At 36.3% G+C, this 72,089-nt stretch overlaps 4 protein-coding genes across 6 annotated transcripts in view; 3 read left to right on the top strand and 1 right to left on the bottom strand.

Moving 5' to 3' along the window:
- The window catches only part of slc13a5b (solute carrier family 13 member 5b), an 11,627-nt gene extending 9,425 nt beyond the window's left edge, over positions 1 to 2,202 (bottom strand). Inside the window, 2 exon segments of the mRNA XM_048161992.1 lie at positions 582 to 710; positions 1,766 to 2,202. Coding sequence (XP_048017949.1) covers positions 582 to 710; positions 1,766 to 1,867 — 231 coding nt within the window. The 5' untranslated portion in view covers positions 1,868 to 2,202.
- Positions 2,203 to 4,752: 2,550 nt separating this feature from the next.
- Positions 4,753 to 18,659, top strand: wdr81 (WD repeat domain 81). Of its 3 annotated transcripts, XM_048161392.1 has the most exons (13): positions 4,753 to 5,006; positions 5,201 to 5,252; positions 6,020 to 6,418; positions 7,216 to 10,754; positions 10,889 to 10,996; positions 11,114 to 11,307; positions 11,522 to 11,703; positions 11,836 to 12,001; positions 12,125 to 12,290; positions 12,382 to 13,209; positions 14,049 to 14,194; positions 14,342 to 14,524; positions 16,756 to 18,659. In XM_048161392.1, exons 3-13 carry the CDS (start codon positions 6,060 to 6,062, stop codon positions 17,080 to 17,082), a joined length of 6,198 nt encoding a protein of 2,065 aa, XP_048017349.1. In that variant the 5' UTR covers positions 4,753 to 5,006; positions 5,201 to 5,252; positions 6,020 to 6,059; the 3' UTR covers positions 17,083 to 18,659. The 3 variants fall into 3 exon arrangements, with proteins under 3 accessions (XP_048017349.1, XP_048017348.1, XP_048017347.1); XM_048161391.1 differs by lacking the exon at positions 5,201 to 5,252; XM_048161390.1 differs by lacking the exon at positions 5,201 to 5,252 and having other exon boundaries at positions 6,010 to 6,418.
- Positions 18,660 to 19,171: 512 nt separating this feature from the next.
- serpinf2b (serpin peptidase inhibitor, clade F (alpha-2 antiplasmin, pigment epithelium derived factor), member 2b) lies at positions 19,172 to 25,897 on the top strand. The gene is made up of 10 exons (XM_048161394.1): positions 19,172 to 19,191; positions 19,309 to 19,338; positions 20,181 to 20,252; positions 21,020 to 21,097; positions 21,184 to 21,484; positions 21,630 to 21,773; positions 24,347 to 24,535; positions 24,701 to 24,843; positions 24,931 to 25,135; positions 25,336 to 25,897. Exons 3-10 carry the CDS (start codon positions 20,196 to 20,198, stop codon positions 25,665 to 25,667), a joined length of 1,449 nt encoding a protein of 482 aa, XP_048017351.1. The 5' UTR covers positions 19,172 to 19,191; positions 19,309 to 19,338; positions 20,181 to 20,195; the 3' UTR covers positions 25,668 to 25,897.
- A 1,225-nt stretch (positions 25,898 to 27,122) lies between these two features.
- On the top strand, positions 27,123 to 66,505 carry rpa1 (replication protein A1). The gene is made up of 17 exons (XM_048161393.1): positions 27,123 to 27,292; positions 27,731 to 27,778; positions 28,635 to 28,713; positions 29,792 to 29,900; positions 30,585 to 30,673; positions 34,035 to 34,109; positions 35,161 to 35,278; positions 35,383 to 35,485; positions 35,567 to 35,635; positions 35,777 to 35,969; positions 36,536 to 36,672; positions 39,891 to 40,039; positions 47,422 to 47,551; positions 56,003 to 56,179; positions 58,065 to 58,172; positions 58,476 to 58,562; positions 65,847 to 66,505. The coding sequence occupies exons 1-17, from the start codon at positions 27,260 to 27,262 to the stop codon at positions 65,949 to 65,951; spliced, it is 1,809 nt and encodes a 602-aa protein (XP_048017350.1). The 5' UTR covers positions 27,123 to 27,259; the 3' UTR covers positions 65,952 to 66,505.
- The last annotated feature ends 5,584 nt before the right edge of the window (positions 66,506 to 72,089 follow it).

Genomic DNA, 72,089 nt, shown 5'->3' with positions numbered 1-72,089 from the left:
TAGAATCACTGGTTCCATACGCAAGTGGATTCTGGCGGAAGAGTGAACTTCGACCTGACGCATGACGTATTGACGAACGCGGAAGCACAGAGGATAGAGCAAAACAAAACACTGGTCATGAATTAGAAGTCTAAAATGAGAAATTTTAAAGAGAAATATCAGAGGAGTTTGAGTTTGTTGCCCAGCCCTATTTGTGTGAACCGCGAGAGGTATCTACTCTCACCTAATTTTACGCTACTACGTACATCAACTCGACTCTCTCGTGAACGCGCGGACGGATGTTACCGGAAGCTAGTGATTATACTCTATAAAGTTATTAAATATGGATATTTTTCTTACACAAACCCATCGCTTTGCTTCAGAAGGTTTTTATTAATCCCCTTACTTTAATGATGGATGTATGTGGTCTGTTACTATTCACTCCCATTATAAAGCTTGGAAAGATCCAGAATATTTTATAATATAACTCAGATTGTGTTTGACTAAAAGAAGAAAGTCATATACACCTAGGATGGCTTGAGGGTGAGTAAATCATGGGATCATTTTCATTTCTGGGTGAACTAACCCTTTAAACAACTTACCATTTTGGACTGCATGATGCCAAGCATGGGGAAGAGGACAGCAGGTAGCAGTGATGTGACAGCTAAAGGAAGAGCCTCAGTACACCAGTATACTGCCATCAGTATGATTACGTAGGCACAGCTGGCCTCCTGGAAGATGGAAACATGCTCTTTTAAAACTACAAGCTACTGTGGTTCTACACACACTGTAGATAGGCACCTATTATAATGGGGTCCAAACGTCTGAAAGTCATATTTTACTAAATGAATGCATTTAATGTTATTTTTATGTAATGCCATGCTATGCTATATGTTATGTTATTACAAACCAGCAACACAATCTGATTAAAAAAGTAAAAAAAAAAAAAAAATCAAATTCAGATTTATTCAGAATGTCTTTGAATTTGGTATGTCTATCTTGCGCTTTAATGACAGCAGCACTCTTGTTGACCGGCATGATTTGAGAATCATCTAAAGCCCTTGTGATGTAGAAGTTCTCACCATCAACCTCACACATTTACTTATTTGATTAGTAACCTACAAATAGTGATGTGATCTTTGTTTTGTTTATTATTTTATATCATAACGTTTTTTTGTTAAAACATTTTCAAAATCTAAAAATTTTGGGGGTTTTCTTCCAAGTGATGAATCCCAGATTTTTTATGTGGTCTCAGGCTTTTGGACCCCACTGTAATTTTATTGCCTTTTTAAATATGTTAAATATGATTTTTGAAATTGCTTAAGTGGGCCTGGCAATGCAGAGGATGAATAAATTCATCAATGAAATTCATTTTTGAGAGGTTGACATTTGTTAATCTAACTATCAACGAGAGCAGTTAATATGGGTACGGTCTCATATATGCACGTGAGGGTCATGATCACAACACATTGACTTAGTCAGGAATTTAGACTTACTATGTGTTCCCACGCTTGAACATACACAATGACAAAGGGTTAAAAAAACAATTTTGAGGCACAATGAATTATTGTACATGGAGGCCTCAGGGTACAAATGTAGTCCTCATGTACTATACACAGAATATATTTTCATTTACGTTACTACGGCGTTTGACAGGTGCATGACCTCAGACAAAAGCTTGCAGAAACTACACAATTGAAGTAATTAGATAAGTTTAAGCACTCAGCACTGAATTAAAAAAATGGCCAAATTTTGTTCAATTCAGCTAAAAGTTTAATTTACATACCCTTGTGTTGATGACCACTGGGAGTGGAAGAAGAATCAAAGGAGTGAAGAAAAGAACTATCCCATTCTTCAAGTTCCATATGGATTTTAGAGTTGGGAACATCTCAAAATAAAGACAGTTTGTACATATAAAGTAAGTTTAACACTGTTGGACACGTCCTTTTAACCTGCTCTATGGGGTGGAGTGAGAGAGAGAGAGAGAGAGAGTGAATGAGGGACAGGGAGAGTGAGAGAGAAAAAGCAATTATTATTACAGACTTCTGCACGCAGCCAGATTTGAAATCATATTCTTATCTTTAGAACTTGATGATACTCTAGGGAACCAGCTGCTGTTTCTGGGCTGATGAGATTTAGAAGAAAAGTGGATGTTATTTAACACGGTTACAGACTTGTGCTTGTTTAGAAGCTAAATTAACAGCTTTGTCAAATGTACCATTAACAAAAATGGTACAAAAAAGTCTTATTCAATTGTGCTGCATTGTTTTAGAAGGAATGTCAAATGTTTAGTTGGATGTTCATTAATGTTTTTTTTTTTTCAATTCAACCTGCCATTAAACAGCTTATTATAGGCTTTATAGCTGAATTAAAACATCACATAACTGAAATTAAAAATGTGAAAGGTAACTGAAAATATCCAACAGCTATGCAACATTAAATTGGATTTAGCATGTTTAAATAACATGTGACATCTTGCTAATGGCTAACATATAAAAATAGTTATTTGAATGGTGCAGTGGGTTTTATTGTGTGGTGGGTTTATCACGTATTACCCAACAGCTAAAAATGTACCAGCTATAAAATATGATACTGAAATTGTTGATTGGAAGACAGAATTTTTATAAAATTCTAGTTTAGGAGTGTTTCGAAAACCACTACTGAAGAAAACACATTTGTGTGATTCGACTTTTGACTAAAAACCTTATGATTAGCTACTGGATGTTACTGTGACAAATTTCCCATGTGATGTGACAGCTAGGCCCAACATGCCAAAATGTCTAAGAGTTTTAAGTAGTTTAGCCTAAGAAAATCTGTAGTTACAAGAAATACGTTGGTGGACATTCATGCATTCATGCAAAACTGAAAATGAATACTGTAGAGGCTGCAACTCTTTTCATCATTATAACAACTCACTGTCAGTTATAAGGCTTGATACACAACAGAAACAATCGCAGGACGCCCTCTAGTGGATTTCTATAGGCAACAGGTTTATCCGAGAAGGTTCAGCGTAGGTATAGCATGTATTTAGCACTAGCTGCTCAGTAAATTGAAAAATACTATCTAAATACTATCTTCTAATACTTTATCATGCTGTTTGTGGATACAACTGATGATTATATCTCCCAGTTCTCGATTCCAGTGTTCCCAGCTCTTGTGCGTTGCACATTGCACATTTTGAACGCTTCACCTCAGACTCTGTGACCTGAAATGTCATATTTGTCAGATTATTAAGACACCAAAAATGAGTAATGCTAGGGGGCGCCCATGAGCATGAATGACAAACACTGGCTCTTTTGTATATGTCAGATAAAATCACAAACAAGTTTCGAGGAAGTGATGTTTATGTTGAGAAGGGGGTGGTATGAATTGCACATTTAATTCACTGTATGAAAATATTTCTCAAAATAGACAAAATGTGACATCAGTACCAAAGTGATAATAACAGTCTGTGTCTCATTAACACGGCCTATGTTTGTCTCACTGATTACATTAGTGTCAAAAATAGCTTGTTTTTTAAACTTTAATTTACTGTTTTCTAATTCACTGATAAAACAGTTGGCCTTATTCATGAAACACAAGCAGAATTATTTGGAGAGCCAACTGCAGTGAGAAAGATAATGTGCCATCTCTTGAAACTGTTAACAGCGCTGCACAAATATGAAAATTATCTAAAGATTTTGGAGATCTTAAAGGGATAGTTCACCCAAAAAATAAAAATTCTGTCATCATTTACTAACCCTCAGGTTGTTCCAGACCTGTATACATTTATTTGTTCTGTTGAACACAAAGGAAGATATTTTGAAAAATGTGAGAAACTGAAAAGTTCTGGGGCACCATTGACTTCCTTTTTTTTTCTCCACTACTATACAAGTCAATGGTGCCCCAAAGCAGCCTGGTCACAAACTTTCTTCAAAATATCTTACTTTGAGTTCAGCAGAACAAAGAAGTTCATACAGATTTGGAACAACTTGGTGGTGAGTAAATGATGAAAGAATTTTCATTTTTGGGTGAACTATTCCTTTAAAGGGCCACAGTTCACAAGGGCCACAGCATACTAAGAGAATGACAGCAGCAACAATGGACTTAGGGACGTAAGGAACATGCAGACTCTAAAAAGATTTATAAACATATAAAAACAGGAATAATAAGTAAATAATAAAAATAAGGAATGATAAATCATATATATTATTTGAAGAGAGATTTTACTTGCGTTATTGTATTATAATTGCTTTTTATGTTCATTATTGCAGACTATATTCTTTTTCATTGACAAGTTAAACCTCTGACCTGGTTGGTTGGTTATTTATTTATTTATTTATTCATAAGCGGGTCATGGATCAGAGGTCCTTAGCCAAGATTATTTAAAATTATTTAAAAATATGATTAAAATTAAATATTTTTTTTTATTAATCTAATTAACAATTGTTATTTTTTATAGATGAATTATGTTCCACTAAGACTAAGTATTAGCTATAAGCTTTCAGCAGATGAGTTGAGTTGAGAATTTCTTTCTAAAAAAAAATTGAAATTATATTGCTATAAATTATATGCAAATCTGTGTATATGGTAATTTAATATATATATATATATATATATATATATATATATATATATATATATATATATATATATATATATTAAATTACCATATACACAGATTTGTATATAATTTATAGCAATATAATTTCGATTTTTTTATAATATACATATATTTTTATATAGTTTTTATTTTATTTTTCCTGTAATAGTGCGGTGACTTCTATTATGACACAATTCTACGGGTTGAGAATCACACGGTCTGGGAACGCACGCACAGAGATGAGAGTCACGTGAGGCTCTGAACTCAACACTATGGCTTCTGAGGACAACAAAATATTCTCGACTTCTTAGGAAATTATTGTGCGGTTATGGTGGTTCTTAAAGTACTGGAAATATAATCTATACATCCCGCAAACATGGGACTTGGCATCGTAATGGCAGTTGTTCCAGAGCTCAGTTGCTGACAAGCAGCAAACAGTGCAGAGGTGAGCAACAACAACAGCTAGATGAACTGATCTCTTCTTTTCCAAATGTTTGCTTAACGGTAGAGCTTGTGTAGTTACTTCAGCCAAACAGGTTGCCTTGTGATTTAATCAAGTGTAGAGAAGTGCTCCTCTGAATCTGTAACTTTACAGGCGAGAACTGACAGAAGTGCACTATTTCCTTTTCCTTTGGGCAGTGTTAAAGAGGAACTGAAAATGTTACAGTAATTAAAGAGGAATTTATGTAACGTAAGTTACTGCATCTTATTGCTCGATATTTCCAGTAGATTGTGTTATAGATGATTATGTTATGATTATAATTGTAGTTATCGTGCTGAAGTATGGTAGAACAGTCACGGGGTAATGCATGACATTTTGTGTGATGACATCAGTGCCCTCGACAAATCATTAGTTGTTGCTGGAGTGAAGATGATTTGATCTGCCAGCCTCTGCTGTGCAAACATATGGACAACCAAATTTATTAAATATTACATATTTTAAATTGTATTTGCATAACATTATTAGTATAATCAAATAATTATACAATTATTAAAGATTATAATTAATTTAAAAGAAGTTTTACAGTATTTTATCTGTACATCATAAGCATTACATTTAATAATTTTTGTAAGTAATATGCATTATTGCCATATGGTGTTGAGTGGATTACTTCTGAAATGTAATATGGTAATGCATAAATTAGGCTATGCTACTATAAATAGTGTAATTGGTAACAATATTCTTCAGATTACACTTTTAAGATCATCTTTGATGATCTACAGTAACTTTTATTTTTTTTATTTTCCTTGGACTTGCACATAGTGCTTTATGTAAGTTTACATTAGTATTATTACTCAAGTTTGCAGTGGATAATACACATTTTCCATGTGACTCCAATAAAGTTATTTGTTATTATTTTATGTAATGAGCATATGTGTCTATAAAAAATAATAGTATCTTATAGTGCTTTTTATTTTACTTCCTGTCATTCCTGACATCTTCTTAGCTTCTTACAGGGGTGTACAAAGGCCACAGTCTGAATAACTGAAAGAGATCATGGAGTGGTTGGCGCCAGCCTTGGAGAGGGACCTGGGTATTGATCAGCGGCAGACTGGACCCAGTCAGCGACCCAATGAACTGGTGGTCCTGGTCCCAACTCGCTGGGTAATGGCCCTGAGAAACAGGAGAGTTACTCGCTGTGCAAGATATGAGTGCTTTAGTGAGGGGGAAATATGCACTCTTCTCCAGCGCTCTCAGATGAAATTGCCATCTGGTTGGACGCGTGTTTGTATCCAAGGCCTTAGAAAGCGCAAACTGGGATACCGATTAGCCAGGGAGCCAGGCTGCCATGGGGAGGGAGTCTCTCAGGACTCTTTCATGACTCTGATGCAGGGAGTATCCCAGTCTAATTTAAGGTACATTACACTGTCTTTCCTTTATATATATTTTTTTGTGAGAATATGCTTGCATAATTGTTGTTTTTAATTCTGTTGATTAAAACAATCTGTTCAATATAAACTTCTATTGAGATGTGCAAACGCAATATATATCAAACAATATGTATCAGTTTTTTTTTTTTTTGCTGATATTAGAATTGGATATTTATTTTGTCTTGCTCATTTGCATTTAGGTTACCTTTGCCATAATCTAATGCTCAATTAAAGTTATTTGGTAACACTTTACAATAAGGTTCAGTAGTTAACATTAGTTGACTACATTAGTTAACATAAAGTAATAATGAACTGCACTTATACAGCGTTTATTAATCTTTGTTAATGTTAATTTCAAAATTTACTAATACATTATTAAAATCAAGAATTGTATTTGTTAACATTAGTTAATGCACTGTGAAGTAACATGAACAAACAATGAACAGCTGTTTTTTTATTAACTAAGATTAACAAATACCATAACAAATTTATTTCTCATGGTTAATTCATGTTACTTAATACATTAACTAATGTTAACAAATGAACATTACTGTAAAGTGTTACCAGTTATTCTTTAAAAACAGTAATAATTTAATAACACTTAAATCTTTAGCAAATTTCAAATTGCATAATATCCATTTTTCATACTGTGCATTATGATGTCATGAGACCTATTGTTCTGTTAATTTTTTATAGTATTTTCCAAGCAATATGCATTTGGTGAATCAGTGTTTACTTGTAATATCCTACATATAGTGTTTTTTTCCCTGCATTTTTTTCAGAAATCTGTGGCGTGAAGCTTACATGAACCATGTCCAACCATATGCAGATTTGGTTGAGCAGACACCTGTTTTAGCCATAGATGCTGTTCGGCAAGCCTTGCAGAAACTGTTTTGCTCCGGCTTTATCTCTACCGATCGAGTGTCACCGTCCCTCTCTCCAGCCAAAGAGAAGGAGAAAGACTGCCCATTCCCATCCAGCAGCTCAGCCCCCAAACAAAGTACTGACAGTTTGTGTCCAAATGTGCTTCCTGTAGAATGCTTGTTGGAGTCAGAGGAGGTCCTTTACATGGTTTTCCCATACACACAGTACACTGTTCATGACATTGTCACATACAGTCCAGCTAAGCTGGCTAACAGCCACGCTAAGATATTGTTCATTTTGTACCAACTACTCATAGCAATGCGCGAATGTCATGCCTCAGGGCTATTGTGTGGCGAACTCTCCTTACTTGACATTGCAATAGATGAGCAGCTCTGCAGTCGCCTAAAGGTCTCACTGGCGCATTATGAAAAGTTTGGAGAATACAGGGATGATGTGTCGTATGCATTAGAAAGTAGAGTGCCAACAAGTGTTACAGCAAAAGACAATCAGAGTCATAACAGTGGTGTGAGTGAACAGCTTTGTCAAAATTGTCTGGATGAGCTCAAATCTCTGGTCCTAGACTGGGTCAACGGTCGAGTCAGCAACTTCCAATATCTGATGGAATTAAATCGACTGGCTGGGAGGCGTGAGGGAGACCCAAACTATCACCCGGTTTTACCTTGGGTGGTTGATTTCACTGTGCCATATGGAAGATTTCGTGATCTCAAGAGATCGAAATTTCGTCTGAATAAGGGTGATAAACAACTGGACTTCACGTACGAAATGACCAAAGAAGCACTAGCAGCAGCTAATGGAAGTGGTGGAAGCAATTTTGCCTCAGATATTGGTGGACCAGTAGTACCTGGTGGCTCAGGACAGTCGGATCACCTCCACGTTCCCCATCATATCTCAGATGTTCTGTCAGACATCACTTATTATGTCTACAAAGCTAGACAGACGCCCAAATCTGTACTGTGTAGCCATGTTCGTTCCCAGTGGGAGCCCAATGAATATCCAGCTAGTATGGAACGTATTCAGAGCTGGACCCCAGATGAATGCATTCCAGAATTTTACACTGATCCTTCTATATTCCACTCCATTCACCCAGACATGCCAGACCTTGATGTACCTCCATGGTGTAACTCCTATGAAGAGTTTATTTCTGTGCATAGACAACTGCTAGAGAGTCGAGAAGTGTCTCAACAGTTGCATCACTGGATTGACCTAACGTTTGGCTATAAGCTATCAGGTAAAGAAGCAGTCAAAGCTAAGAACGTGTGCTTGCACTTGGTGGATAACCACACCCATCTCACCAGCTACGGAGTTGTGCAACTGTTTGAACACCCTCACCCACCTCGTCTTGCACCCTACCAGTATTCACCTCCAGAACCTCCTCATTTTGGTCCTGTGAATGTAACGACATGGCAGATTCCACCACTTGAAACCACGCTGGATGGTGTGGATGGATTGGTCCCAGAGGCAACAGGATGTGAATCCAGTGGCTGGTCAGTGGTAGGCAGAGACGAGGAGCTTGAGCAAGCAATGGAGGCTCTTGACTTAAGTGGCTCATTATCATCTACTTCTGTTCCAATCCCTATGGTTGGTTCTAGTGGAAAGAGCAGTGGGGAGAGTGTTTCTTTGGCTGTGTCTCCTTCTCATGGTTCTCTCCCTGGTGAAACACCTGGAAATGTCACAAATACCCTAGGATCTGGTATTAGAACATCCATGCTTCACAGAGCAGCGTCACTAAGTAAAAAACAAGAAGCTTCTAATTTTGAGAAATTCAAGATAAGCCTGCCAGAGGGATTCAAACCTCTGCAACCTTTGGAAGAGTTAGAAAAGCTCAACAACTTCTTGGTGAAAGGTCTACACTCCCAAGTCCATCAAGACCATACAACAGGTCTTGACATGAACAAGAAAGACTTGAGACCTGTAATGAAAGTTCCTCTGTCATTCACAGATCTTTTCCAGAGAGATATGCAAGCCTTGGGTGTTCTCATCGCTGAGATCTTTTATTCCTCCAAACTGCGAGGACTGAGTCCAGGAACACATCTGAGTGATCGGTTTCAAGCAGTATTAAAGCTGTGCTGTACAAACCTTCGAGATGTTCCACTACCACTCCATCATGCACTGGAGACTCTTCTGCAGGTCCACAAACATTGTTCCAAGACAGGAATATTCACAACATACCCACAAGGACTACCGTTTCTGTTCAAATATGACCCTATTTATGAGGGTCTTCCACCACCAAACCCTTGGCAACTGCTTAGCCCTGTCCTATCCCCTCTACCCTTTCCAGCATATTTTCCAACACTGCATAGATTTATATTCTCCTACCACTCCAAGATGGAGTCCATTAACAGTATCCAGGGCCGTGACATCGTGTTCAACTTATGGCAACAGCTGGAGACACTTCTAAAGGGTGACATAACTGCAGAGGGGCTTGAGATTCTTCTACCCTTTGTGCTTTCTTTGATGTCAGAAGAGTCCACTGCTGTTTACGCGGCCTGGTACTTATTTGAGCCTGTGTCCAGGGTTCTTGGGCCTCGCAATGCCTCCAAGTACCTACTAAAGCCTCTAATAGGGGTGTACGAGAATCCCAGATGCCTTCGAGGCCGCTTCTACCTCTACACGGATTGCTTTGTGCTGCAGCTTATCGTAAGGCTTGGTTTGCAGGCCTTTCTTTCCAGCCTTCTTCCACATTTTCTGCAGGTCATCACTGGCTTTGAAAGCTGCAATACAGCTGCAGGGACTGAATGGGAGGGCTTAAAGGTTTTAAGGGGAGCTGCTGGTGCCTTAGATGAGGAGGAGGAGGACTATGAGTGTGAGGACGGGAGGTCGTCTACTGCCACATCTTCTGGCAAAGTAGGAGGAGGCAGTGGAGGTGCTAGTGGAGGCGTTGGTGTTGTTGGAGACCAAGGACTTGTGGATTACTCCTCAGGCATCAGTCTCAATGACCAGGTTTTTCTGACTGAAGGTGAGGACTTTCAGAATGGCTTTTATGTGAATAATAATGCATCTGGAGCAACAACAACGCTTGCTGCCAAACAGCAGAACCAAAGCCCAGCAAATAAAGACCAAGACCAGGAATCTCTCAGTGTGGGGAAACTGAGCGACAAGAGCAGCGCTAGTGAGGTGTCCATTGGAGACCGGGCAAGTTTAAAATCTGCTGACAGCTGTCAAGACCTGAAGCAGACTAGTGATGGTGAGGATGGTGGAGAGCTTGAGGATGAGGAGGAAACAGTAGAAGACAGAGAGATTACAGTGCAAAGGGTGCCCAGTCTAGAGATGACTCTTTCAGTCTGCACAGAGGAGTCTGAGGCAACCGTGGCCACACTTGAGGGAGACATCATGAATGGAATTGCGCAAGAAGATGCAGAGAAAAACATGGAGGAAGAAGAGACTGAACATGACACTTTAGAGGACTCTGAGGAAAAAGAACACAAGATATTATTAGGTTAGTTAGAACAGAGATGGATCTTTTTGGCCATGCATTTGATTTATTTGTACATTTTTAATATTCATACTATATTTTAAAATATTCAACAGTACACCTGAATTATGCAATAAAAAATACATTATCTTTTCCAGACACTGTTTGCAAAACTGTCAGATGGCTGTCTGCAAAACTGGGGCCGACATTGACATCTCGATTCATCGCTAGGAACCTGCTGCGATTACTTACTTCATGTTACATAGGTACAACTGCAGTCTCTTAACTGACATTTATCTCTGTATTCTAAAATTCTTGGTGGTTTTGGCTTTGAACATTTGTCGTAATGGTCTCTGTTAAAAATGATCTTTTTGTTTTTTAAGGTCTTGACAAACACCAGTTCATGCTCTCTGCGAATGAGGAAAATAGCCTTGAGAGCATAGGAAGTGTATATGAAAAGAAACCAGTTGTTGGTGACCAGACTGCACGACCAGTTCTCGAGTGTCTTATTTACATAGCGCATCTCTACGGAGAACCGGTGTTGACTTACCAATATCTACCTTACATTGGTTACCTGGTAACTGAAGCTTTTGAATCTCAATTTCAATGAAAAAAAAATAGTTTTGGAAAAAATAGCCTGGCAAACTCTATGGATTTCTTAAAGAATTTATTGTAATTGAGAAATTATTTTTCAATAATTCATTTGAACTGATTAATAGTAAAGCATTTGTCTTGTAATTTTTTTTCTTCATATTTTTTTATTTAAATTTCTGCTCTCTTGAAACTTGCAGGTCTCTCCACCTTCTTCTTGCCGTTTGAACACTCGAAAGGAGGCTGGGCTTTTGGGTGCTGCAGTACTCACTCAGAAGATTATAGTGTTCCTGTCAGACACCACTCTAATGGACATGCTGATGAAGATTAACCAGGAGGTTCTGCTGCCTCTGCTGGATTTGTTAACATCAACTAAGATGGGGTAAAAGCTTATATATAGTGCATCAGTCATGGTTAGGAAGTTAAAACTTCCCATGAGAATCAGAGCTGACCTCTGGTTTGTGGCCCACATGGGCTAAAATGGACTCTTATTAACTTGTCTCTCTGTGTTCAGCTTTCCTAGTGGAGTGCAGACTCGTTCCGCGTTGTGTCTGAAGACCCTGAGCCTCATAGCTCTGATCTGCCTGCGTATTGGCCGAGAGATGGTACAGCAGCACATGGCAGAAACTCTCCGTAGGTTCTTCCAAGTTTTCTCCTTCCTGAACTGTCTGCAAAATCAGGTAACCAAAGACAATTTGCAATATTTTATTTTATTTAACCAAGCAAGTCACAACAAATTTTTATTTTCAACAACAGCATTGCAAATATTATATTGTATAATAAATAATTTTCTATATATGCAGATGGGAAGTGCCCCACGTAGGGAGGTTGGAGACTGCACATACCTAGACGTGTGCATTCCAGATGGAACAGAGGTTACTTGTGAGCTTGGGGTTTTGGAGGAACTTCAGGCTGTGTTTAATCCTGAAATGGCTTATGCATCTTACATTCCTTTCTACTGTCTCATTGGTAAAACACATTTCTTTTGGTTAGCTTGCCAAACACACCTTTTATGCATTGAAAAAAGGTGTTCTATTCACTTATTTATTTATTTTTTTAGGTGATGCAGCAATTCGCAAACTGGATCTCAATCACGAGCTAGTTTGGAGTCTTGCCCAATCATATCATGAACGAGCAAGTCCAGGTAGCCCAGAAACCAACCCAGTTGGAGGACAGAGAGCATCTGCTACAGGCCTCTCTCCTAGTATGGGCCGCCATATGGGTCGTAGTCCCTTCCCTGCTCCCTCATCCACTTCCACACCACTAGGTGGAGACATCCTGCCTGAGTCAGGAACCTTTGGCAGTCATCTGGTGGGAAACCGTATCCAGGTACCCCGGGACACTGAAGCCTGTGGGAGTCCAAACTTGTCCTCTTTGGAAACATGGACAAGGCCTTATGGTAGCAATGCTCCTCAGACGAGTATAGCCACCACTACACTTTCCTCAGCTGGACCTTCTTTCTCTCACTCCTCATACTCTTGGGTCCTGGGATCCACTCCGGAGGACAGCGCACTGAAACAGGACCTCCCACGCAGCAGCCGCTCCCTGCAGGGTAACTGGCTTGCATACTGGCAGTATGAGATCGGCCTTAACCAGCAGGATTTGCACTTCCACTTCCACCAGATCCGTCTTCAGAGTTTCTTGGGCCACTCGGGCACTGCGAAATGTCTGGCGCCATTAGCAGGGGAGGACTACTTCCTTTCAGGGAGTAAAGACAAAACTGTAAGGCTGTGGCCGCTTTATAACCACGGTGATGGCACACGAGAGGTTGAGCCCCGACTCACGTACGCAGAGCACCGCAAATCTGTGTTTTATGTTGGCCAGCTAGAGGCCTTACAGGAAGTGGTGAGCTGTGATGGTACTGTGCATCTGTGGGATCAATTCACAGGTGAGGATGTAATAATACTGTTAATTTGAGCATCTGTAGTATTACTGACCTTTTGTGGCATACTGTATGTTAATAGTTCATTTTTTGTGTGATTAACCTTTTGTTTTTTTTTTTTTTTCATTCGTAATGAGTAACATTTTGTTTCTTCAACCTTCAACTTTTTATCATGCTTTCAATAATTCGTTTTTGCAACCTTTCAGATAGATTTATGCATAGACTTCATTGTTTACCCTCATCCCTGACCTAGATTTTCAATTTTAAACTTTGAAAATAAATCATAGAAATATGAATTATTCATTTAACATTCTAAACAAAAACATAATTAAATATTAATAATATTAACATTTAATTTACAATATATTAATGTTTAAATGTTTTTTTTTAATCAAATAATGTCATATTTCAAATATTTACTGTGTGAAATAGTTTTATAGCAATTTTTTTAAATTACCATTGTTCCACAGTTATCTCCAGTGACAGCAGTGAAATATGAGATGTGATATATTTTTGTTCATAATTTCCAATTAAGCTGTCATTTTGGCAAATGATGCAAAAAGTATGAAAACATTTATTTAAATTTGCGTATTTCGGATACATAAAATGGTAGCTGTTAATTTAGCCATAGGCAGACAAAGGAGCCTGCCATTTTATCTCAAAACTGTCATTTCCATTACAGAATGCTATTATTAATAGAATCATTAATATACAAAACATATACAACTTGCATTACAAAGAAGAATACATTTTTTTGTACATATTGTGTGTTTTGGCTGTGACTGTCAGACCAACAAATTTAACATGATTCCTTGTTTGGCTCTCTCTCTCTTTCATATGACTAGGTAAGAATTTACGCTGTAATGAACCTCTGGATGGGAAGAACCCCATCACAGCTGTCACCACTATGCCAGCTCCTCACTGCAGCATAGTGTTTGCTAGCGCTGACTCTGTGCTGCGTTTCATAGACCCGCGCAAACCTGGCTTGCAGGTACTGCTCAGTCCTCTGTCATCCAGTCATTTTTACATCAATTGTTTTTTTATCAAGCATTGTAGTGGCCAGGCAGTTGTATTTCTTTGTGCATTTGTGCAGTGCTTATGATTACCAGTAAGGACTCTGTTATTTCTCTGTTGACAGCATGAGTTCCGTCTAGCCTCTAATAACATGAACGCTGGGCTGATCCGCTGCTTGGCTGTCAGTCCGGGGGGCCGCACTGTGGCGGCAGGTTTCTCCACTGGATTCATAGTGCTGCTGGATGCAAGAACGGGTCTGGTGCTAAGAGGCTGGCCTGGTCACGAGGGAGATATACTGCAAATGAAAGTGAGTATGCAAGTCGTTGGTTAATGTGTAATGCAAGACGTGCATACGAATGCATGCTCTGATGTCCTTTGATGTTTTCACAGTTCACGTGCTTGTAAACAATAATTGCATCTGTATTGTTATTAGGGAATATTATGTAAGAAGGATACACATTGTTCATAAAAACTGTGAATCAGATTGTTTACTTCTCTACCACTCATCATGAGTTGTTATTCCAAATGTACAGGATTACATTCACTGCATGACCTTGTTTTAGAATGGCAAGGAACCAGAAATCATGAGTGTCCAGTGGATTACATCGGTTTCAGTGTCATGATTCACATCAGTGCTTGAAATTTCAGTATGATGAGTAAAACTTGTACTGTGTTGGTTTGTTCAGATGCAGTCAACAAGCGACTAGAACTAGGCAAACTTTATTTAACCCTGATTTGTGGGGTCAAAGGTCTGTCTCTGCCACCAGAGGCCCATGTTTGGGCAAATATAGACATGAGTTACTCATTAGGACAAAATCTATGAGCCGTGCAGATTGCTGCACAATTACTTTATTATTCTTGACTTATTAGGAAATGGATGAACCTTAGCAGGGTTCAACAATATTTAGCAGGGTTCCTTCTGCCCCGGGGCCATTGTTGAGGGAGTTTTGGGCTGCTGCCATGTTGCTACTGATAATCTCACATTTATGGATCTTGTACATCCATTTTTATGCCTTTTATGAATTTAACTGTTTGATATTCAACTTAATTGTAACAAATTGTGCTGATTAGTCAACAAGATAATGTGGTCTAGTAGCTGGTTAACACAGATTTTTGCAAAAATTACTTGGGATAGTCTTTGGAAAGTTTGGGGTCCTTAAGATTGTAAATAATACTTTTAATCCGCAAGGATACATTAAATTGATCAAAATTGTCAGTAAAGACATTTATAATGTTCCAAAATTTTTGATTTCAAATAAATGCTGTTCTTTTAAACTTTCTATTTATCAAAGAGTATTGAAAAATTATTTTCAGTATATTTTCAGTGTATATATATATATATATATATATATATATATATATATATATATATATATATATACAGTACAGTCCAAAAGTTTGGAACCACTAAGATTTTTAATGTTTTTAAAAGAAGTTTCGTCTGCTCACCAAGGCTACATTTATTTAATTAAAAATACAGTAAAAAACAGTAATATTGTGAAATATTATTACAATTTAAAATAACTGTGTACTATTTAAATATATTTGACAAAGAAATTTATTCCTGTGATGCAAAGCTGAATTTTCAACATCGTTACTCCAGTCTTCAGTGTCACATGATCCTTCAGAAATCATTCTAATATGCTGATCTGCTGCTCAAGAAACATTTATGATTATTTTCAATGTTGAAAACAGTTGTGCACTTTTTTTTTCCAGGATTCCTTGATGAATAGAAAGTTCAAAAGAACAGCATTTATCTGAAATACAAAGCTTCTGTAGCATTATACACTACCGTTCAAAAGTTTGGGGTCAGTAAGAATTTTTATTTTTATTTTTTTGAAAAGAAATTAAAGACATTTATAATGTTACAAAAGCTTAGATTTCAGATAAACACTGTTCTTTTGAACTTTCTATTCATCGAATAATCCTGAAAAAAAATATTGTACACAAATATTTTGTACAATTGTACACATTAAATGTTTCTTGAGCAGCAGATCAGCATATTAGAATGATTTCTGAAGGATCATGTGACACTGAAGACTGGAGTAATGATGCTGAAAATTCAGCTTTGCCATCACAGGAATAATACAGGACTGTACTGTGTGTGTATATATATATATATATATATATATATATATATATATATATATATATATATATATACATATATACATTTTTTTTTTTTTTTTTGATCAAATAAATACAGCCTTGGTGAGCTTAAGAGACTTCTTTCAAAATCATTTAAAAATCAGTATGCCATCATTTTCCAGCAAAAGTGTATTTATAAATTTATTGGGTTACTTTCATTTCTAGCCTGTTGCACATTTTCGTTTTGTAAAGAAAAAACAATAGTAAAGAAGACTAAACATTACATTAAAAATATGAATATTCCTAGCAAATATAAAAAAAAATGGATCATTCTTTTATAGTTGAGCCAGTGAAAATGTTGGCACTGCAAGTAAATATCAAGTAGGTCATTTAAAAAATGTTGACACTTCCCCACCTGTTAACTGATTTTTTTAATGTATTATTGTGTAGGCAACAGAGGGAAATTTGCTCATTAGTTCTTCATCTGACCACACATTGACTGTTTGGAAAGATGTGGAGCACAAGCCACTCCACCAGTACAGGACTCCATCCGACCCCATCCATGCATTTGATCTTTACGGTGCTGAGATTGTGGCGGGAACTGTTGCCAACAAGATCGGGGTGTACTCCATTCTGGACAGCGCAGCCAACCTGGGGGGATCCACCAAGCTCAGCTCAGAGAACTTTCGTGGGACTCTCACAAGTCTGTCTGTGCTGCCCACCAAGAGGCTTCTGCTGCTCGGCTCTGACAACGGTGCCATCAGGCTGCTGGCTTAAACGAACTAGTGTTGTGTTGCTTTTTCAGAAAATAATATATTCCTTGTGCCACTTTTGGCTCCTTCCCCAGAATGAAACAATCTTGCCAACCATGCACAAAGAAACCTGTTTCAGTTGTAGAAGGAGCAAGCCTGATATTTCCATATTAACCTCGCTGAAAAAGAACTTGCGACCTCGCCCTTTAGTAAGTGACCAAAACTGAATTTTGCCTCCGATTCATACAATCAAAAGAATGGTCTTTTTTTTTTAATGATTTTTAGGGTTCATGTGATATAACTGCACTAGCTGCTTTGTATGTAAGAATCGACTCAAAAAAAGTCAAATGAATGGACTCTTAGATGAATGCATGAGATGAGCTGCTCAGGAAAGTTCAAGTGTGGTTCTAGTGTAGCATTTACACTTTCCATTAGACGAGTGAAATCACCAAAAACAACACTGTGAGAATCACAGGTTAGACTATGTTGATCATATCATATGATTCGATTCACCAGACTTGCTCAGCAACTATGCAGTATTCATGGTAGACGTTTATAGTGCGCCATGTTTGGCACTTCTTTTCTATACTACGCAGTACGTTTCTACATCCACGTCAATGGAGCATAATGAACAAGACAATGTGACCTTGGTCAAGTCCAAGATGACTCTTCGTTCTGTTACTGTACACTGACTAAGAGTGTAAACACCTAATATGCAATGGGGTGGTCCTGAATCCTGAATTTGGACCCTCTTGACATTTAAAATGTATCTAATGACTATACAGATCAATCTGATGCTTTATTAACCTTGATAATGTATTAATTCATTTGTTTGTCACAAACCCAGGTCAAGTGACATGTTACATTTTACTCAACATACTGTATGTATGTTTGTATATACATACACATTTATATATGAATGATATACAAGATATATATCTTTGTTGAGCCTAATGCTTATGATCTTAAAGAATACTTTTTTGCAACGTCCTTGAATAGATATGAACTAAAATCTAACCTATTTAATTTATTACTGGAATGCTTTATGTAAAACATTATCTTCTCTAGACATTCCGTATATGCAATGTTAGAATATTTAGTGAGAATTTATGCGTTACTGGCTCTCTAATACCACAATATATTTTCTGAAACCCACTAGCTGTCAGGTTTGAAGAATTGGCTTGTGAATTATGAGTTCTGATATAAGTTCAGATCCTTATTATACACTGATTAGTGTTCTAGTTTTCATTCTGAAAAGCACATTATTTTATGTTACTAAGTAGAGGTTTTCATTGAATCCTGTATGCTCAGACAATTTGGAAAAGTGGATATTGCTTTATATCTGACTCCTTATAAGTATTTAAAAATGCAATTGGTTATTATTTTACTATAATTCATGCTAAATATAATATCCATTTGAGATTTAGCAAACATCTGTCTGATATTATAACACAAGCAGCACACTGTCTAAAACCACATTGGCTATTGCTCTTTTGTATTTCATTGTATTTTTCTTCTTTATTTTTAAAACGTGACCTTTTTCTATATACTCACTAAAATGAACCTTTTCAATGATTTAAAATAAAAGAAATAGATAATAAATGTGTCTCTGTATTTTTTATTTTTTTATTTCAACTGAAAAACATTCGAATGGGGCGATTGAATGACCTACTCGTTGATGAATGAGTGGGATGGTCAGTTGTTCGGGTCGCTCTAGATTTTCGTGCTTGGAACCAGAGCACCCACCAGAGAGGTTATTCTGGTAGGACAAAGTCCATTTGATTGTTTGCAACGCACTGCTTTTCAACTGCTCTCAATTTGGAGATCTTGGCAGATGCCACTGGTTTGTTTGTGTGGCAATATAAAAGCCCTCTATCCAATAACAGTCTATATTAATATCAGCATTGGCAGTGCTGACTTGTCATCTCCTCCTCATTTATGTGCAGTTTTTCTTGTGCAGCATGTTTACTCAAACTCAGTGTCTCACATGCACTATCAGCAGTGAGTTGATTTAGCTCAGCAAACTATATAGTACCAGTTTATAACCTGCTCCATACTTCACAGATCCACAAATCTACACACTCGAGTTTGATGTTTGACCCCAAGGTCTCTCAATATTTACATCTATGAAGAGGTAGGTACTAAGACTAAGTGAGGTAAAGATCAATGAAAGTTGAAATGTAACAGCCTGCTCTGAGACTGCCAACCCCTTTTCCCATTGCCTATTTTGTGCTTTTCTTTCCTAAATCAGGGCTGGATCCTACAACTGGAGATTTGCACGGTAAGCACGCAGTTTTGTTTGTTGTCTTGTATACGTTTTCACCATAAATAGTTGTTTGCAATGCATTAGGAAGATATTGTGTTGAAATATACAAGTTGATTCTGTTGCCGCCAGCTCTTTGGGTTAGTAAATATGTACGTTTCATCTTTGTTTGTGTTTTTTTTGATGCATAATCAATTAATAATCAGTTGATTCCCATGAGATTCCCATGTTTCATAAAACTGTTTTTGAAAATACGTATTTTGTGTCAGTAGTAAAATTCTGTAAAAACATTTCCATATCTATTTTTATCTATTTTTATTTTATATATATATAATTTTTAAATAATATATAATATATATATTATTTTCCTGTGATCTAAATTTATTTGAATCTGTAGCTTTAACAAAAAGCTTAACCCTGGAATTATGCAACAGCTGACAGACCTTTAGCCATGTTAAGTGTTTATTGATTATTTGACAATCTGCGAATTTAAAAATAATCCACCTTAAACTGGACCTGTAAATCAGTTCACGTCTATATTTGTAGTTTATTGCCAGATTTTAATGGCAGTAGCTGGATCATGGATTTCTGTGGAAGTGAGGGAGACCTACAGGAATTATTTAAAAAAAATATGTTCTATTATCAACAAATATATTATGTGCGAGGGTGCTTCTTGTGTTAACATCTTAACAATACACCCGAAATTTCTATTAATACGTATTTTATCCATAATGATTATGAGTATTTAAGGATAATATGTAAAATGGAAGAGTACCTTTGAACAAATGACTAGTGATCAATGAACAATAAACCAAACAATTACAAATACTGTATAAATTGTTCTGTTCTTTGGTTTTTAGACAATCTTCTAGAACATGAACTTGTGTTTTCTGGCATTCCTCCTCCTTTGTTATGCCAAGCAAGGCTGGACGGTAAAGCACTCAACTGATCTTATATTGTTTTTTGCTAACACTTTACAATAAGGTTCATTAGTTAAACATTAGTTAATGTATTAACTAACATGAACTAACCATAAGCAATACATTTGTTACTGTATTTACTAATCTTCGTTAAAGGATTAGTCCACTTTTAAATACACTTTTCCTGATAAATTTACTCACCCCCATGTCATACAAGATGTTCATGTCTTTCTTTCGTCAGTCGAAAAGAAATGAAGGTTTTTGAGGAAAACATTCCAGGATTTTTCTACTTACAGTGGATTTCAATGGCTACCAACAGATTGAAGGTCAAAATTACAGTTTCAGTGCAGCTTCAATGGCTTTAAACGATACCAGATGAGTAATAAGAGTCTTATCTAGCGAAACGATCGGTCATTTTCGAAAAAAATACAACCGTTTATGCTTTATAAACAAAATATCGCACTGAACGTACTTTCCGCTTCCGCATTCTTCATAATATTTTCCTCAAAAACCTTCATTTCTTTTCGACTGACGAAAGAACATCTTGGATGACATGGGGGTGAGTAAATTTATCAGGAAAAGTGTATTTAAAAGTGGACTAATCCTTTAACGCTGAAATTAACATTAATAAAGATTAATAAATGCTGTAGAAGTGCAGTTCATTATTAGTTCATGTTAACTAATATTGTTAACTAATGAACCTTAAGTTTTACCTGTTTTTTTGTTTTCATATGATTTTATTCCATTGAAATGCCTTGAATTTCTCTTTTTCACTGCAGGAAGATGCAATTGAACCAGAGGATGGAGCGGATCCTTTAATTCCTCTCATCCCACTGATACCAAGTAAACCCATATCAGTAAGAACCCACAATGCTCAGTGCTCATCCTTAAGAGTATACACATGTTTAGACTTTTGACACTCCAATCGCACTGTCCCTCTCAGGATTTGAAGGGCACTCTTGACCCCACCATAACAGAAGCACACACGGGTACTCCAGATGGCCTGGAAGCAGATCCTTCAACCACGGTTCCCTCTCCTGGGCAGAAAGAGGGCTCCTCTGAGGAGGACCTTGATACGCTCTGTGATGGGGAAATGTCTAGCCAACAGATTAAGCGGACTATAGGCAACGGCATTATGAAGCTTGGCCTTTTGTTCCTGGAAAACTTGAAGCCTAGTCCAGAGCAGCCCAATGTTATCATTTCCCCTCTTAGCTTGTCCGTTGCACTCTCGCAGCTAGCGCTGGGTAAGTCTGCAATCTACAATACAAACAAAAGACTCAGAGAATAAAAAATGTTTTGGTTTCTGTTCACTTCATATTCATTTTTTGCATCCATTTTTTGCATGCGTACATTTTAAAAACAATCTTTTGTTGTTTATCTGAATCTCAGGAGCAATAAATGAGACGGAAGAGCTGCTTCTACACCACCTGCATGCAGACGCATTGCCCTGCTACCACACTGCCCTCAGCAGCCTCCTGCGCAATTTCCGCAAAAGGAACCTGTCTATCGCCAGCCGCATCTATTTGAAAACTGGTGAGGGACACGCACATGTAACACAAAACATGTACATTGTCAGCAATTGCATGCAGGTCTATACAACGGCCCCAAAAATGTTTTGTGTGTGTGTGTGTGTATTTAGGTCACTTAAAATAATATGAATTATGCATTAGATGCATTAGTGCATATATGAAGTAATTTTCCCTGATGTTCACAAAAGAACATATTTAATATGTATCTATTAAAGGGTTAGTTCACCCAAAAATGACAAATCTTTCATTTATTATTCACCCTCATGTCGTTCCACACCCGTAAGACCTTCTTTAATCTTCGGAACACAAATGAAGATATTTTTGATGAAATCCAAGAGGTATATGACTCATCCATAGACACCAATATAATAAACACTTTCAAGGTCCAGAAAGGTACTAAAGACATTAAAACTGTCGACATAGCTGCAGTGGTTCAACCTTAATTTTATGAAGCGATGAGAATACTTTTTGTGTGCAAAAACAAAACAAAAAGTAATGACTTTATTAAACAATATCTTCTCTTCTGTGTCATGCATATATTGTTTATGTCCAGCGCTTCCAGGTTCTACGTCAGAACGCTGACTCATTATTGGTCAGCTCCTGCATCAGCATCACACGCATGCATCGTGCTTCTCACGTGATCAGCTTTGGCCAGTACTGAGCTGGCATTCAGACGTAAACACAGAAGCCTTCACTGTGTTTACTGCGGAAACTGCATTAAGGATGACAGGGAAGAGAAGAGATTGTTGAATAAAGTCGTTATTTTTGTTTTGTTTTTGCTCACAAAAAGTTTTCTCGTCGCTTCATAACATGAAGGTTGAACCACTGCAGTCACGTCGACTGTTTTAATGGTGTCTTTAGAACCTTTCTGGACCTTGAAAGTGTTGATTATATTGCTGTCTGTCTCTGGACGAGTCAGATACCTTCCGGATTTCATTAAAAAAAAAATCTTAATTTGTGTTCCGAAGATGAACAAAGGTCTTACCGGTGTGGAAAGACATGAGGGTGAGTAATTAATGAGAGATTTTTCATTTTTGGGTGAACTAACCCTTTAAAGTCATCATGAAATCAAAATTGACCATACTTATTTTTTATGCTATATTGTAGTGTTTATTATAAATGATTCGTTGTCTTTTTTAAAATTCATGTTCCCTTATAATCTTTAATCAAAAACATAACCTTCCCTCCCCCCTCAAAAAGACATCTCTTCCTGTCATGTGATATGGTGTGAGGGCGGGGCTATTGCGGTCTGTCATGTTTCTGCCTCCATTTTGTTAGCAACACCCAACTTCCAAAAATCCAACCAATACCCGAAGGACCGCCATACAATTTTTTTTCTCATTTTAGAAGCTGTTTCACCGGGATATACGTCACAATAGGGAAAAAAAGAACTATCGCAACTTCCGTTTCATACCGACTTTAAATTCAAAATAAATTCATTTATTTTAAAGGTGCCCTAGAATTAAAAATTGAATTTTCCTCAGCATAGTTAAATAACAAGAGTTCAGTACATGGAAATGACAAACAGTGAGTCTCAAACTCCATTGTTTGAGACATATTTGCATATGCCAGCCCATGTTCAAGGCATTACACAAGGGCAGCCAGTATTAATGTCTGGATCTGTGCACAGCTGAATCGTCAGACTAGGTAAGCAAGCAAGGAAAACAGCGAAAAATGGCAGATGGAGCAATAATAACTGACATGATCCATGATATCATGATATTTTTAGTGATATTTGTAAATTGTCTTTCTAAATGTTTCGTTAGCATGTTGCTAATGTACTGTTAAATGTGGTTAAAGTTACCATCGTTTCTTACTGTGTTCATGAAGACAAGAGTCATCGCTATTTTCATTTTTAAACACTTGCAGTCTGTATAATTCATAAACACAACTTCATTCTTTATAAATCTCTCCAACAGTGTAGCATTAGCTGTTAGCCACAGAGCATAGCCTCAAACTCATTCAGAATCAAATGTAAACATCCAAATAAACACTGTACTTACGCGATTAGACATGCTGCATGACGAACACTTTGTAAAGATCCATTTTGAGGGTTATATTAGCTGTGTGAACTTTGTTTATGCTGTTCAAGGAAAGCGTGAGCTCCGTGGGCGGGGAGCGTGAGCATTTAAAGGGCCAGCAGCCCTGAATCGGTGCATAGTTAATGATGCCCCAAAATAGGCAGTTAAAAAAATGAATAAAAAAAAATCTATGGGGTATTTTGAGCTGAAACTTCACAGACATTCAGGGGACACCTTAGACTTATATTACATATTAAAAAAAAAACGTTCAATGGCACCTTTAAATTATGAAATATATTTGATGTATTATTATATTTTAGGCTTTAGATTTTCTTAATGCAAAGACAAATTTATCCAAATAAATGTTTTACATTTTATGGATAGTATTTAAAACAACAAAATCATATTATTAACCATTCACTATAGGCTATTTGATTTTTTTTTCTTCCATTTGTTTTAAATAGGATTGGAAATTTGCTTTTGTTTTTGTACTAAATCTTTCAACAACAATTAATTACTGTACTATGCAAAGCTAATGGTTTACTTTTTTCCTCAGGATTTAAAGCAAAACAGGAGTTCATGGAGAATTCTCAGAAACTGTATGACTCAGAGCCGGCCACTTTGACTGATGTTAATGACATCAATGAATGGGTTAAGAAAGCCACAAATGGGCACATCTCAGAGTTTCTGTCCAGTCTTCCTCTCAGCACCGTTATGATGCTGATCAATGCTATGCACTACAAAGGTCAGAACAAACACCTGTTACCAGCAAGTATTTTGCAATTTCCTCTTGCCCTTCAGTGAGTCACATCAGAGGTTTGGCATCCATTGCATTATCGTTCCCATGTTATTTCACAAGTGTAAATCAAAAAAGGACCATAGAATCCAAGTCTAATTTTCTCTTTGACAGGAGAGTGGCTCACCCGCTTTGACCCTCATTTCACCTCCTCTGAGCTCTTCTACATAGATGAAAACCAGATTGTTAATGTGGACATGATGCTTGGGCCTAAGTATCCTCTCAGTGTTTTCACCCACCATGAGCTGGATGCCCAGGTTATTGCCTTTAAGATGCTACTTCATAAATAGCACTGATTAAATCTCTCTTCCTAACCTTTTTTTTAACCTCTTTGACCTCTACAGGTTGCTCGATTCCCCTTTAAAGGCGACAGGAGTCTACTAGTGGTATTGCCAACATCTGGACATGTGAATGTGTCAGCCATTGCAGCTAAGCTCAATATCTCAGATCTTTATATTCGATTACCACGAGAGAGAAACATGCAGGTCAAACTCCCAAAATTCAAACTTGATTTCAACCAGGACCTCCAAGAGGCCATGACAAGCATGGGTAAGATGTCTTGCATCCAGTACATGCACATTATGACTAGTTAGTGGTAAATATGTTTAACCAGCTTTAAGTCCTATAATATCTACTGCATTTTCAGATGCCCCATGATAATCTAAGGAGATCATTCTGGATTACCATGTCATTTTAATATTCCTTCTAATTATGTATACTAACAAATATATAATTCTACTGTAATCCAGGTCTAGGAATGCTATTTAGTCATCCGAAGCTGGACCGCATCTCCGAGGGCCCCTTGTTTGTGTCCAGTGTGCAGCATATGTCCAGTATTGAGATAAATGAAGAAGGGGCAGAGGCAGCAGCAGCAACAAGTGTGGTCATCTCACGTTCCAACCCTTCATTTACTGTCAATCAGCCATTTTTCTTTGCCCTAATGGATGACTTGAGTCAAACGCCATTTTTTCTGGGAGTAATTTCCAACCCAAACCCTGGAGCATCCACTATGGTCACAAACTCTGGCAATTCAGACAAAACTAATGACAAGCCACAACCTTTTGAAGTTTATCCAAAGTAGTTTTCATACTTTTAGCAGAATGAGTCCATAAATGATTGTTGACTGCGTAGTTGGTCCCCACCGGGAGGCAAATTAAGGACATGTTTTCTAAAAGGTTTATAAGATAATTTGAAATTACTCCCCTTATGTGAATTAATGTTGTTCTAAATGTCCTTGCTAGAACAAATCTTGTTAAAAAGTCATGATTTATTTCTTCGTTTTTTTTTTAATTAAAGAAATTTGAAGAGATATTCCTCAGTGCCTCATAAGTGTATTTTTTTAAAGGGTTCCCAAAATTAAATTAAATTAAATTAAATTAAATATTTATTTCAGGTACTATAACAATCTGCAGTGCTACTAAGAGAGAAATCACTTGTGCAGCGTTTTATGTGATTTTACAAACATGTGCTCCAGATTATTACTATTTTTGATAAATACTGGTAAAAATGTACTGCATATAATTCAATAATCAACTTTTTTGATCAATTAAATTGTATTTGGTCACATGGCTGAACACAAAGCAGGTTTGTTGAGTGTCAGTTTTTCTTATAGTATGCTGCAGTGGACACAACTTTGTATTCAAATGAAAATATATTTTATTATAATACATATGATTCATAACAGTTATCTGTTTTAAACAGAACAAATTGTGGACTGGAAAAAGAAACAATTGTGCATTTGTTACATTATTTTGGAAGGATTAGTTAGGGTTAGTTCACCCAAAAATGAAAATTCTGCCATCATTTACTCGCCCTTAAGTTGTTACAAACCTGAGTACATTTCTTTGCTCTGCTGTACACGAAGGAAGATATTTTGAAGGAAGGCCGCTTTGGGCCACCATTGACTTCCATAGTAGCTAATAAAATACTATGGAAGTCATTGGTGCCTCAGAATTGTTCAGTTTTCCACATTCTTCAAAATATCTTCCTTTGTGTTCAACAGAACAAAGAAATTTAGGTTTGGAACAACCTGAGGGTGAGTAAATGATGACAGAATTTTCATTTTTGGGTGAACTATCCCTTTAACATAATACTGGGGTGTATAAAAATTTGTGTATTTGAGATGCTTTTTTATTTTCAGAACTACATTTTGGAATGTAAAAATAAACATTCATTTTGTTTATTAAGAAAATACCATACTGTACATGGCATCCTTAATTTAAATTATACATTAATATTTTGATACAAACAACAAAAAGAGGGAGGTAATGTCTGGCAGCTAATGTTGTCAATAATGTATGACTTGTTCTTGTGGCATTGAAGAAAAACACTGTTTAAAGTAAAATGGTTTAAATAGAAGAAACATTAGCCACATTAAATAGTTTACAACATTACAACAAATGAATTAAAATATTTTTAAAACTCGCAAAACTTAGTGAATCAAAGAAGGAATAACACTATTCCACTTCAAGAAACATTTGGCTAGCCTGTCATATTTATTTTGACGTTCAGCGGAAGTAGGTTGAAACGGGAAACGCGTCATCGTGTGTCGCACTTTCGCGCGTTTGGAGTGAGTTGGCGCGAGGATACAGGAGAGTGCTGAGGACCAGAGGCGGTTGTGATCTTTTGTCATTACAACATTTAATCTTTCGTTCGCAATACTTTTGTGAAAACATGACTGTTAGACTGTCAGAAGGGGCAATTGAGGTAAGAATAAGACCGCTGCATTATTTCAACCGTTGCAGATATTAGCTTGCTAAGTGAGCTAGCCATCAAATGTTTCCTGCGGATTCGGACTGTTATGACAGGGACATAAAATCAAATTATTACCATTGCCTTGTGTTTAATGTAGTTATGTTTTCCTGCATGTTTGAACTGTAACAAGGTTAAAATCGAGGATGAAATGCAAGATATTTGTTTTTATATTGTCTGCTCAATGCAATAGCAGCAGTTGATACTGTGCAGACAATATAATGACTCTGAGAGTGTTTTTGTAGGTGGAAAATGGCTCATGTGGTCAATTTTTCTTTCCCGAGTTTTGAATGTGTGTGTGAAACAAGGCAGATATCTGAATTCGCTATTATTGTTGTTCTGATTTATTTGACTTTTTTATCTTGTGTTGGATTGTATGCTTTTTCTTTTCAGTCCCTGACTAAAGGAATTGAAGTCAGCAACCCTGTTCTTCAATGTGTGGTAACTGTCAGATTCCTTGCACACTGTTTACAAGTTAATCAAATTATTTTGTTACATCACCCTATTCTAGGGATGGTGATGATGTTAAGACCAGTAATATTGTAGACACTAATGCCAATAACAGATTTTGTGATTTCTGAAGGGAATAAATTTTAATGTGTGGATTAAAATAATGTATAATGTAAAAACTGTATTAATAAGGTCTCATTTGTTCATATTAATGCAATGAGCAATATATTCTAACAGCATTTATTAACCTTTGTTAATGTTCGTTAATAGAAATGTTCATGTTCGTTCACAGTGCATTAACTAACAGATGTTAACGGATACAACTTTTGATCTTAAAGTTTCAGTAAATGTTGAGATTAACATGAACTAAGATAAAAAATGCTTCAAGTATTGTTCATTGTTATTTCATGTTAATTAATGAGGTTAAATAAATGTAATAGGGATAGTTCACCCAAAAATGAACAGTTGATGGTCCACATTTACTTCCATAGCATTTTTTTCCCCATAACTATGGGGCCCATCAACTGTTTGGTTATCCATATTCTTCAAAATATCTTGTTTTGTGTTCAGCAGAAGAAAGAAATTCATATAGGTTTGGAACAACTTTAGGGTGAGTAAATGATGACAGAATTTTCATTTTTGGGTGAACTATCCCTTTAACAAATGGAAACCTTATTGTAAAGTGTTACTTTTTTCATTGCTCATATCAGTGTTGTTAGTAATTTAATGTTTTTATTAACTTCTGAATGTTTAGTTTACGCTTGTGTTTCTTTAAGACACCAGACCATTTATTTCCATTCTAGTCAACTGTAATGTAAGACTGTAAAATGTTGAATATTCTCTCCAGAACATCCGCAAGATTGATGGTGGAAATGGTCTGTCCCGTTTCCGTCTCATGATGAGTGATGGGTTGCACACTATGTCCTGTAAGTTTGATGAGTTTTCAGATTTCTTTGTGTGTTTAATTTGATGTCTGCCTTTAAAATCTGTTGTATTTTTCATGTCCTGGAGGATGTTGTTTTGGGCTTGTTTTTACAAAACAGCTGTTGCTGGAGCTTAGGGCTGTGAATCTTTAGGTAGACCGCAAATCGATTTGATTTGCGATTCAAGAACAATTTTTGCAAATTCAGAACGATTCGATTCAAAATGATTCACATTAAAATTCTATGCGATTCGATTCTGCATTTTTATATGCATTCATAGGGTTATTGAAATGCTTCCTCCAATGTGTCTTAGTCAGGATGAGAATTACACAGCGACCTTCAGGAGATCTGAGAGTAAGGGCAAAAAACAACCTTTTGTCCATTGTTAATGTAAGTTCATGTTAGTTCTTAATGATGCTACATAACTTTATTTTAATTGCCTAAAAATTGGCATTTGTAGAAATTTACATGAGCCAAAATTTTAAAAGGCTTTAAAGTATTGTTAGTTCATGTTAACTATAGTGCAGGATAGTGTTATAATGGCTAAAAAACTTTATTGAAATGTTCCAGGTACATTAAACATAATGCTTACATGGAGAGACTACCCTAGAATATCATGCACTTTCCCAACTAATCCTAAACTAACTTTTCTTCACGGAATAGTTATAAAAGCCCTCATTGTTCTCTTTATACGGAACATTTTCCTTATGGTGATTGAGATTGATGCATATGCATCGTCAGGATTTGTAATCAATGCATCGAGAAAAGAGTGAATCGTTACACCCCTACTGGAGCTTGATTTCTCCTGTGGGACTTTGTTGATGTTCATAAGCACCAAAGCCATATATTTCTCTAATATTTTTGTTACATAAACATCATGTTCATGTTAGGTGCTTATGTGTTTGAAAGTTAAATGGTCTATTTGAGAGAATTTGAGTGATATTTTTTGAATGTAGTCTTTTACTCATATCATTGGGTTGTAAACCACAGCTATTCTAAAACATGCAAATATGAGAAAATGAGTTGTAAATCCATGTTTTTTTTTTTTTTTTTTTAAATAATGATTTTTCCTTGCATGCAGCATTCATGCTCTCCACACAGCTCAATCCCATGGCTGAGCAAAACCAGTTGGCCTCTAACTGTGTGTGTATGCTGAAAAGGAGCGTCACTAATGTTCTCAAGGATGGACGGTAAGCTTTCATCTCCAGGTCTTGATCCGATTTTTCTTTTTCTTACAGTTGTTATTATTAGCATGTATTATTGGCAGGTTTCTGTGTGGTTCTGCTTTATTAGTACTACGGTTTAAAAGTTTGGGGGCAGATTTTTTGTTTTTTTTGTAAAATGTCTCTTATGCTCACCAGGGCTGCATTTATTTGATTAAAAATACAGTAAAATAATAATATTATGAAATATTATTACCATTTAAAATAACTGTTTTCTATTTGAATATATTTTAAACATGTCATTTATCCCTGTGATGTAAAGTTGAATCAGCATCATTACTCCAGACTTCAGTGTCACATGATCCTCCAGAAATCATTTCAATATGCTGATTTGCTGCTCAAGAAACATTCTTATTATTATCAATATTGAAAACAGTTGTGCTGAATAATATTTTGTGGAAAACATTTTTCAGGATCGTTTTTCATATTTTTCAAGATCATTTTTCAAGATCGTTTGAAGAATAAAAAGTAATAAAAAACAGCATTTATGTTAAATAGAAATCTTTTGCAACATAAATGCCTTTAGGAAATTTAATGTGTTCTTGCTGAATAAAAGTATTAATTTCTTATTAATCTTATTAATCAAACGTTTGAACAGTAGTATATTTTCATTAATGCATATTATTAAGCTTTTGTGTTTGTTGTACACAGACGTGTGGTGGTTATACTGGACATGGAAGTACTCAAGTCTGCCGACCAGATGCCAGGAAAAATTGGAGACCCAACTCCTTATGTGGAGGGTGAGAGAGAACATTTGATGCATGTCAAATTTAATTGAAACTTAAATTTGTTTTGCTCATATAAAGCAAACATCCCACCCCTCCTGGAAGTTCCCAGAGTTTCCCTGCAAATTGAAAGCCACTCCCTAACGCCCACAAATTATGCACAATATCCTGGAAATCAAGTAAGCGTGAGATTTGTTTCCACCTGGCATTAAATGTGCAATGTGTAAAATTTGGGAAGATCTATTGACAGAAGTGCAATATATTATACATAATTATGTTTTCAGTGGTGTATAAAGACCCGTTATGTTTTTATTACCTTTAGAAAGAGCCATTTCTATCTACATACACCGCGGGTCCCCTTACATGTTAAGTCGCCATTATGCGCCGGCGTGTTTCTACAGTAGCCCTAAATGGACAAACTGCTCTACAGAGCGCGTTTAGTCACTGTTGTTGTTCTAAATCGTTCGTGTTTTAGAGGCAGCTTGCATCATCACTACGTTGAATACACAGGAAGAATTAGTAGTAGTAGTTTTCTGGTTTATTAGAAGCAGAGATCATTTTTTGTTAGAAGAAAGAAGAAACTTAATTGCTTGACTGGCTTACGTACTCGCTGCTGTCTCAGACTACGACATCTTTGTCTTGTGTCGGCCAGACGGCCACTGTAGCTTCTCTATTTTGCTTTGAAAGGGAGGGGTGAGTGTTGTTTGCAGTTTGCAACCGCACCGCTAGATGCCGCGGAAATTTACACACTGCACCTTTTAGTATCAAGTTCAAGTTTATAAAGCACATTTAAAAATAACAAACATTGAACCAAAGTGCTGTACAATTAGGAAAATACAATAAAAGAAATGGGGAAAAAATTAGCTAAAATTAACAGAGTAAAGCCGGGTGCACACTGTGCGATGGTGGTCACGATTTGGTCGTCTGAGACAAATTTTGAGAATCCTAAAAGATTCCTGTAATCCTAGGCTAAAATATGTAGTCTTTGATCGCTATTTTGACATGTTCACCGACAGCCGATTAATGACTGTTGCGATCATATTTTTCCTCCTCTGAAATTCTGGCAGTGTCAGAAGATTTGGCGCACAGTCCTGCAGTGTGACTTCTCCTACGACAAACATCAAATTGTATTCGTTTTTCAAGACAAGCCGTGATCAAAATTAACGCTAGAGATGTCTTTGTTAGCCACCATTTCAGTCCCGTGTGTAATGCAGCTCACAGTCAGCGAAGAGATCTCACTCCAGAATATGGTTGAAGGAGATCAACAATATACTGTGGTGCTAGACCATGCTTTATATAAACATACAACAAACCATAAATTTGACTCAACAGCCAACTGGTAACCAGTGCAAGGAAGCAAGAACAGGGGTGATATGCTCTCTCTTCCTTGCACCCGTTAGAAGTCTAGCTGCTGCATTTTGAACCAGTTGCAAGCGTTGAAGAGTGGCAAACCTACATATAAGGAATTGCAGTAGTCCAGTCTTGATGTGATAAGTGCACGAGTCACTAATTCTAAATCCTTTTTTGAAAGAAACCATTTTAATTTGGCAATAGGCCGAAGATGAAAAAAAGCTTCCTTTAATAATGGAACTTATGTTATTAAAGTATGTTTTTAAATTACTTGATGTGTTTTCGGTGGTCTGATCACAAGTGGTCAACCAAGAAGCATTACCGTTTACACCTGTTATTATCATGCATTTCATATGCGTCTCCTGTCAATAGGGCTGGTCAACCTGACAACCACCCCACCACAGTGGTAGAGCACCAAAACACAGTTTTTGTTTGTGAATGCTGTTTTATGTGAAAATTATGACACAAGTGAAGCATGAAGCTTTTTTTTTTACAAAATAAATAATAGGTTAGAAATTAAATGTTACATCACAGCCACAGAAACATTTTGATTTGTGCCGAATTGACAGAGGTACATGAGCCCATAAATTTCAGCCATTTGTCAGTTTTGTATTCTGTTTTGCGATCTGGTCACCCGATTTTTCACACATTTAACAATATTCCATTATTATTATTATTATTCCACTGGACATGAAATCTCTTCTTTTTACCCCCCAGATATTTACTCACATCTCACCCATTTCCGCAGGGGATTACAGACGTTTCTTCCTTTCGTTCACTTATAATTACTATATTCACATCCTTAACTATGGTAAAGTAGAAGAAAGCTGTAGGACAGATACCTGTCTTAGGGGCCGTTCACACAGAACGCGTTTTTCTATTCCAATGCGCTACTTTCCCATTGTTTTTCTATGTAAACACGCGCTTGACGGACGTGCATGACCGTTACGCTCGCGTCTCGCGTCTTTTGCAGCGCCTCTCACATGAGCGCCGCGTTTTTAAGACGCTGTGTCAAGTTTTTATTTGACGGCAACATGGCGGAGGAGGCGCTCATTATTATCTTATTTTCTTTTTTTCCATGTCAAAACTTATATCTGTCAATTTTGCCGTTTTCCTATTTCTATTATTTCCATTATTGTCGTTATTGCCTCACGTCTCAAAAGCGCATCTCGAGACCCTCGCGTTCTACGCGGCGCTTTTTTTAAAACCACTCCTGAGCGCCGTGTCTCGCGTTTTTAGACGCAAAGATGCGTTCTGTGTGAACGGCCCCTTATGCGTCAAATTCTAATTAACACAGACTTGGTAAGGCACGTGAAGTTTATTTGTATAGCACATTTCACACACGCCGGTAATTTAGTTTCTCTTTCTCTGGCAGTGCAACATCAAATATAGCCTAAATGTCTTTCACCTGCAGAAGATAAAATTTGCTTTTTAGACCTTTTACACCAAGTGTCAGTTGCTTTGGAACATCGGGAGAAAACGTGAAGATATTAGACGAGATGGTCTTTGTCCTGGTTAATCATATTAATTACCGTCATGTGTCCGACATTGTAAAAAGCGTTTACATTACCATTGCGCAGCGTTTACTTCAGTAAGTTGACCGAGTGGATCTCTGATCTCATGCGAGTGAGTGGAGGCGGGGTTAATTAGCTTATTCGTAGATCCGCGTGTACTAAATGAAGCGAGGGTGTAGGGTTACATTCAAGCTATTTTAATGCATGAAGATTTTTTTTCACGAAAAAATGCTTCTCAGTTTGGTGATCAAAAATTAGTTTTAATGGATAAAATTGACTATGGGGGACCTGAACTTTCGTAGATTATTTTGGTTACCATTTATTGATATTTATTTAAAAATTAATTTATTTAGGACTATATATATCTCCCTGAAATTTGTTTTTGCAGGATGGGATGTCCTGAAGTTTTGAGTAATTTCATTTCAGCATTGAGGCATGTCAGTCACCTTGTCCAGAGAGATTAATTTGATCTCATGTTTCATGTTCCTGGCATGTCTATTTGTGTTTTTTAGGTCAGTCAAAGGCACAACAGAGTACAGCTCCAACTCCAACTGCACGTCCATTACAGCCTCAGAATGGAAGTGATGGTAAAGAAATGAACATAAATATGTATTTAATTTATTTAGTGTAGGTGCTTGTTTAAATGTTTACATTGACAGTGTTACTGAGCTGTAATGCATTAGCTGACTGTTACGAAATTCTGGATTGTTAAATTATTATAGATTATAACCATATGAATACTAAAATATTTTAGTTGAAAGCTGACAAATTTTCAAGACACCCATAGGTCCTAGAGTGCTGATGTCTTACAATTTGCAAAATTTAAGGCCATAAGTCTAAAATGACAAAATGATTGTTACTATGGTAACTGATTTGAAAATGAACACTGACCAACGGTTTTCTTAGGTGAACTGACAAACAACCTTTTAATTAAAAAAAAACAAAAAACTTTAAAGCATCTGTTGGATACGTGGAATACTGAGAATAAAGTAGAAACCGTATTAATTAGAACACCAGTAGAAAAGGTAGGAACCATTTTGTCGGCGGTGCTTTTATATATTTTCTATAATATTATTTCTAAGGAAAGCATAACTTTCATTTAAGCAGTTGCTTGTACTAGTCAGAGATTTGATCCAACAAATAGTGTTATGAGTATTAAACTTAAATGTAAACTTGTCTCCTGTGCTGTTGGTGAATTTCAAACCATGTGGTTTGTTGAGGTGGGATATAATTCTTCACAAAGTAATCTACATGTAAGGAACAATTGACGACGGGCCGTTGAATTATTAGTAAAATAATGTACACCCGAGGTGGTTCATTCCCTTTAACATGTATTTACCTATTTTTTTTTGTTGAAAAGCATTTGAAGGCTTCTTAATTTCATGTATTTTGGGCACAGAGTTTAATATTCTTGGTGACATTTTTAACTTTAATGTGGATTCACAAGCTGATTTAGACAGCCGTTTTAATGCACACTTAAAAGATTGTCACAAAAGATTGTTTTTGAGGTGTAACTTTAGTGTCACAACATAGCATCATGTCATAAATGCAAAATTGGTGTCTATTTCATCTTGTGACTTTGTTTTAGTTGACTTTGTCTTTGTAGTGATCTGTTGTTTTCTGCTCTACTCTCATTAGGTTCAATGAACAGACCTCCCGCTCAGAGCTTCGGGAAAAAACCCATGGCTGCCCCCAACACTCCTGGAGGCAGCTCTAAAGTTGTGCCTATTGCCGGCCTCAATCCTTACCAGTCAAAGTCAGTCTAAATTTCACATCTGCTTCCCTCTTTCCAGGGTTTTTGACCTTTTGAATATCACACTGTGTTGTGCATAATTCATAAGAGTGTGTTGTTTTCTTTAGGTGGACTGTTAGAGCCCGAGTCACCAACAAGAGTGCCATCCGCACATGGAGTAACTCCAGGGGCGATGGGAAGCTTTTCTCCATGGAGCTTGTGGATGAAAGCGTAAGCATTTATCACCAGTGATCAGATCAGAAACTTGTAAGAGTATTAATGTGCAATGACATCTCGCTTTGTCTATCATAGGGTGAGATCAGAGCAACTGGGTTTAATCATGAGGTGGACAAATTCTACTCCCTCATCGAGCAGGGAAAAGTAAGGCCTACTTCCTTCTCAATTGTGTTAGCTCTTATCAAATAATGTGGTGTGGAAGTAGGGCTAAAGAATTAATCAGAACAAAAAAGTTACGCCAGCTTTTGTTCAAGTGACCTGATTTTTCCCTCTTGTTGTCCTCAGGTCTACTACATCTCCAAAGGAACCCTGAAGATCGCTAACAAACAGTTCTCTTCACTCAAGAATGACTACGAGATGACTCTCAACGGCGAGACAAGCATCATCCCTTGCGAGGACAGCCACGATGTCCCCATGGTGCAGTGTGACTTCATTTCCATTGCTGACCTGGAGTCCAGGGAGAAAGACACCATCGTAGGTGAGCATCTCCTACTGGCCTGTGAGATTGGCATCATAAATAACCAGCATTTTAATAATTAACTGCGGTGGAGACAGTAGTGTGGCTCTGCGTAACAAATGTGTTGAGGCCCTGGAGGTTGTGGTAATTATAACGTTGATGATGAACGCAATATTAATAATGCTTATGACAGTAATGGCCTGTGGCGCTGATTGACTTTGTGTCCCTGTCGGGTTCTAGCAGAACCGGAGGAGAAAGATGCTGTCACTGGTAGAATGAAGAGTCAATAAGCATGCCTCTAATTATGGTAATGGCAGTCAGAGCATGCCGAGGTGCAGCAGGCATATTTCTTATCCGAGATTTGAGTCAGGTGCTGGCAGTGATTTGTGAAACGCTCCTAATGGCAGCTAAATGATTCATAACGGCGTCTGATATTAGAGGATTAAGATGGCGCGCTGTAATGGAGCGTTGACGAATGTTGTGGAATTACATTCTGGATGAGGGTTATAGTCATCCCAAACCTATTTGCTGTTGGTAAATTTGGGAAGTAGCAGTGTTGTGAACCCGTGTGGCGTATGTGTTTACAGATGTGATTGGAGTATGTAAAAACACAGAGGATGTGACGCGCATCACGACCAAGAACAGTCGTGAGGTTTCCAAGAGGAACATCCAATTGATGGACATGTCTGGCAGAGTCATCCAGCTCACCATGTGGGGTAATGATGTACGTAACAGACCAGATCAATCTTTATTTATTTTTCATTATACATTTTTCAGTGCCTTTATAGTACAGCTGAGTAAAATGTCAAATATTCTAAACCAAAATTAGGATTTTGTAATATTGTGATCATTTTTTTTCATTACCTTTTTATGTTTTGTTTTTTGGGTCATAAACTTTCATAAGACTGTGAGAATACTTTTGTTCTCCGTAAAACCGTATTTTACAATAGATTTTCATTTTTAAAAGATAGATTAATTGCCAATTTGGTGCCCAAAGAACATTTTTATAATATAATATATAATATAATATATACACTACCGCTCAAAAGTTTGGGATCGGTAAGATTTTTAATGTTTTTAAAAGAAGTTTCGTCTGCTCACCAAGGCTACATTTACTTAATTAAAAATACAGTAAAAACAGTAATATTGTGAAATATTATTACAATTTAAAATAACTGTTTTCTATTTGAATATATTTCACAAAGTAATTTATTCCTGTGATGGCAAAGCTGAATTTTCAGCATCGTTAATCCAGTCTTCAGTGTCACATGATCCTTCAGAAATCATTCTAATATGTCAATTTGCTGCTCAAGAAACATTTAATGTGTACAATTGTACAAAATATTTGTGTACAATATTTTTTTTCAGGATTATTTGATGAATAGAAAGTTCAAAAGAACAGTGTTTATCTGAAATCTAATCTTTTGTAACATTATAAATGTCTTTACTGTCACTTTTGATTGATTTAATGCATCCTTGCTGATTAAATTTCTTTAATTTCTTTAAAAAAAAAAAAAAAAAATCTTACTGACCCCAAACTTTTGAACAGTAGTGTAAAATGTTACAAAAGCTTTGTATTTCAGATAAATGCTGTTCTTTTGAACTTTCTATTCATCAAGGAATCCTGAATAAAAAGTACACAACTGTTTTCAACATTGAAAATAATCATAAATGTTTATTGAGCAGCAAATCAGCATATTAGAATGATTTCTGAAGGATCATGTGACACTGAAGACTGGAGTAATGATGCTGAAAATTCAGCTTTGCCAACACGAGAATAAATTACTTTGTAAAACAAAACAGTTATTTTAAATTGTAATATTTTTTTCACAATATTACTGTTTTTACTGTGTTTTTAATTAAATAGATTAAGCCTTGGTGAACAGACTTCTTTTAAAAACATTAAAAATCTTACCGATCCCAAACTTTTGAGCGGTAGTATCCATCCCATTAGGGATGCACCGATTGGCCGATTTTTGCTCAATTTACAATCTTCAGCATATCGATAGTTTATTAACCGTTGTGTAATCCTAGTGCTGCTGTCTGCTCTTTAATGATAATCAATTAACAAAAGACAAAAAATAGCACACTATTCTTGACTAAGCAACTTTTGTAACTTTCATAAGTGTAGCGGACCCCATCCGAATGATGACCAAAACTTTACTGATGTTTTATTAAGTTCATTGTCTGTTTTCACTCCAGAAAAATCACCATAAGAGCTAAACAAGAAGTGCACATTAAAATCTCTCTCTCTATTGCATTATCATCAACATACAGCAAATTACTCAAAACACTTATTACAACTAACAGTAAACAAATACATGCATATCTCATGTCTTTTCAGGGGGTGCTTAATAAACTGGCAAACTTTAAATCTGGCAAACTAAAAAATATCTCTGAAGAACTGCGTGCTCTCCATTACCCATATAGCTCAGTAGACTAGAACACCTGTCAAAATAAGAGTGCCACCTTTGTAAAGGAGATGGTGCAGATTTCTGCAAAAAAAAAAAAAAGTAAATAAAAAATGTAAAATGTATACAAAAACAAATTAGATTTATCATTATAAAGTCTGCTACAATAAAAGATTAATATGCATTTAATTCATACAGTAAAGAATATGCAGTGCTATTTTACATTTGTTTACATTATTTCTGTACCTGAAAACTATTAACCCTACCTAAAAAGCACTGTTTATTTCATATATGCCGTCCATAAGTATTGGAACAGTAAAGACAAAATTGCTCTGTTAGCTGTGGTGTCAAGACATCTATAAATATGATTAAAAGATTAATATGAGGCAGAAGTACAGATTGTCACATTTTATTATTGACTGTTTCAACACAAAATGCTTTACCAACTAAGAAGTACAGCACTTTTAGAGTTTCATCCCTTTGCCTAATGTGAGCATAATTATTGGGACGGTTTAACTTAAAGCAAATGTAAGCTATTATTTAATTGTAAATCCCTTGCAAACAATCACAGGAGCAAATCTGTGGCCCATAGACATCATCAGACTCTTGGTTTCACACTTTGAAATGTTTTTCCAGAGCTTTAATACAGCAGTTTTTAACAGTTGCTTGTTTTGGGGAGTTTCTGCCTTTAGTCTCCTCTTCAGAAGGTGAAATGCTTGTTGAATAGGATTTAAATCTGGAGACTGACTTGGAATGTCCAGTTTAGAATGTCCTAAAAAAAAGATCAATACCACTGGCAAGCTTTAGAAACCGACAACGACCACGTCAGTTGAGAAAATCAACAGCAGCTGATGATAGACAAATGATGACAAAATTTCAAAACACAGGAAGTGACAAATATCCGTATCGGTATCAGCCAATAATTGTTTGTTAAAATCGGTATCGCCCCCCAAAAAAGTCCGGTCGGTGCATCCCTAATATATAAATAAGTATCTTTTTTTTTTTTTTCTTTTTTTTTTGGGAAACTGTGATACATTTTCATGATTTTTGGGGTAGCAAGTTCAAAACATCAGCATTTTAAGTAATTTTTTTTGTAACATTATAAATGTCTTTACTCTAACTATTGATCAGTTCAATTCATCCTTGCTGAATAATAGTATTAATTTCTTAAAAAAAAAAATGACCGCAGACAATGATAGTGTAATTACAACTGACTGAAATCCTCATGCAAACAGTGACATCCAGCCTTAAACATTGTGATCTTGTACCAGATGATGTTCTCAAGCAATGGGAGAAAAACTTTCTCCTTCCATTACAGCTGCCAGATTTCGGCTTCTATTTCACATGTCAGCCTTTCTCATCAGTATTTGCCATGAAAGACCAAATGCATAAAACCCCAATTAGATTGCAAATGCTCATAAATCTTTTGATCCACTGCTGCTAGCAAGTAAAAGATGTTTACATTGTAGAAGGAATATATGTGCTTTTTTCCAGCACTTAACTATTCCCCCTTTCTTTCCTCACTCTGCAGGCAGAGACATTTGATGGCAGTGGGCAGCCCATCTTGGCCATTAAGGGGGCAAGATTATCTGACTTTGGTGGGCGTTCTCTCTCCACTCTCTACAGCAGCACAGTCATGATCAACCCCGATATTCCTGAAGCATACAAACTGCGGGGCTGGTGAGGTTTTTTTTTTATTTTTTTTTATTTCTGTTTTTCTCTTAAATTGTACAATACAGAAAATACGCTGCATCTGTTGTTAAGTGTTTGTCCTAGATGAAACAGATGCGTTCTGATGCTCCCCTGTTTTTATTTCTCCACTTGTGAGAATTGGGACGAGCAAAGAGCAGACACTAAAATGCACACTCCAGAACTCCGAGAGGGTGAGCATGCTCATGCCTTTGATATCAAGATTAGCTCTATCAGCGGCGCTCTGGTGGGCTTTGCATTCAGGCTGATATAGGAATGCAAATCAAGGCTAATCCCCAGCCAAGATGTTCAGTTTTCCTGGTGGACTCGTGTGACTCGGGTCCTTTGAGAACAGGAATGTTTATTTCTGCTCTGGGGATGTGAAACAAGGAAGATGGGGAAAGTAGGCGCTGAACACCTTGTGGAGAGATGATGATGTTATAAATACTTGCATACAAGGCAACAGTAACGAGTACATGGTGGCTTCCTGTGTTTTGGGAGCACAGGGGCTATCCTAATCCTCATACATTTTTATTGGTTACTGAAGGAATTAAAAAACGTATGACTCATGTAATGTGGTGTTCTGCTTTCTCTTGCCAATTCAGGTTTGTGTTGGGGCTGCCAAATTTATAATTATGCATCTTAAAATATCCCAAATAGACCTGTCACAGTTATTACATAATCACCAGATTGTAATGATTTGAGTAAGCCACAATCATTGTGCACTTTCAGTGGCAAACAGAAATTGTCATCTGAATATTGAAATCCATTTAATAATGTGCTTTTTCTATTGTTGTAGTTTTAGGTGAATGCAGCAGATGAACTGGGATCATCTCAGTTTACCAACTGTGCATTAACAAAATTTTCTACTATTTTATAATGAAATAATTTTAATAGTACACCACTAAAATGGTTTCAGTATGGAGCAGCTCCCCTTTTAAATATAAAATATTCAATTTCTTCTACCTGGTTTAGAATTTTAACTATTTGTTTAATAATTTATTACCTGCACATTTTTTTGTGATGCTTATACAAGGCATCATGGGAACTTTTCAGCCTTGCTGACACATTATATAGGGTTTGTGTATTTTCAAAAAAGGTATAGTTTGCCCTTAAAGAAATCGTTTACGTTATTACCCTGTATTCATTCTTCTGTGGAACACAAAAGAACATATTTTGAGATGTTTTTTTTTTTTTTTTGTCCATACAGTGAAAGTCAATGAGGTCCAATGTTGTTTCAACCCTAACATTCCTCAAAATATAATAAAATCATACAGGTTTGGAACAAAATGATGGTGAGTAAGGGTGCGTTTACACTTGTCATGTTTGGTTAGATTAAAACGAACCCTGGTGCGATTGCTTTGTTAGGGGGCTTTCACACTGGGTTCGTTTGATGCGGTCTAAGCCCAGGCGTGATTGTTCCCGGTACCCCCCGCAGCATTGGTCTGGTTTCACACTCAAATTGATTCTATCGAACCCTGGTGCGTTTGGGTTCATCTTACGTCATCACAGACATGCACGGCACATGATAGAAAACAGAAAGTGGTCAGTAATTTTTTTTAATTTTTATTTTTTGGTGCGATTGTGTACAGCAGAGTAAACGACTCTTGGGTTTACTGTATGTGCGTCGCATGTATACAGTTTTCTGCTGCTTGCGAGTAGACTATATATTGAGGAGACAGCTGATTGCCATTCATTTGCCACTCTGATTGCACTCGCAAAGCGCGAATACACTACAGGCTCACTCCTGCTCGAATCCAAGGTAAATCATCAACACTGTCATCTCTTACACGTGTTTTATTGAAGTAAATACATTATAATCTGCTAAAACGCATGCACAGGTTACTTTACTTCCTGAACAAGTGTGCACCTGAGTCCGTGTTGCTTTCATATTCATGCAAACCATGCCACAGTTCGAGTGCAACCGAACTCAGACCACCTCCTTCAGGTAGTCTTGGGTTCGGTACCCCGGTGCGCACCCGAAAACCAAAGATGAGACTCTAAAAAGGAGAGAATGCTCACACATATGGTTTCTTTTCTTGTCATAGGCATGATGTTGCCGATCACAGTTCTGTACAGGCATCAGAGCCGCGTCTCCTCGCAGCAGATCGTTTGTGTGTGTGACAGAGGGATACTTGCAGCTGTTTTGACTCCTTTACACATTTTATAAGCTCTTCACGAGTTCTCAGTTGGTCAAAATGCCACCATATGCAGGCTACACGCATACAAAAAGTGCATTTAGCCCAGCACACAGCATTGTTTTGGATGTTCTGTAAGATTTGTCTCAAAATAGACAATATGTCTTAAACACCGACCAATCAGATTGTGAACGTGTCCCTGTGCCTTTAGGTTCGGTATCTTTTGGTTCATCTTTTGGGTTTTTTTTGGTCCGGACCAACGAACCAAGCGAACCAAACTACAAGTGTGAACACACCCTAAATGACCATTTTAATTTTGGGGTGAATTATCCCTTTAAATGGTCTGTAGGCTACTCATGAAGTATTACTCAGCTGTGAACCTCACTTAACCCTGTTTGTTACAGTGCCACACTGACTAATCCTTTTTTCCCACCTGTGTTTACAATCCATACTCGCCATCTAACAGCCCACCTGACCGAAGCTGTCCATGAGTGTCTCTCTTCATTCTTCCTGCAGGTTTCAATCAATTCCTCTCTGTGCTCCATTTATTTACCTCCTTGTAACACAGACCCCCAGCCTCGAAGGGAAATAAGATGAAAGTGGTACATAACAGGGCTGCAGACTTGAATTTCATTTTATTTTCTGCCATTTTTTTTGCACATTTTGACAAGCGATTAAAACCTGTTTTGCCAGCCTCTAGTCCTTACCCTACCATTTGAGAGGGTAATTATTTTGGGGGGGATCTGAAGGCTTAATTTACATAATGAGGGTAGTGAAATGTGACTGCACTCAGCAGGGTGAGGTAGAGCAGCTTTCCTTATAGTTTTAGAGTGCCAGCTCAAAGCATCTGGTTCCTATGCTTGGCTGTGCATAGGGCTTGGACCGGCATATTTCCTTGCATTTTTTTGAAGGACTTAAAATGCTCTTTGTCAGCGTCGTTTCAGAACTTTTTGCTGATCCAGTCGTAGGGAAGTTCAACCACTTAGTCTCTGGGCTCACGTCTGTCCTCTTCTCACTTGGAAAGCGAGTGATAATGAGCTTTCAAATCATGGGCCAATGCGCAGTGCATGGCCTTTTGGTCAGATTTCTGAAGGTCCAGCAGGCCACTGTGGAATCGATAGACGTCCTTCAATTAGCAGAGCTGCAGTAAGTGCTGTTTTGAACCTGGAGGTGTTGAGGTCTGTAGTACAAGGACCCATTCAGCCACTTGACACACTGTGCCAGTTCTCTACTTCTGAGACCTCTCGAAGTTGTAACATTAATTTGCAGCTGTTGTAGCAGTCCATTTTACTGCCACCAGTGGTTAAATTAATGTGCTAAGATAAATTTTAGTCCGAAAATAATACTCATCTGTTATGGTCACTTACTGGAGAACCAAACTATTACTGTACCTGAATGTCTTTTCCAGTATTTACTGTTAACTCTTGTAAATGTTCAGCTTATGATCCAAATTCTGACCCTATTTGCTTTCTTTATGCACATTCCCAGTCTTAATGTGCATGGAAGTCCACAGGAAAGTTTGTCTAATACTTTGTTTTATCTACCCCTCTTGAATTTTATTCAGTTGAGTCTCCTCTTTTTCTTGGAAATGCCTTACATCATGTAAGTGCAGTGTGTTACGAACAGTGTTTCATTTTGACTCTAAATGACATGTCCATCTTTGATCTGTTAAGCTGTAGGCCCAGTGGGATTTACCCTTGAAGTGTGGTCCTTGTGGATTTGAACATGTTGGGACACTCAGATGTTGTCTGCCATTTAAGTCGATCCAATTAATCACATTGATTGAGGATCCTTCGTTCTCACGCTCTGGAGCTCAGTGTAGGGGGAGTTGTCGTCGCTGTGCTGCTTTACTGTCAGTGTTTGTGACAATGTGAGTGTTTCATTTCTTTAGAAGTTATAGTGAAGGAATATGTAGTTTAATGCATGTTCCTGCCTACTTCCATGATTTTATTTAATGTTAATAATCCATTAATGATTGAAAGTCTGAGACACATGGTTTTGTTTACACACACACACATGTGTAAACAGTGTTTTGAGTAAATAAATGTCAATTTTGTGTAATTATGTGTTGGAGACCTGCATATATCAAGAAATGTTGAATTTGTGGTTTCCAAGCCTGGGAAAGTCATAGTCAATGTATATTTTTCTTTTTAAGCTGAGCAAGCAATTGCTCTTTGTGAGTGTAATCAGTAATGACAGGAAAATTCATGGAACTTCAATGGTCAAATGGTGTCTATCTTTAAATTAATATGCACATTGCACCCTGCAGCCAGTTCTTTAGATATCGGTAATTGGGAAAAACCCATGTTGGTCAGTCGCTACTGCTTGGTACCATGCCTCGGTTGTTTTTAGTGTAGCAGTCAGTTTACGTATTAGGTCAAAGCTTTCGTAAGTTTATAAACTAACCCTTAATGCTGCTAGATAATAAATGTCAGCATTATGATGCAAGTCATCTTTTGTCCATTAGATGGCGTCAGAGATTAGAACCACTCTCAATCTGCTCCTCCTGCAGAGTGGACTTCATAATCCATCCGTCATGCCTCCCGTCGCTCCTCCTCACCCTGCCACTCTCGCCTGTTCATTATCATTCTTTCTCGTTCACTGATGCACTCTTACTCGTAGGTTGCCAATTACTCTGACTGGCTCATTTTCGACAGTCTTCTCAGAGGCAGTGAAACCTCTCCTACCTCCACCCCACCTGTCAGAGCCTTCAAACCAGCATGCGGAATAAAGAAACACACATCCAGGAGTCTGTGCTTGCACTCAACGTACCTACACTAGATATCTCCATCAAACTCAATTTGAGATATTAAGCGAGGGTCACAAGTTCCTGTTTTGTTTAAAGGAATTTTGGGTGGTGCCAGCTAGGCTCAATTTTCATGACCAACGTTCTCCCTGGGGAACACTATTGTACTGTACAGTAAGCTGTAAGAGAATGTTGGCTGCCATGCTGTTTCCAGGTCAAAGAAATCGTTGACCCAAAAATGAAAACGTTGTTGTTTACTTGCCCCCATGTTGTTCTTACCTAGTGTTATTTTCTTCTGTGAAACAGAAAAGGAGATCTTAGCCAGAATGTTTATGCTTTTCCATACATCAGAAGAGGATTTATTCTGCCAAGCTCCATGAAAGCAGTCGATATAACTGGTGTGTTTATATATGTGTATTAGTCTTCTGAAGCCATACGATTGCTTCGTGTGAGAAATGAACTGAAACGTTTTTTTTTGTTGTTTTTTTTAACTAGTATCTTATTTAAATATCTGGAATATCACTTATGTTCAATTAAAAATATGGCTTTGGATGTATAATGTCAGGTTTGATGCCAAAATTCTGTCATGCATCATGTGACCTATTTCGATGTGTTAAAAAAAAAAAAAAAACAGCCAAAAAAATCAGGGTAAAGGTGCAGCCACATGTGCCATTATTCAGTGAATTTTCCCTGTTGAAATTGAATAATTTCAATAGGAATCTGTGCGATTGGAAATTGTTTAAAGGTGAAAGATTTCCCCAGCATATTTCGTATTAAGTTCAAGTTGGTCACACAAATTTGTTGACCAACAGAAAGCTGCTCGTTTTAAGTCACTTCTGTGTGAGTTGTGCTACATCTCTACTTGATTGACAATGGCCTTTTTACCTGCAAACTTAGTTATAGCAGGAAGAGAAGATATCAAATTTAATAGCTTTTTATTCAAATCATGGGGCTTCAGAAGACTGCACTGTATTATAAAGAGATGATTGGATAGCTTCCTAACATATTTTGTTACACAGAAGGAAATTAAAAATGGGTTTGGGAAGACATGGGTTATTCCTTTCATTGTCTTGTGGATGAAGCCTTTTATGACCTGCATTGTATACTTGGTTGTAATCATTAAGTTAATTATTTACGTTTTAGGTGAAGGTGCTTATTGACAATATTTGGACAAATTTTGCTCAGTGTAGTTTATTTATGCACCATTTTTGAAAGCAGCAAACATTTGTTTTTAACTATTTTAATAATGGAAGCCCCTGATAGATGCATGCATTATTATTAATTTTCTTTCCTCTCTTATTATTCCCGTCACAAGTATTTCATGTCCTCTGACATGTGACAGTCCGTTCAGTGCTCAATCTCACTGCTTTCCTCTTGTTGTCTGCTCGGCTCAGTTCAGACACGCTGCACTGAGCGCCAGCCTGTCACTCCACTGCTCTAAAGCACATGCCATTTCCAATTTGCTCCTCCGGTGTTCATTCTGCCTTCCTCGATGGCACTGCCCGTCATCCATACATTTGAGCTCAGTCAGCCAATTACCGCACACCGTCAGGTCTTGGCCATGTGAAGCGTTTGTTTTATTCTGCTGTATTGTTTATTTTTATGACTCATCTCACAATTAGTTTCTTACTTTCCAGCATAGTATCACTTTTTACACTGTATGAATATGCTTGACAATAGGCCTGCCTTTTCTGAATATCCACTTGTCATTAAATTGTACTGGAAATACCTGGGACAAAAGTCTTTTTTTTTTTATTTTTTTTTTTATCAGAAGTAGGATGATCTTTTTTGCAATGCACAACTAGCGCTATATATGGAGAATTATTTTGGGAAGTACATAAGTGTGGTGATATAAAAAAGAAAGTGAAAGCATAGGTGAGAGGCTGTGCTTTAGAATTAAACCCATTTTTCAGTGGGAAAAATTACACGGCACATGCATCCAGGGCCACACTCTTGTCTATTAACCTGGACATTTTCAATTAGTCGTGCTTCCCAGAACAAGCCCTGAACCCTTGTATTTACCGATCCACCCCGTCCTACCCCTCCGGTACCCAGTCCTGTGGTCTCTAGATTATAATGCTGTATTGATTCCTCAGACACACGGCTTCATCCTAAGAGAGCTTTGTTTTTTCTTTATTCTCTCTCTCAACCTCTGTCTTTCTAGCCACTCAGGAGCATGAGTGAAAATGGGTTTCTGATTTCACCATTGCAGGCCTGACCCCATCTCCCTGAACCATTCCTACACCGTTGATTCATTTCACAAGTAGCCCCCAGCACCTGCAGCCACCGCTGCTGTTTTTCGCTTGTATCTCCCTAGCTAGTCAATGCATCTTCTCGTCTCTGTAGATTTAGTTAAGATATCAGCTACTTATCTGCCTGAACAGATGAGCTGTAGCCTTGTATGTTGAGATGAACAGATGTCTGACTGATTCATTTTTTGATGATTGACAGCATTAGAGGCTGACTATTTTTTTGTTTGTTTTAAACAGGTATGATAAGGAAGGACATGCTATGGATGGACAGTCGATGACTGAATTGAGAGGACCTGGTGGTGGTGGAAACACAAACTGGAAGACCCTGGCGGAAGTCAAGAATGAACACTTAGGCCATGGAGACAAAGTATGTTGCCCAAACATTAAGCGTTGACTCTCAATGAGATGATTATTAGTATTATTTATTTATTTATTTATTTATTTATTATTTGTCTGTGAAGAGAATACATTAGAACATATTAGAATACCAAAAAAACAAAAACAAAAGAACCTTTATTTCCTTCATTTGTTAATTTATTTTTATAACAGGGCTCAACGCTAAGGATTTTTTTCTACTGGCCCAGTCGGGCCAGTGGGCCAAATTTTTACTTGCCTCGCCAAAATTTTCACTTGCCCCGCCAAAATTTTCACTTGCCCCACAACAAAAAAGACAAGAAAATGGGCCTATAAAATAAGCGTAGTTATTGTTTTCGTTGTCTTTGTTACATTTAGCCTCAATAAATAGGGTTATGGCACCAAAAGCTACTAGATTAACTTAAATATTTTAAATATTGTTAGACAAATAAACAGTAAGTAATGAAATAGTAACAAATAATCAAATTACCAGTAATAGCACAAATAAATACAACAGAACAAACAAATGAAATAAATGGTGCTTTTCAAGTGTTTCATGTAGGTTTAAACAGGAGATTTTCAGGTACAGAAATTGTAATCTAATGTATAACTATAGAATAGATTAAACTTTATTAAAGTTAATCAGTCAAGAGCAGTTACAGATGCATAAAAATGTTTTTAATGTTGAAAATATAAAACGTTAAATACTGTTATTTGAAATTTATTTAAAAAAAAAATGAACACTTTAAATGTGAAATTAAATCCGCCAGTAGGTGGCAGCAAATCACTGTTAATGAGCAAATCATTGCGATTCAACCGATTCATTCAAATGGCTGATTTATTCAGAAAGTGTTGCTCAGAGATGCAAAACAATGCTGTGGACTTTGTTTGGAACTATTTTTGTTTTGCGAAATACAGCGAAACGGATTATTTGATGTCTAAAATCGAAGTCACTTGATATTAACCCTCTGGAGTCTGAGGCTGATTTGGGGCCTGGAGAAGTTTTGACATGCCCTGACATTTGTGCTTTTTTCAGTTGTTCATAAACATATTAATGACACAAGTGTCATTACACTGTATTCAGCACAAACTAGGCTACCATAATATGTGAGGAACATGTGTGTACATGTTTGTGTTTTTGAAGGAATAACGTTTATGCGTGGTTACTGAAAAAACAAAAAACTTAAGTCACTGATATAAGGCCAATAAAAGTATATTAAATCTGTGTTCACAAGACTTTTGGGTATTGAAGGTTGTAGACTAGAGTTTTTGCTTCAAAATTATGTAAAAATTATGCTGACTACTCTTTCATTTATAACAATATACTGATTTAGTTTTTGTAAGACACTTTTTGCCAAGAAACACGGTATGCGAGGAGGCGTGAATCTCCATGAATAATGGCTCATTCTCACCTGTGAAGACAAAAGAATTGAATAGTAATGACCTGAAAAGACTTGCATATTAATGAGGCATTTCAGTCAGGTAGGCTGTGAAAAAAAACTTCTGTGATGTCTCAAGCTCATCATGATATATGAAACATACAGAAACATTTTATTACAATATAAAATAATGGTTTTATATTATACTTTAAAATATAATGTATTTCTGTGATGCAAAGAGTCTGAATATAGGCTTTTAGTTTAAAAGCATGCACATTTGGAGAAATATAGGATTCTCATATGTTTGTCAATTTTCTATACAGAGGAGTTATTTTTTATTTAATATTCATTGTTATCTCTATGAGCGCTGGTGTTTGCAATTCATACTGCAGCCGGAGGGCGCTCTGTGCATTTTAGTCCACAAATTCACCTAAGAAGAAGACGATATTCCATGAATGGTGTTTACCAATTCATACTACAGCCGGAGGGCGCTAAAGAAACAAAAACTCACTTAAAACTTATCAATAGAAGAAAACAAACAGGAATTTACTGAATGTCTTCCAGAGATCGCTAACCATGGCTTTTTCATCCAGATAAACAATTTTCAAGGCAATAAATACACGATTGAGATGATGAATGCATGTGTTGTCTCTGAATTTGCCTGTGAATAGCGCTGGCTCCGTGGGCGTGGCCGCATTAGTGGGTAATGAGCTGAATCACAGACTTCTGACATGGCTCTCTTTTCATACAGATTACATAAACACAGAATGTTTGTTTTCGATTTGACTTGCACGATTTAAAACCTGACATTTCAACATTTTGTTAGACATAAGTATGAATTTTTTGTGATTAGTATTCACTAAGTTACAGTTCATTTTCTGAGAACTATCAGATTGGACTTCGTTCAGAGGGAGATGAGAGATCACGCATCATGTTAGTTTTCTTTATTTTACAAAAAGCACAACATTTTGTTTTTACTCTGAGTGTATACAAATAAAAGGAGATATTCTATAGTTTCAATTGATGTATTACTTATGTCTCTATGACAAAAAATGACAGAGTATTTTAAGTCTGTTTTGCTGCAATGTGAAAAAACTGCAAAACGCGCCGGCGCGTTTTTAGACCTCAGAGTGTTAAGTTCTTGTTTATTAAACTGTACGCCGAATAAAATCAATATCACATTTGTAATCATGCTAATATTTGGATAAAAACGGCGCTCTTTGTGTAATATTGGTTAACTATATTAAATTATATAAATATGAAATATATACAGGTGCATTTTTGCCCCTTATCTTGAATTCTGGGGCACTCTAAATTAATTTTAATAGACTAAATCACGCAGTGAATGCATGCATCTAAATATGCACGCGCACTAGTCTAACCTTCTAGACTACGTCACGTGGTGCATGCGTGCACTCAATGGGTGTGTTTTTGTTTGTTTTTTGTAAAGTGAGGGACATACTCGTTAATATCAGATCGTTAAATCAACAATTACGATATCATAGACGAGATATATCGCACACCCTACAGCAAATGCCCGATCGGGCAAGTGACCGCTCCGTCTACTGTCCAGGCCATTGGGCAGTCCTTATTGTCGAGCCATGTATAATATTTACTTAAAAAAAAAAAATTTAAATAATTTTAAATCTCATTCTGAAATAGTCAGATTTCTAATATCATGAACCCATGGCTGCACACGTTTATACATCAACAAAGCTGATTATAAAATGTATTATGGGTTATGTAGCATATAGCAAACTTGCTCTATCGGTCATAAGTTTGGAATAATTTGATAAGTCTTAAATGCTCACCAAGGATGCATTTATTTGATCAAAAAATACAGTAAAGTAAAAGTTGTGAAATATTATTACAATTTTAAAAAATTGTTTTCTATTTTAAAATTTTCAGCAGCCACTACTCCAGTCTTCAGTCGCATGATCCTTCAGAAATCATTCTAATATGTTTTGGTGCTCAAAAAAAGGCACCGCCACAACAGAGGCTGTCTACTGGATGTGGATTAAAAATAATTTTCTAAAGAACGCTGTTACAACGCTGTTAAACTATACAGGGAGCCCCAGTTGGTACATTACTGTAATATTAAAGGTTAAAATTAGGGGTGTGACGAGACACGAGATTGACTTCACAAGAACGAGACAAGATTTTTAGACACTTTTTAAGAAATCCTCAAAGATGAGATACATGATTAGAAAAATAATCTGCAGGTGTATTTGAAACGTTTTAACTAATCATCTTGTAATTAATGTCATTTCAGTTCTACTTTCTGAGTGTGAATTATCATATGCAGTAAAAGACAACAATATTCAAGCACTGTAAAAAGTTTTGCCGCAAACTGGCTTCTCTCCTGTATGATTTCATGAGTCTCTTCAGATCTTACTGTACATGATTATGAGCTTCTACAACTTTTGACCTCCTAACTGAAATCCTTTCCACAAATTGATCATAGAAATAAAAACAGTATAAATAAAAATGGTTACACTTTACAATAAGGTCTCATTTTTAAGCATTAATGTATTAACATCAACAATGAACAATATCTTTGCTACAGTATTTATTAATCTTTGTTAATGTTAAACATAAAAATGGTCATTCATGGTTAGTTCATGATGGTGCATTATGTTAACATACAACTTTTGATTTTAACAATGTATTAGTAAATGTTGAAATTAACATTTACTAAAATGACGTAGAAGTATTGTTCTTCCTTAGTTCATGTAAAGTTAACTAACGTTAACTAATGTATCCTTATTGTAAAGTGTTACCATAAAAATAAGTTTTCTTTCAGTCTTAAGTGTAAACAATAAATGCAACCATAATCAAACTACTCTCTCAATATTCAAAGTGCAAATAGAGACCAACTTTTTCTTTGATACAGAGCTAAGAGATGGTTACAGCTACACAGCCCAGCCTAAGATCGCTTTCATATTGGAAGATATTTGCATGCATCAGGGAGCCACTTTCAAATGCAGGGTATTGACATCGCGTTTGAATATGCACTCGCGTTTACTTTCACTTTCACTTTGTGTATTTTGTTGTTTCTTGTTTCTTGAAGTATAAACATTTAAATGATAGCTGTCATAAAACATGACAGATTTATTCATACATATTAAATATCAAAGAACAGATTAAAGTAAAAATGCAGTGAATATGCTATATAGTGCATCTATTTATAAAAATGCTCATCTCTGTAGTCTGATTAATGAGTTTATGGACATTTAAATGGCTTTTCTAAGATAAATATAACATTGTTTTATTGACGTCTTTCTGAGGTTGAAACATTACATGAGACATGATTTTGGTAAGTTGTACTTTCAAAATACCTTCTGATGTTCGTTCATGTTTATTTTGTGCTGTAACTAGTAGTAAAGTGGAAGAGATGATCAGTTGACATTATTCAACAATGAAGATATTTGTTGATAATTTTGTTTAATGTCGACTAATCGTTTTAGCCCTATAATAAATGCATCCCTGGTGAGCATAAAAGACTGCACAGCGGGGTTCAGAGAGAGGGTGGAAAATGACCATATATATATATATATATATATATATATATATATATATATATATATATATATATATATATATATATATATATATATATATAATTTTTTTTTTCTTTTTTTTTTTCTTTTTTTTTTTTTTTTTGCCAAAAACAAGAATTAAGACATAAATATGACCCTCTTTATGAATTTCTCTAAAGTGTCTTGTGGAGCATCACCTTAATAGGTTGTCTCATTGTCTACTCATCTGATTAGTTGGAATCAGTCTGTCCTGCGTGGTGCATGTTCTTAAACAAAAGACACAGGGATGCAGTCATTTAGTTACACTGGTACTTTTTTCTCTGCTCATTAATCACACATTGTAATGCCCTTCCCATCTTCCCAAGGTGTGTGCTTAAGCATTACTCACATCCAGCGCTGAAGATTGAGAATGGAGATTAGCAGGCCTCCATTTACTGAGCCTAATAATTAAGAGATTATACTAGAGATAAGCTGCATAATAACTCTGACCTTGTCTGCTGCCTATTTCAGTATTTTCAGACATATATGTGGGAGTAGGGTTGTCACGATACCAACATTTTGGATGATACCAGTACCAGAGAAATTTCGCAATCGTAAATAGTTATAGTAATATTGTTGGGTTAATATTTATGCTTATTTTTTTGTAAGAGATGGCAATTGCCATATCAATTGTTTTGTTTTCAAGGAGAACAAGAGTTGAGAATGATGATGATGATAATCTGTTTGGATAGCAATATTAAAGAGGGGATTTCTAGAAAAGAGAGAAAAATGACAAGCTTATCAGCTTGAGCACAACAATGAAAAGGGGGGGGGGGTGATTATACGCAGAATAAAGTCTCAATATCAGATGAGAGAATGAAAAACGGGAGGACTGTTTTCACATGCTAGATATAAATTGTTAAGGAAGAAAATTACATTGTGTTTTCATCATTGTAAATTTCTGAAGTATGCTTTCTGTACTGTGAAAAAGTATTTGATTTAGCACAGAGACACTAGATGTTTTTTGTTTTGTTTTTGCACATTTTAAGTGGATTTTCTTTTTAAGTTGTATAGTTGCTCTAATACCTGGCCTTGATGGACCACCGGCCTGGACGTTAACCTCATAAGAGTTTCTTCTCTGAGATAAGATGCACTCATGTTCTCACCCTGATCTCATCCTTTCTGCTCTGTTGGGACACAAGGTCAGGTCGCTAAAAGCTCACAGCCAGTTCTCTGTAATTAAGTACGTTCCTCAACAAAAGTTTGTCCTAGTTTTCTGTCCCATGCTGCCATAACGGAACAAAGTTGTCAATGTTATTTGAAGGGAATTTTAAAATTGATTTCCAGGCCTGGAGAAGTCATGGATATTTCTATAATGAATGTAGATTTATTTTTCTTCATTTTTAAAATATTTCATGTATCGGCAAGCTGTTGCACTTAGAGAAATCTTTATGAAGATATTATATTTTTCATTCTTATCCAGTTTTAACTAAAATCAGGGAAAATCATGGAAATACATTGTTTAAAAGATATGGAAACCACACTGGGAATTCAAAGCGGGTTCTTATTAAAAAGAGGGCATTTTTAAAAAATATACTGGAAACAAGGGTTTCAGGTTTGATTCAGTCAATGGTACATATGCTTTTTCCCTCTATGCTGATAGATCTTGTATAAAATAAGTGAAATTTTAAGCCACATTGACAGCAAACTAAAAATAATGTTCTGCTCTGTAAGGACCCATTCATCTACCAAACAAATGTGACAATTACATAGGTATTTACTGGATTAATTATTGTATTTCAGTGAGGCAGAAATGTTCAGAGGGATTTTTTTTTTTTTTGTCACCAAGTGAAATGACAGTAATTTACGAGGATATTTCACTTATTGAATAGCAGGCCTTTTTTCTCTCTGCTTTCTGCATTTGTCGTTCACATTTCCAGAGAGGCTTTTTATTAATCTGATGACACAGAATATCAATTCTAGCCCTTCGAGAAGTTAATTGTGGTTGAATTCTCAAAGCGAAACAAGCGGGTGGTCAGCTGTAAACCTGTTAGAAGAGAAATCAATTACAGTAGTAACACATTTTTGCCATTTGTTGTTGTTTTTCGTATCCCATTTCCTTAGAAAATATGGGGTTAAGACTTTGCCAGAGGCTCTGTATAGATTATGGTCCACTGCGAGCTGAATTCTCAGTCCACGGAAAGGCAAAGTGCCCCTTTTTTTGCATTTCATTAAAGAGTCAGTTTTACTGCAGAAATATGAATCAAGACCTGGGGTTCTGAGGAATGTGTTTAAGTCCATTGTAGGTCATTGCAGAGGAATTTCATCTCGGTGCTCTCATCAGCACCGTTGTCACCAGTTTAAACATGGGTGCTGTGTGTGTTTGTGTAAGCAAGATTTGATTTAATGTTTCTCCAGAGCCTTTTGAAGAGCAGAGTCATGCTCAGGTCCAGCCACTGACCCCTTTTTCACCTTGTAATCCGCAGTCTCCTGTGTCTGTCCTCCATCTTTTTTTCTTAATGTGCGATGTGTATAAAACAGTAAGGTGCCCTTCAAGACTTGGTTTCACCTCCTTTCTTTTCTCACCCTCAAACGTGCAATCTTTCTCTTATTTTAACTCATCTACTGTGCTGCATGAGGTACTTCCTATGAAAAGGCTACAGAATAGGGCCTAAAATGGTGGTTTTATTTTCTGTATACGGATTTTCCAACCCTGTTTACCGAATTCAATTAAGCATGTTTAGGACCAAATGTTGGTTTGTAGTTGTTGCCAAACGTATTTCCCATATTAAAGAGAGTAAATATTTGACATTTTTTCTTTACAATGACTTCTGGAACAGGATTGAATGTTTGAGCTTGATGAAGGCAGCATTAAATGTTTGAAAAAATACAGAGATTTCAGATCTTTTCATGCAAAACTTTTATGCTCTTATATTTGTCTAGCTCATTTAATAAAAACATGGTGTTTGTGCCTCTAAGGCTTTCAGAAAAGTCATTGGGACACCAAAGTGTGCCGTATTCACTGAAAGTGCCAACTGCACAAAATAATTCCTAGTATCACAGTCTCCCATTTCATCTCTAGCCCCAGTGGCTGTGCACTTCCTGTCCTCCCATTGTCTCTTCTGCATACATTTAGCACAGAGCCTTTGACCTCCCCTCCAGGTGCTCTACGGCTGCTCTCTCCCTTCTGCCTCCAGCCTTGTTCAGAAGCCCTTTTTATGTTTATGCATATCCTCTGCTTTGCATATCCCACTTTTAAAATTCTATATAATAAACTATGGAGTTTTCATATGCCTTTCTGCTTGGCCCATTTTGCAACTAGGTTGCATTTTGTTTTTCTCTTTTTAAACTCTATATCATGTTATGTAAGTCTTGCATCTATCACTACAGCTTTAGAGATACACCTTGACTATTGTCTTGACTATTATAGTTAAATGTGCAAAATAGTATTAAACTGCTGTTGTTTAATAGAATCGGCTTTATTGCAGAAACGGTACTAATGTCTCCTTTTACACTATACTATGTTTGTTTTTTTTAAAAGTGGTGTCCACTGTCGTCTTTTCCCAGGCTGATTATTTCTCTTGCATCGCCACCATTGTCTACATCCGAAAAGAGAACTGCTTGTATCAGGCCTGTCCCAGTAAAGACTGCAACAAGAAGGTGGTGGACCAGCAGAATGGCATGTACCGCTGTGAGAAATGCGACAAAGAGTTTCCAGACTTCAAATATCGCCTCATGCTCTCGGTAAGGGCTCTTTTGCCCCTTCTGAAATAACACATGAAGCTCCTCCAGTCAGTATTCTCTGGTTGTCCTAAAATAAATATCTCTGCCATCTTTTTTTATGCTCTCTGAAAATAGTCATTTCTGAAATTAATTACTAGAAGAGTTTGTTGCTGTTTTCCTGCTCTAAATGCATCGCTCATTTGAGGCCACTTTATTTCTGTTTTCCTGTTAATCAGCTCAGACTGTTTTGTTAATTGCTCCTTTTTTGTATTTAAAGCTGCATCTTGAATTCTGGGACAGGGCAGGAATGGGCAAATAAACAAATTCTTGCTGCTGGTCTGCAGCCAAAAATGTTTTGAAAATAGAAGCTTAAAAATGTTATAACTCCATTTAGGCTCTATTTGCTTCCAGCGTCCAGACCTGTTGAATCCGAATTGAATTTCTTTTCAATAATTTTTTTTCATCTGTACAGCACATCACTGTCTGTAACATTAGAGGCTCTGATGTTAACCCTTTCGCACGCAAGTTTAAAATATTCTGGCTGACCCCCCTGCGTGAGTTTTTTTTTAAAGGCGACTTCTTAATGTTATTTAGAACGTATCACTTTATTGTTTCCATGGTGACGCGTCATTGCTTGTTACGTGACACACCGCAGCGCTGTATGACTGATGCTTTTATTTAATTTTTCCTTGTATATTCAAAATATTCACAAATTTGTTAACTATAGCATGAAATATCTGATATTCCGATTGCCAAATATGTAAAAGTGGATGTGTTTTGCTGTTTAAACACTTTTATAACGATCGCATTAGTTGAGCTATATGCTTATGTTAGTTTGCGCCGCACGGAGAATTGGATCTGTTGGATTTACAACACGTGAATTCATCCACTTCTCCTGAAATAAATGAAAGTAAGCGAGTCGGTGAACTGGAGAAGAATAGAGTAAGCTTTAAAGTTACTTTCACAATGTGTATCTGATATGAATAAAACATGTCGTCTAATTATAATGGAAAGGATTGTTATTTCTGCTTCTCTAGACATCATTGCGTATTTAAAAAAAAAAAATTAAAAATATATTGTTTTGTTAGTACTCATGTGTATTTAAATGTCTGAAACCTAAAATAAACAATATTTGGTTGAAAACACTGCATATATGTAAAATATGAAAAGCACAGCGTGAACTAATCCGTCTCTGGTTTAGCGACAGCCAAAGCGAGCACACACATTTGAATTTGGCAGTTGGTCACGTGATGCGCTGAATGTTCTAATCACACCGGTGTGATCGTACACGTTAAAGGGTTAGTTCACCCAGAAATGAAAATTCTGTCATTAATTACTCATCCTCATGTCATTTCAAACTCTTAAGACTTTCATTCATCTTTGGAACTCAAATGAAGATCTTTTTGTGTTCTTTTCTCGTGATCCGCAGCACATTTGAGCTTCCGGAAGAAGTTCATTCTTGTGTGTCATTCAGGTTTGTTTGAGCTGAGTTTATATGTGAGTAAAAGTCTAAATCTGTTCATCATAAAAAGTGATCGAGTCTCTTCAGAATATTTGGATTAAACAACTCAATTAATATGGATTAGTTTTCCGATCTCTTTATGAACTTTTTGGAGTGTTAAAGTTGCAATTACGTAGGCTTTTGTTTATTGAAGGACAGAAAGCTTTCAAATTGCATCAAAAATATCTTAATTTGTGTTGCGAAGATGAAAAGTCTTGCAGGTTTGGAACAACATGAGGGTGAGTACTTAATGACAGAATTTTCATTTTTGGGTGAACTAACCCTTTAAGGGTCTCATTTCCTCGTTCCAAATCTGCTGAATCGTTGTTGGACTGACTTCTAATGAATTAGGCATGAATTCATTCTTTTGTGCTTTTTATTAATTGTCCTCTCATTCTCTGTCAGGCCAACATTGCTGATTTTGGAGACAACCAATGGGTGACTTGCTTTCAGGACAGTGCTGAGATCCTTCTGGGCCAAAACTCAAGTTATCTCGGCCAACTCAAGGACTCGGTGAGTTTCTTCTTCCTGCCTCTTCTCACTCTTATTCTTTTTTCCCCTGTGCTTTCCATCCGTGTGGTACATGAAAGTGTGGCCTTGAAGATTGGCCTCAAGACGCTGTGAGGAGCAGCACATTGTGTATCAATTGGAGTTCTTTTTGTGGTGCATTTATGAAATAGGCATTCAAGCCCAAGGATTTTTAACAAGGTCTTACTCTCTCATGGAGTGCTCTATATTAAGAGACCAAAAATTATGTTCTTTTAAAATGTTTTGTTTGTAAGCCTCTTCTAATATTGTCTTGCCTTGCTTTTACAGAACGAAGCTGCATTTGATGAGGTCTTTCAGCATGCAAACTTCAATACGTTTGTCTTCCGGAACCGAGTGAAGCTGGAGACCTACAATGTAAGTTTTGCAGATAAAAAGATCTCAGGGGCTTTCAGCATGTGGTCTGTGGAGATACAGCTGGATGTGTGCCAATTACAGTTTGATCTAATAATATTTTAGAGCTGCAACTAACGATTATTTCAATAATGGATTAATCTGTCGATTATTTTTATGATTAATCGATGAATCGGGAAAATACCCATTAATTTCCAACCTTTTATTCAAAAACAGAACTGACAGTGCAAATTCACAGTGCAAAAAATCCTCAGAATGTGCAAAAACAGGTTGCTCTTTTAACATCCCTGAGCTGTTAAAGTAATAAAAAAACAAAAAACAAATGAACTAACACAAAAAACATACACATGTATGCTTTACATCTGACAAATATAGTTTTTTTTTAAATAAAGTGCACAAAAAAATGTATATTTTTGTTTAAAGGGACCTGAGCTGTCAGAACAATACATGTTTTTTTTATTTTTTAAATAAAGAAAAATACAAATCAGAAAACTTAACAGGTTTTGTTTGAACGGTAGAACTTCTTCTCTACACTACACTCACTCACTCACTCCCAAATATATTTGTCAACAATAACCGATATAGGACAAAGCACTGAATAAATACATGACAACAGATCAGTGTTAATTTTGACAACAAATTTTTATTTAGTTTTAGTCATAGTCTTTTGACTAAAATGCCATTCATCTTTAATCATGTTTTAGTCATTTGAATTTAGTTAAATTGTAATGCATTAAGAATTTCTCTAAAATTTCCAAACCCATTATATACTCCTGGAGAAAACATCTACTGTATTAACCTATTAATATGAATAATATTAAAATTTGAACATGCAATACAGACACAGATTTAACTGCTGTGACATAAAAAAAATATTATTTTATAATCCAATAAAACCACTCCTCCTAAAGAAGAACACAATGTCGTCTTTTCAATGAATGATATATGCATTCTTTATAACAACTTGCATACAACAGTCCTTATGGATTAAATATAATTAATATATAATAAATCCTTATTAAAGCTAAAGAGCAGTGAGTGATTGTCTCTGTCTTTTGTTGTTTGATTAATATTAACCCTTTCGAGCATGAGTTTAAAATATTTTATAGTTTTTTTTAAGGCGATATTTTTGCCTTTAATGTTTCCATAGCGATGGATTATTTATTTTTGCTCCGCTCTGCTTCGCGCTCAACCGCACTTTTTTATACTCAAACATCTCCGCGTCTTATTGAGAGGCGTAATAGTCGCGCGACACAACGAATCGATAATGAAATTCATTGCCAACTCTTTTAATAATCGAATTTTATCGATTTTATCAATTCGTTGTTGCAGCCCTATAATATTTTATGAAAATTCATTATATTAAGGGAAAAAAAATAAAGTTCAGCTAATTTTTTTTATTATCCCACACTTTAAAATGTATTAAGTAAAAATAAAATAACTATTTAAATATAAAGCCATTATTTTATTCAGAAAATATGAATTCAGTGACAAATATTTTCATGTTTTTAGAAAAGATTTCTATTTTAAATAAATACTGTTCTTTTAAACTTTCTATTCCGAGAATCCTGAAAAAACAGTTAAATGTTTCTATTACACCAAATCTGCATATTAAAATGATTTCTAAATGACTTATATTAAAATATTACGTTTTTTAAAATTGTAATATTTGACAATTAATTTTTTGATTGTATTTCTAATCAAATAACGATGAAGAAAAATGTTAAAGACCCCTGCTGTATCTTTGTTTTTTCATTATTACATTTCAAGCCAAAATATTTGCTGAAATTGCATAGAGATCAAGGTGGAAGGAATCCTTTTTTGTGAAGTTCAACAAAATGTGTATAACCCCTTTTTTTTTTTTTTTTTTTTTTTGCACCTTTGATGTGATTTGAGATTTATGGAAATTGACAGCATCTCTGCCGCCCCGTCCATCACAGCGCTGTTGATGAAAATTGCTCTCTGCCTTGTTCTTTCTCTGCATGGCGTGCTACACGAGATCTGTGTGAAAACTGCATTGACAGATTAGCTGTGAATAATAGGGATGTTTGTGTTGTTTCTGTGAACCTGAAGCCAAAAACGCCACCACCTCCATTTGCCTTTCTCAAACACACTTGGTCACAAACCCAATACAAAGAACATCTTGGGGCTATTTTCTTTTCCATCACCCTTTTTTCTTCTAATTACCTGAGTTGAGATTCATATGTTACTTCTCAAAATTCAAATCAACCTAAATTTGACTCTATTCCATATTAGCTACATCTAATTTATAACCTTAAATTGGTTAGCTTATTTCTTTAATCGAGTTAGGTACATAGCGGTGCTGCAGTCGGTCTCTGTGTAATGCGATTTATTATTCTGCAGGGAAATTAGTATGCGTCGGAAATGCTGTATCAGTATCCGAATTCCCAGCCATCACATTGCTGGAGATCGTTAAATTGCATGTTCAGGTAATGAAATCAGAATACAAGGCCAGTCAGCACTCGTGAAGGTCACCTTTAACTTGGGTGTATAAAAATATGGAGCTTATCAGATTTAGGAGTTTCTCCACACACAGATGGGAAAAGTACAAGAGTTTGGAGAATAAAAACCTGGTTTGAACTGGTATCAAACCTGGAAAATTGGTGAAAATTATTAAAATCAATATAAATTTATAATCTCACAAAATATTAAAATTATATTAAAATAATTGTGTGGAATGGATGATGGTGGTAATACTCGTCGTTGTTATTGTTATACTCATATTTTATTCAGAAATTCATTAAAGTTACTGGGAACCCTGCAGAATAAATGAATGTAGAAACACACATAACTGGAACATGTGTTTTGATTTGACTATTTGACTTATTATCTAGAACAGGGGTTCTCAACCTTTTGCAAGCTGGGCCCCCCCAAAGCTGGTTCATTGCAGTTGGGGCCCCAGTGCGTGTGAGCATTTCACAAAAACTAAAGGAAAGCTTTAACTGTAGCCTATATTCTGACTAGTTTATTCGTTTATATATATACAGGGTGCGATTTGTGAAAAAACAGAGGGGAGGATGTTTTGAATTTTTTTTTTTTTTTTTTTTTTTTTTAAATTTGTTAAAAACCACAGTGCTATATACTATTTTTTTGGCAGCTGTTACAGAAACATTTAAAAAAATATATATATATATATAGATATTTGCACCACTAAAATGACATTAATAATTCTTAATTTCTGATAGAAATGCAAAATCAATCGGTAGTTATTAATAGAATAACGAGACACAAACCTTTACATTCAATCGCGTTTGGCCCCATTTATTTTTGATCACAGTGCATACACGTTTACCTCAGATTTTTTTTATATAGAATAAGCCGGGCCGTACGCAGGGTTTCATAATTCCCGAGGTCAGAAAATGTTGTTTGCTAGGGGGGTACGGGGGCATGCTCCCCCGAGAAAATTTAGATTTCCCTGGTGTACATATGTGCATTTTAAGACGTTTCAAGGCCAACAAAATGGATAACAATAGCTTTAAAACCATGTTTACATGCATGCACAGTTTTGAGGCAGCTTTAATCGCATGTTTGGCAATTTCATGACTTCACTTACAACAAAACAACGACCATCATTGCTCGTAGTTTCTTTTGCGCTTTATTTAAGCTATAATAAAGTCATTATGCAGCGCGCGCCGGCACATTTGCGCATGCAATTCTTGAGTGCGCTCCACAAGCATAGTATAGCGGCTGATAGGACAGTCATGTTCATTTTTCTGAGTTTTACAGACATAGCCTGACAAAATCTCATCTGACCGCAATTCACTGTTGTTCAACTGAAGCTCCCTCGTCGTCACCTGCACCTTTTCCGCTCTCGTTTGACTTGAGCCTGGCACTGAGACGAAGTCGGAATGCGCGTCTGAAAAGTGTCCTGTTTGTTGTGGTGGTAAAGAGACCGTTCTATAGGCTAAGCGCAGCGTTTTACTTGGTGATGTTTTAAAAAAAGATTTTTATTTTTGGTATTTTATATGCTCTGTTGGTGGTTTGTGGAATAGCATCACCCGGGGGGATATTTTTTATCCCCACCGGGGATAAAAATATTTCAGCAGAGGGAGGGATACATAGACCAGAAGGGGGGAAATTCCCCCCATCCCCTCATACAAATCGCACCCTGTGTGTGTGTATATATATATATATATATATATATATATATATATATATATATATATATATATATATATATATATATATATATATAATATATATATATATATATATATATATATATAATATAAACTAAATACGACCTCACGTTTTATACGTTTGCAGCCTCTGAAACTTCCGTCCGTCATAAAAATTAATTCGGATGGTTCGATTTTCTGCATTTTTCGCATCCGTAGCAAATATTTTGAGGGGTTTTTGACAATTGATCCACCAAATGATGAATATGAAAAACGAATACGACAGTTTCGGACTGAGTCAGGGTGCAAGGACCTTAAACTTTTGAGGCTTGTGCAGTTTCTCGAGGAGAAATCAAACAAATGAGCGCCGTTTTCTAAAGTCTATGAGCGCAGCACACACAAATAAACAAAATTGACATACTGCAGTTAAATTTCAAAATGTGGTGTTTTTATATTTATAACATTTGAATACAGTTCAGCAACATACATCACACGACCTGACGACCAAGAGAGCTGACAATTGACCATCACTTAATTGACCATCACCTCGCGATTAAAAATGTGACACTGATATGACAGTTCAACAAACAAGTTAATAATATTAAGTCACTTACATTTTAGACAAAATAATGACTGTCTATTTTAGCAGCGAAAATAGATCCGATGAATCCAAACAAAGATCACAACATAGCGCATCTCACAGCAACACTCAACCGTGTTTTGAATGATTCAGTGTTTTGAACAAATCGCTTGAGTCAAAGATTCAATGACCCATTCACAAACATCTGTCTCATTCTTGATGAATCGGCCGTTTGAACGAATCGTGAATGAACGACTCAGTGACTCGCTTAATAAAACCGCTTATCACCTGCATTTGCGCCGATTTGCGCTCACTATCGACAAACCAATCAAATTTGTTCAAAACTTTTTTTTTTAATCAGTCCAAACACATTTTAATTTTTATTCAGGAGTTATGTATATACAAAACTATAACGTTTTATGACAGTAGTTTAGTGATAAAAAATTTTGCAATTTTTTTTTTTTTTTTTTCAGTTTTTTTTCCTCCCATCCTGTAGCCACTCGCGCCCCCCCGGGAGAGTGAGAACCACTGATCTAGAATAACCCAAATGTCAGATCAAGTTTATGTGTACGCACATATTGTGAATCCCGTGGGTGTGTGTGAAACTTTTCTTTTTTCACATAAGAACACTTTATGCAATTAGTAAATGAAACCAGTGAACCCACATGAACCCAAACACAGTATTCTGCCTCTTAACCCACACTGAAACTAACAAATCTTTTTTTCTTTTGGTTCCACTTTTATTTTATTTTTCCTGCAGATTATCTAATTTTAATTGAGACATAAGCAAACTACAATAAGTTGAAATTAATAGAAAGCTGTCTAGTTTCATAGTTATTAAATATTAGCTAAACAGTATGCAATAATTTGATTGCTATTTGCTGTTCATCTTTCCCATTACTGCTGTCAGTAGGCTTACAGTAAGGTTAATATATCTAATATAATGTTAAATTAATGCAAGGTTAATTTATGTACAGGCTGTTTGGTGACACTTATTGTGGAGACTTTTAAGTATGTGCTATATAATAGAGAAGTAGAAGCATTATCTGTGAATGGGCAATGAACTTATGTTTTTAAGAGCAGTCCAGTGCTCGGAGAGCAAAATTCATGTGGATTTGCATAGGAATGACCGTCTAGTTTCTGGGAAGACATGACCAGGTTTTATCTCTGAACAATATTCAATCAGTGGCTTGAGGCAAGAAGTGGATGTGGTTGGTTAGGTTTCTTGTAATCAATAACTCAAAAAGGAAGATTGAATTTACAAATGACTACTACAAGATTGCTAAACTTCAGGTAGTGGATTGTGTTTTTTTGCCCATCTGCTTTCAGAAATAAATGTTTGTGCTAAACCTAGTTCTGCAATGCCAAAACAACATCAAATGCTGCTTATTCATTTTCATTTTATTTGGTTGTTTTTGTATCCTGTGGGTCTTAATGAGAATGAGTTTATTAAGCTTATTAATGTATAGCAGATTTACATTTAATCTGCCCTCTCTGTCTCTGAGGCAATATTACATTTAAAGATGCCTGCAATTGTGGCTAAATGGGGGTTTTAGGTTCAACTAATGGTGATAGGAGTTTCCACAGGGGTCATTAGAAGATCGCTCATCATTTTTTCCAAAATTGTGAGTCTAGTCCCCCCCCCCCCCCCCCCAAAAAATCATTCACTGTTTCTACTTGCTTCACGAATACAACTAAAAATACTGATTTGTGATTAAAAAATAGCAACAGTTCATATTCAAACCGAAAACATTTGCTCCATGAATAGAACTTACAACTGCTTAATTTGGGCCATTTAAGCTTTTTTTTTTTTTTTAACTGAGCAGTATCTGCTGTCTTAAGCCCGATCCTTTACGTCAACTGTCATGCAAGTGTCATGCAGTAGGTGGCGGTATGCACCTTCAAGTGGGTTTGCCAGTTACCAGTAAAAGATCATCGCGTGCGTGCGTGCGAGAAACAGTGAGGTCTGTTCTAGCGTGTCACACAAGCACATTCGAGCGTCCGTGTTTAGCATATTTGTGCACTTTTGTAACAAAAAACTCAAAAGTAATTATTTACTGTTAATTTTTATTAATCTGCCATTAGACTAAGACATTGTTGCCATAACACGTTATTATGGGTTGCGTCTTTTTTCGGACTTAACTGGCAGACATTCTGGTACCACGAGCTTCATGCTTTCTAACCTTAAATTCATTTTTTTTCCCTATTTGTTGCAATTATTCTGCTTATTGTTCATATAAAATACAAGTTTATATCAGTAGTCCCATACTATTCATAATTGTGACCACACAGTCCGTTTACAGTCTACCATTGTAACATTGTTTGCATCATTTACCAATGTCTTTATACAGTGTGTGTAAATGTGTATCTATTTATTAGAATAATATAACAATATAGGCCTTAAAATATAAATACTGTCATAATTGTTATTAGAATTACTCAGAATTTTAGAATTACTCAGGTGCACAAACTCGATCAGGACGTCCCTTCTTACAACTGCTCTTGGATGGGGTTGAGTTAAAAATGTGGGGGACATGGATTGTAATCCCTTTTGTTTTGTCTTCATAGGATGAATCTCGCATTAAAGTGACAGTGGTGGATGCCAAGCCGGTGGACCACAGAGAATACAGCAAACGGCTGATCATCAACATAAGAAAGTTGGCTGCACAGTAGAGGAACTGCCACAGTTACACAGAACAAATCCCACAGCCATTGTGTGGCTTTTTTGAGTTTCTTACAGTATGGTGTGTACTAATTGTTTTTGTTTTTCTTTTCTGTTGCTGTTTTCCCCATTTTGGCCATTAATTTCACAATACAACTTATTTCTTTTTTTTTAAAACGCTGCAGGATCAGATTAGCTTGTGCTGTTGTCCCCAGAATTCACAGATTGAAAAGGGCCTGAAGTTTTTTTCTTTTTTAAATGCTGATGCCTTTTGTGATAAAGTGGAGGAGGGATTGTAGGAGACAAATGGAAAAAGAAATGGACTTGGAGTTTGGAGAATTATAGATCAGTGTACATTCAGAGGTCAGCTGCTGTGGTCTTAGGTTGGCTAGAGGAAAGTACAACCCCTGTTTTAATGTAAGAACGCCTGGACCAAACCTGCAGAACCTTGATAAGCGTATTCATACTCGTGTGCTTACCATGCACACACTGTATTTATATAGATATACACTGTATGTCTCTGATAATTCTGTTGTACAAGTAATAAAGCTGTTTGTGTTCTCGAGTCTATTTTTGTGGCTTTATTTTGCGTTATGAATTTTCATCATAAAATGGGTTGGGAGCTTAAAGGTGCAGTTACATTTACCATTCCGTGGAATCCACGTTCTTAGGAATTTCGCATGAGGCTGAAAAAAGATTTCCCCATGCATATTTCACAACTGGTTTGAGTTTATTACATGGATTTGCTGTGTTTGCCAGCAGAAAGCTGTTTGGTTTGAAAGTGGCTTCTGTGTGAGCGATGCTTCATATGTCGCTGCACTTTTGACTGTAGACAATGGCCCTTTTTTCATATAAATTCACTAAAATGTTACTACTGTGACCAACTTAAAGGTATCTGAGACTTTACAGACACAAGCACTTTAAGTATTAACATAAACATTATATGCACCAAGTAGTGTCGCACTTGACTACAAGTCACATCTGTGATGCTTATTGAGGAGCAATTTTAATTTCGCAGACCCTAAAACAAGCAAAATAAATCCCATAGGCTATTTTCATTAAAGAGAGCCATTTATAAGAACCATAAAGTTGGACTCAGTTGGAATCAGAACACCCTAGGCATGATGGTGGTGAGTTCTGAATGAGTGAGTACTACACCTTTTTTTTTTTTTTTTTTTTTTTTAAACGTGGTCGCCACTTTTACATTTCAAGTTTCTTGTTTAAGATGCAGACCTTTTAAGCTATAATGCTTCCTCCACACCTCTTGCCTTCTAAATATATCCACTATTCAACTGTATTGTTGGAAGTTATGTTTAAAGATTGTGTGTCATGGTGCATCTCTTGAGGTCTGTTTCTCTGGACTTTCTGAGGGGAGCAGCAGTAAGACTGTTGTTGTTCTTCCATTACATCTGCTGAATACTAAATATCTTCTTTGGCGTCAGGACATCTCTATAAAGGCCCCTTAAAACTCTTTTTTCTGTCTGATGATAACCTCCTCTGGTGAAATCCCCCAGCAGCAAACACACAACACAACATAAATATCGTTCTAGTACACTGTTAACATCAGAGGTGCTTTAATGTATCCTACGTGAAGGCCAAGCAGCCTTTTTTTCGTTTTATCCTTTTTTTTTTTTCTTCATTCTTCGTCACCTCACCTTGGCACATCCTTCACCGGCCTGTTGTGATTTGTATTTTTCAGGGGTATTATTCCTGTTCTTAAGATCTAGCTGACAAATCTGTGTGAATACTTGGCCCGCTCATATTCATATGTTAATCACTCACAGTAGCGAGCGTCACGGCGACTCGCGCACTTATTTTTGAGACATTTGATTAAAAAGTACCTTTACATCATCACCCGCTGGTTCGTATTAAAGGTGCCCTAGAACTTTTTTTTTTAAAGATGTAATATAAGTCTAAGGTGTCCCCTGAATGTGTCTGTGAAGTTTCAGCTCAAAATACCCAATAGATTTTTTTTTTATCCATTTTTTTAACTGCCTATTTTGAGGCATCATGATAAATGAGCCGATTCAGGGCTGCTGGCCCTTTAATTGCTCGTGCTTTCCGCCCACGGAGCTCGTGCTTGCCTTAAACAACATAAAAAAAAGTTCAAACAGCTAAAATAACCCTCAAAATGGATCTTTACAAAGTGTTCGTCATGCAGCATTTCTAATCGCGTAAGTAGCAGTGTTTATTTGAATGTTTACATTTGGTTATGAATGTGTTTGATAGTGCTCCGTGGCTAAAGCTAACATTACACACTGTTGGAGAGATTTATAGAGAATGAAGTTGTTTATGAATTATACAGACTGCAAGTGTTTAATAATGAAAATAGCGACAGCTCTTGTCTCCGTGAATACAGTAATAAACGATGGTAACTTTAACCACATTTAACAGTACATTGCTAACGAAACATGTAGAAAGACAATTTACAAATATCACTAAAAATATCATGTTATCATGAATCATGTCAGTTATTATTGCTCCATCTGCCATTTTTCGCTGTTGTTATTGCTTGCTTACCTAGTCTGTTGATTCACCTGTGCAGATCCAGACGTTACTGGCTGCCATTGTCTAATGCCTTTCATAATGTTGGGAACATGGGCTGGCATATGCAAATATTGGGGCGTACACCCCGACTGTTACGTAACAGTCGGTGTTATGTTGAGATTCGCCTGTTCTTCGGAGGTCTTTTAAACAATTAAGATTTACATAAGGAGGAGGAAACAGTGGAGTTTGAGACTCAGTGTATGTCTTTTCCATGTACTGAACTCTTGTTATTTAATTATGCAAAGGTAAATTCAATTTTTGAATCAAGGGCACCTTTAATGCGCCTTAGTTTTTAGCGACATAATGTGTGATATGTAGGCTACTTTGTTTAAGCCTCAAGGTATGTCCAGGCTTGGGATGGAGGCGGGCGCGCTCGGTTCAAGTTTGAACAGCATGGTTTAATTTATTATTTAATTATGTAATTTATTATTATTATTATTAATTATTTTATTTATTATTTATATAATTTATTTATTTTATTTTATTTAATATGGTTTAATTTATCTTTTTTATGATATTGAACTCACTTTAGTCAATACTGTGAATATTTCCATCTGAGGTGCTGTTTATTCGATTCAAATCCAATAACTTTGTACTGGTACAGTGGTACTGAGCTTGTGCTTCTTTTACATGACAATTCCCAGTTCTTTCATACTCCAAAGGCTCACACAAAATGCGTAATTGTTGTCAATAATTCACTGCCTATGCTGTTCAGTAGATAGTGCCATTGTGGAAACAATTGAGATAATTTTTAAAGAACTCAAATTAGGCAATGAACTTCACATGCATGAGCATTAAAGGATTATTACACTAGTAAACAGGATTAGTACAAGCTTTACTCACCCTCCTCAAGCCATCCTAGGTGTATATAACTTTCTTCTTTCTGATGAACACAATTGACCCTTCGCCGTGAGTTCGATTGACAGGCGTTTTAACCAATCATAACGTCGAATCCGCCATTGTGTCCGACAAAGCAGTCAGGGGAGTTAGTTAGATTAACGTTGGTGGACTTGAACTTGAAAAATTATGTGTACTGACATCTTTCTTTTGTTGAAATGTGGTTCATTCATGTTTATTTGATGATATAAATTAACTAGTAAGAAGAGCTGATTGGTTCATGAGCCGTTTGAGGCGCTACAGAGCCACAAAACGGTATTTATTGTTTAAATTTCTTTAAAAATTACAAAATTTGAGACTTTGTTTCATATCAAAAGTAACCTATTAAGTCAAGACAGAGACAGAAAAAAAAAAAAAATCCTCTTCAAGACCACATACATAACTATTGATAATTTATGTGATGTGAGAGACAACATATCTTCTATTCTAAGATAATCATTTTGCATTATTATTTGTAATGATCAAAAAACGTGCAGAGTAGCAACACTGTAGGATCAAATAAGGCCATTTTATTTACTTTAGGTATAGCAATTTCACTAAAGTCACATAAAGCTGAAGTGCAACTTCACATTTTCAGTCTTTTTTATTATGGTGTAACAATCACATTTTGGGCTACCAATGGAAAATGTAAAAAAAAAAAAAATAAATAACAAGCAACACAATAATACAAATGTAAATAAAAACAAAAATGCACCTATTCTGATCGAGAACAAAGATCAATGGCTGCCTGGCCCTTCTGGCGTCCCATATCCCCATATCTGTCGGGAGCTGATCGGAGATAGTTCTTTATGTATTTGATGATGTCAGCCTCAGATGATTCTGGATTTGACTGCTGTACAGCACCTGTATGAAGATGGAACAACTTTTATCACTCATTTTAAGACATTATAAACTACAGCATTAATTACAAGGTTTTCAGCCATCACTCATACTAACATACTGTAGCAATCCACAAAATAATGAAAGCTCTCTAAACAAGCATTGATAACCACCTAGATCAGTAATCCTCACTATTTCTTCCAAGTAAGCCATACCAGCAGGATAAAGTCAACTAGCAAGTCGCCACAATAAAAAACACGCACGGAAATACATATCTGCCTAGCATGATATGCAATGCATTTAGCCACTGAATGATGTCCATTCTAATAATACAAAACTGTTAAGGTGTACAAGTTGCTTTAAAGGTGGGATAAGTAGATTTTCAAAAACACTGTTGGACATTGTTTATATCCATTTACTGATGTCCAATTGATGTTGAAAAAACATCAAATTGATGTCAAAAAATTGACGTCAATTTGATGTCCACACAATGATGTCCAATTGATGTTGGGAAAAAAACCATCAAATTGACGTCAATTTTTTAATGTCAATTTGACGTCGAAAAAAAACCATCAAATTGATGTCCTCCTCATTCATTTTTTTAAAGTTAAATATCAGCTTTCTTGGTATTCCTCAATCAATTTATTCTAAAGAATATAACATAACAATAAATCATAAAATTATAATTTTTTTTTTTAAATAATTTTATGATTTTTTTCTTGTTATATTCTTTATAATAAATTGATTGAGGAATACCAAGAAGGCTGATGTCTAACTTTAAAAAATGAACGAAACCCTCGAATGATGTCCCGGGTCACTAAAGACCCGAGGTATGCATTTAAGGGTTAAATTGCGAAAAATAAAGTAAGTTTAAATATAATGACAATTGAAATTCCTCATTGTGAAAACATAAAATATATATGAAATGAAATAATTAATTAAATAATAAAATAAATGAATGAAACGAAATGAAATAAACTGATTTTTAAATTCTAAATTAACTTACGTTTCTCTACATTTATATTTGGAAAATTCTGATTGTGCACACTATTTCATATATAATGACAATTCAATTGCAAATGGAAAAAAAGTAAAGAAAGCACATCATTACCTCAATATAATAATATAAATTTTTTTATATTATTTAATATAATTAATAAAATGAAATAAACTGAAATAAAAACATTTTTATTTTTCTATATGAATCTACATTTCTCTACATTATATTTGAACATTTCTGGCCTTTTGTTGTCTTTGCAGAATCTCTAACCTTTTTGCAGTCTGTTGCGTCATTATATTGTTCTTTTATTTTTATAGTCTTCTGTGACATCCTCTGATGAAACCAAACAGATAAACGGTTTGTCAACTGCACTTAACAAAATCTAAACACCATGAAAAGTCTTATAAATCCATTGAAGTGATAACAGCTGAGAAGAGAGTGCTGAAGAAGTTTCTGCAGGAGGATTATCTCAGACACCTTGGAGAGAGATGCACTCTGCCATTACCCAGACTACGAAAGGGCTCTTGGCAGGTCTCAGAACAGCAGATAAAGGAAAATGTGTGTGGTAATGAAGACGCCGAATTGCCCGGTTGCTTCCCTGGAGCTCGGCCTGTGCGGGAGTTGTGTTTTGCATTGCGCTGAGGCCTTCCGCCCTGATTAAGACCTTAAACAGTGAATTGGCTCAGGGGAGCGATAAAGATTATCTTTTAGGCTTGCACTGGTCTAGCCCTGCTTATTGTGACAAGGCTGAGAACACAGATGAGTGCGCAAAGTGCTTTCATTCTGTCAAATTAAGTTGATACATACAACTTCTGCACCAAACTTTGACCTTAAAGAGATAATTCCCCCCAAAATGAAAATCCTGTCATCATTTACTCACCTTCAA

Source organism: Megalobrama amblycephala, linkage group LG16, assembly GCF_018812025.1.
Source record: "Megalobrama amblycephala isolate DHTTF-2021 linkage group LG16, ASM1881202v1, whole genome shotgun sequence".
Taxonomy (NCBI): domain Eukaryota; kingdom Metazoa; phylum Chordata; class Actinopteri; order Cypriniformes; family Xenocyprididae; genus Megalobrama; species Megalobrama amblycephala.
The sequence above is the reverse complement of the archived record's forward strand: the minus strand, read 5'-3'. Positions and strand labels throughout refer to the sequence as shown.

Coding starts and splice junctions, on each gene's coding strand:
- wdr81 (XM_048161391.1), top strand. CDS start 6,060: ATGGAGTGGTTGGCGCCAGCCTTGGAGAGGGACCTGGGTATTGATCAG. Junction 12,002..12,124: donor TGAACTGTCTGCAAAATCAG/GTAACCAAAGAC, acceptor CTATATATGCAG/ATGGGAAGTGCCCCACGTAG. Junction 14,195..14,341: donor CGCGCAAACCTGGCTTGCAG/GTACTGCTCAGT, acceptor CTCTGTTGACAG/CATGAGTTCCGTCTAGCCTC.
- serpinf2b (XM_048161394.1), top strand. CDS start 20,196: ATGAACTTGTGTTTTCTGGCATTCCTCCTCCTTTGTTATGCCAAGCAA. Junction 21,774..24,346: donor CCGCATCTATTTGAAAACTG/GTGAGGGACACG, acceptor TTTTTTCCTCAG/GATTTAAAGCAAAACAGGAG. Junction 24,536..24,700: donor CAATGCTATGCACTACAAAG/GTCAGAACAAAC, acceptor TCTCTTTGACAG/GAGAGTGGCTCACCCGCTTT.
- rpa1 (XM_048161393.1), top strand. CDS start 27,260: ATGACTGTTAGACTGTCAGAAGGGGCAATTGAG. Junction 35,970..36,535: donor GGAGAAAGACACCATCGTAG/GTGAGCATCTCC, acceptor ATGTGTTTACAG/ATGTGATTGGAGTATGTAAA. Junction 40,040..47,421: donor GCATACAAACTGCGGGGCTG/GTGAGGTTTTTT, acceptor TGTTTTAAACAG/GTATGATAAGGAAGGACATG.